Source organism: Populus trichocarpa, chromosome 15 (genome assembly GCF_000002775.5).
Source record: "Populus trichocarpa isolate Nisqually-1 chromosome 15, P.trichocarpa_v4.1, whole genome shotgun sequence".
Lineage (NCBI taxonomy): Eukaryota > Viridiplantae > Streptophyta > Magnoliopsida > Malpighiales > Salicaceae > Populus > Populus trichocarpa.
The window spans coordinates 2663794-2735882 of NC_037299.2; the positions used below are offsets into that span (position 1 = coordinate 2663794).

The 72089-nt window shown below is 31.5% G+C and overlaps 4 protein-coding genes across 9 annotated transcripts in view; 3 read left to right on the forward strand and 1 right to left on the reverse strand.

Annotated features, from left to right (window-relative positions):
• Positions 1-9839: 9839 nt before the first annotated feature.
• Positions 9840-11814, reverse strand: LOC18105577 (transcription factor MYB54). The gene is made up of 3 exons (XM_006374157.3): positions 11184-11814; positions 10551-10973; positions 9840-10423 (listed from the first exon to the last, which is right to left on the reverse strand). Exons 1-3 carry the CDS (start codon positions 11296-11298, stop codon positions 10251-10253), a joined length of 711 nt encoding a protein of 236 aa, XP_006374219.2. The 5' UTR covers positions 11299-11814; the 3' UTR covers positions 9840-10250.
• Positions 11815-19392: 7578 nt separating this feature from the next.
• On the forward strand, positions 19393-21774 carry LOC18105576 (40S ribosomal protein S4-1). The gene is made up of 5 exons (XM_006374155.3): positions 19393-19521; positions 20071-20148; positions 20264-20444; positions 20945-21042; positions 21216-21774. Exons 1-5 carry the CDS (start codon positions 19519-19521, stop codon positions 21645-21647), a joined length of 792 nt encoding a protein of 263 aa, XP_006374217.1. The 5' UTR covers positions 19393-19518; the 3' UTR covers positions 21648-21774.
• Positions 21775-31205: 9431 nt separating this feature from the next.
• On the forward strand, positions 31206-49259 carry LOC18105574 (probable cyclic nucleotide-gated ion channel 20, chloroplastic). Of its 3 annotated transcripts, XM_006374153.3 has the most exons (13): positions 31239-31406; positions 33809-34331; positions 36794-36985; positions 37507-37605; positions 37811-37948; positions 39329-39574; positions 40377-40628; positions 41703-41848; positions 42999-43076; positions 47705-47834; positions 48023-48269; positions 48411-48573; positions 48990-49259. In XM_006374153.3, the coding sequence occupies exons 2-13, from the start codon at positions 33825-33827 to the stop codon at positions 49135-49137; spliced, it is 2346 nt and encodes a 781-aa protein (XP_006374215.3). In that variant the 5' UTR covers positions 31239-31406; positions 33809-33824; the 3' UTR covers positions 49138-49259. The 3 variants fall into 3 exon arrangements, with proteins under 3 accessions (XP_024442252.2, XP_052303426.1, XP_006374215.3); XM_052447466.1 differs by lacking the exon at positions 42999-43076 and having other exon boundaries at positions 31238-31406; XM_024586484.2 differs by lacking the exons at positions 48023-48269; positions 48411-48573; positions 48990-49259 and having other exon boundaries at positions 31206-31406; positions 47673-47811.
• Positions 49260-61890: 12631 nt separating this feature from the next.
• Positions 61891-72089, forward strand: part of LOC18105573 (probable cyclic nucleotide-gated ion channel 20, chloroplastic) — a 14532-nt gene continuing 4333 nt past the window's right edge. Inside the window, exons 1-8 of one of the 4 annotated variants that reach the window (XM_024586483.2) lie at positions 61891-62157; positions 63293-63815; positions 66321-66512; positions 67036-67134; positions 67611-67748; positions 69196-69444; positions 70244-70504; positions 71368-71513. In XM_024586483.2, coding sequence (XP_024442251.2) covers positions 63309-63815; positions 66321-66512; positions 67036-67134; positions 67611-67748; positions 69196-69444; positions 70244-70504; positions 71368-71513 — 1592 coding nt within the window. In that variant the 5' untranslated portion in view covers positions 61891-62157; positions 63293-63308. The remainder of the gene's footprint in view (positions 62158-63292; positions 63816-66320; positions 66513-67035; positions 67135-67610; positions 67749-69195; positions 69445-70243; positions 70505-71367; positions 71514-72089) is intronic. The other 3 variants (XR_008057465.1, XM_024586481.2, XM_006374152.3) reach the window with 3 other exon arrangements.

A 72089-nucleotide genomic window follows, 5' to 3' on the forward strand; every position in this document is an offset into this window, starting at 1 on the left:
AACTTTTCAAGTTTGTCATCATACACCACAAAAGATGATGGTAAAATCTTCTTTATTGAAGTAGTACTTGACAATCAATATGGTTAGGATAACCAATTATTGAGTTGAAGTCATATAGTTTTTTATATAAGTAGTAGCCAAAAAAATTATAAATAAAGTTTTGGGTTCTCAGAAGCAAGTATAAGATAACAAATCATAATAAATTTAATAAAAGAATCATAATAATCCTTGGTTAGAGTTACACTAAATATGTTGTTTGCACTTTGCCGCAGGTCGAGCAAAACTTTTTTGACATAAAAAAAATGCTAAGCTAAAAAAAATATAAGTCTCGAGTTAATGGTTCAAGTTTTAATTCAAATAATATGAAAAAAAAACAACAACAATAAATAAATTGATAAAAAAAACAACATAAAAAGATATAAAAAACCATACCTGAGCCTATCTGAATAATCAAACAACTTAATGCTAACCCAACAGAAGGAAAACCACAAAAAATAAAAAAAAGTACAACTTTAAAAAAGAAAAAGAAGAAAACATCACCTTAAGAAAAGGGGAAAAAACCAAGAAAACTTAGGTGAACCTCCTAAACCTAGTCTAATCTTAAAAACTTGCAACTCGTTAAATCCTAGACTCGGGTTCAATCAAGAAACTTAATGGCCAATCAATTTAATTTTGAAGGATTAAATTGTTGAAAAAATATTAATCAAAGTAAAAAAAAAAAAGCAACAAATAGAATGATGATAAAATCTAAGAGAAAAACACCTAAGAATGATAAAATGTTTTAAAAAAATTAGAATAATCCCAAACCAAATAAATAGCAATTAAAAAAATGAGTACCAAATTTGAAAGATTAAAAAATAGAAAACCTCACCTTAAGAAAAGGGGAAAAGACCAAGAAAACTTAGGTGAACCTCCTAAACCTGGTCTAATCTTAAAAACTTACAACTCGTTAAATCCTAGACTCGGGTTCAATCAAGAAACTTAATGGCCAATCAATTTAATTTTGAAGGATTAAATCGTTGAAAAAATATTAATCAAAGTAAAAAAAAAAAAAACAACAAATAGAATGATGATAAAATCTGAGAGAAAAACACCTAAGAATGATAAAATGTTTTAAAAAAATTAGAATAATCCCAAACCAAATAAATAGCAATTAAAAAAATAAGTACCAAATTTGAAAGATTAAAAAATAGGGTTGAAATTGAAAAGTATTTGTAATATGATGATTATTTATGGATTAAAAAATATTAGGTTGTGAAATTAAAAAAATATTATAGAGGGCTAACCTTATAGAATCAAACACAAAAGATAAGAAAAAAAAAGATTAAAAATAAGAAAAAAAGGAAAAAACCAAGCAAACGAATCAAACCTTCTAAACGTGGTCTAATCTCTAAAACCTGCAAGTTGTGAAATCTTGGGCTTCAGTTCAATTAAGAAACTTAACTCTTAACAAACTTAATTTTGAAACATGAAATCGCAAAAAAAATATTAATACAAAAAACTTGCAAGAAAAAAAAACAGCAACAAAAGAATGAGGATGAAATTTGATAGAAAAAAACTCATGGAGGATGAAATTAAAAAAAAAACAATTAAAAATGATCCCAAATAAAAATAATTACAATTAAAGGAACGAGGAACAAATTTCAAAGATAAAACAAAATATAGGGGATGAAATTGAAAAATATTTATATTTTGATAGATTATTTATAGATTAATTTGATAAAAGAAATATGAAAACATCAGTTTAGAAAAAAAACAAGCAAACCCGACATACCTCTTATCCATGGTCTAATATCTAAAAGTTACAGCTCATGAAATCTTTGACCCAGATTCAATCAAGAAGCCTAATTCTCAATCAATTTAATTTCAAAGGATGAGATTGGTAAAATAATGCCAAATAAAATAAACAAAAATTAAAAGAATGAGGACCAAATTTTAAAGATAAAAAATTATAAGGAGTGAAATTTAAAAACATTTGTAAAAATTAACCAAACCTGAGCAAATATCCTAAAGTTGGTCAAATTTTAAAAACCCATAACCCATGAAACCCTAGATCCAAGTCCAATCAAGAAGTTTATTGTGAGTTAATTTAAAAATATAAATTTTGAAAAGTTGTCGAAGCAAAAAAAACTGGCAATAAAAAGAATAAGGATTAAATTTGATTGGAAAAAAAAATAAAACAGGGTGAACTCGTGAAATAAAATCATGTATAACTTAAAATGAAAACTTGTCAAGGTTAAAAAATTGACAATTAAAAGAACAAGAATTAAATTTTATAGGAAAAAAAAGAGAGCAAATAAGGGTGAAAATCATAAAACAAAATCAATAGAAAAAATGATACTAAATAAAAAAATAGCAATCAAAAGATGGGGATCAAATTCAACAAATTATTCAAGATAAAAAAAATATAATAAAAAAGAAAAGGACCAAATATGAAGAACCAAAAAAAATTAAAGGGCTGTTCTTGAATTTTTAAGGGGTTAGCGTGAAAATTTAAGTGGGGGGAGAAAAGAAGGGGGAAGAAATGGCTGTTGGCGCCAAATCATCGTAAATATTGGAACACGCGCTGCCTCATCTGGTCGAGGCACTGGAACCTGTCAAACACCGCTCTAGAAGACAGTGTTTGGTGCTGGATGACCCCAATATGCCGCCCTACGAGGCGGGGGCTATCCACACAGCACACACACTAGCATGTTTTTTTTAATTATATTTAATAAATGTATTTTACAATAATGCCCTTGAGTGCATTTGAAAAATACAATAAAAACAATATAAAATGATAAAAAAAACCATTAGGTGAGAGTTCAATTGCTTTTGTCTTTAGAGGCATCAATACGAAAAGGCTATCTTGCTCCTAATTTCTGGTTCAAAATTTTAATAGCCAAACAACAATATAATAATAATAATATAATAATAATAATTATACTATTATAACGAATAGTTTTCTATGTCTTGCTACAGTAACTTCTCTTGAAGGTGTAGTTCTTCTCTAATGTGGCTTAGTTTGGTCCTTGAATTGAATTTGTACCTGGCTACATTTTGACTTTGTTTCGGGCTTCAATGCCAGCATCTATATGTTCCACATTAAGTTTTTCATGTCTTGCCCACAGTAACTTCTCCTAAAGGTGTAGTTCTTCTCTAATGTGGCTTAGTTTGGTCCTTGAATTGAATTTGTACCTGGCTACATTTTAAATTTGTTTCGGGTTTCAATACCAGCATCTATATGTTCCACATTAAGTTTTTCATGTCTTGCCCACAATAACTTCTCCTGAAGGTGTAGTTCTTCTCTAATGTGGCTTAGTTTGGTCTTTGAATTGAATTTGTACCTGGCTACATTTTAAATTTGTTTCGGGCTTCAATGCCAGCATCTATATGTTCCATATTAAGTTTTTCATGTCTTGCCCATAGTAACTTCTCCTGAAGGTGTAGTTCTTCTCTAATGTGGCTTAGTTTGGTCGTTGAATTGAATTTGTACCTGGCTACATTTTGACTTTGTTTCGGGCTCCAATGCCAGCATCTATATGTTCCACATTAAGTTTTTCATGTCTTGCCCAAAGTAACTTCTCCTGAAGGTGTAGTTCTTCTCTAATGTGGCTTAGTTTGGTCCTTGAATTGAATTTGTACCTGGCTACATTTTAAATTTGTTTCGGGCTTCAATACGAGCATCTATATGTTCCACATTAAGTTTTTCATGTCTTGCCCATAGTAACTTCTCCTGAAGGTGTAGTTCTTCTCTAATGTGGCTTAGTTTGGTCCTTGAATTGAATTTGTACCTGGCTATATTTTGACTTTGTTTCGGGCTTCAATGCCAACATCTATATGTTCCACATTAAGTTTTTCATGTTTTTCCCAAAGTAACTTCTCCTGAAGGTGTAGTTCTTCTCTAATGTGGCTTAGTTTGGTCGTTGAATTGAATTTGTACCTGGTTACATTTTGACTTTGTTTCGGGCTTCAATGCCAGCATGTATATGTTCCACATTAAGTTTTTCATGTCTTGCCAACAATAACTTCTCCTTAAGATGTAGTTCTTCTCTAATGTGGCTTAATTTGGTACTTGAATTGAATTTGTACTTGGCTACATTTTAACTTTGTTTCGAGCTTCCATGCCAGCATGTATATATTCCACATTAAGGTTTTCATGTCTTTTTTTTTTTAATGATAATCAAAATGCTTCAAGTCTTGTTTTTTGTCCTGCTACAATTTTTAAATGGGCATCACCTACCGAGTTGCAAACAAACGAACAATTACTTTTTATTTGGTAAACAAAATACATGTCATCACCAACCACTAGACTTCCTTTCCTCCGTACAGAAGTTAAGCTGACAGTGCTTGCAATCTGCCCGTCGGGTACATATAAAGAAGAATTAATGAACAAAAGAATTATCCTCTAATTAATGAGATGATTAAAGAAGAATTAACGGTATATATAGTTATCGTCACCAAAATGTTGAAAAGGTTTCAACTAGTGACTGAACTAGGTGCAAGTAAGTGGCTGGCATTTCTTGAAAGATTCCTAATTAAGGATTAGAAATAACTAGATAGCTTATTCGTGTTTTTGGGTCGGACCAAGATTTTTTAGCATAAAAAAAGATTTTCAAGAGTATGTTTTTAAAAATAAAAATATGTGATTTGAGTTATGGATTCGATTGGATCCAATAAACTAATTTCATTTAATTACATGATAAAAAAAATAGTTACGGTAAATAAATCAAATAAAAAAGGTGACCACATGATGATCTACACAAAATTTTTTTAAAAACAATTACAATATTTAATTTCCAAACAATCCTATATTAAATGGTGAAATAAAAAAAACTAAAAAAATTGATCTAAACAAATAATACAAGTCAACCTAAGTTAAATGATAAAACAAAAAAAAAATATTAAATCTTACAAAAACAATTTAAAAAATATACCGGAGTTAACCTAAATTCATGTGATTGTGTCCTGTGGCCATTCCCAAATCACTGAAAGAAAGTTCTAATTGATGGCCCATTTGTTAACTTTTGCTTTTGGCATGGATCTTTGTATTTATTTTTCTTGAAACTTTTTAAACAGAGGGGTCTATACTATAAACCCTAGGGCCTTCAGATGCAAACTTGGCCACTCACAAATCGTTGCATCCAGCATTTGATGTTGTAGCCCACCTGCCCTTCTTAGGTCAGTGGATTATCTTTTCGGAAGTCGAGGATTTTAATGGAAGGAAAGATTGCTTTAGTTTCTCTTAATTAGGTGATATTTCTTTAGTCAGGAAACCCAATATTATATTATATATGCTAGCAGTCTGCGAGTTTTTTTTTATTTTTTTTATTAACGTGAATGTTTGGGCTATCTTGTATATATCTGGACTAATCTCACGGGTTCTGAAGTTAACAATTATATAAGCTTACAGTGACCATCATATTAACAACCACAAGGTTTGAATATAAGATCACAGGAGGAGTAAATCCCTTGATTCCAAGCTTTTACCACTAGATTACCTTTTAGATTTTTTTTTTTAATATTTCCTAATCAGGTGATAGCTCTCCTCTTCATTCCTCTTCTTTACGCTACTATAGCTCGCGGAGGCATTCCTCTAACTGAAATCTCCTTCTCTCATCCGTCGTGGTCTTTATCTACAGGAGAAAGAGGGTCCCTTCTATGGACAAAGATCTCATGCCAGTCATCCCCCTATCACTACAACCCAATCTGCTCAACTATCAACCACCTCAAAAATTTTCCATAATTAGGTAATATTTCGGTGATATTTATTGGAAGTTTTCCAAGAAATATTGCTTTGATTTCTCTTAATTAGGTGATATTTCTTGGAATTTCTCCCTAATTTTAAAACACTAATTAGAAATGTTTTAATGCTTTTCATTAGTGGTTAATAATATGTTAACACTTACTTTTTAAAATATATTTTTTTAAAAATATATCAAAATAATATATATTTTTTATTTTTTAAAATTTATTTTTAAAATCAACATATATTTTTTTTAAAGTTTTACAAAATAATTTCTGGGTTGCGTTCCCAAAAGGTATCTTAATTAGTCTTCTCTTAATTAAGTGATATTTTTTTAAAATTCCAAAATTCTTAAATTTTTAAACCCCAGTCCCAAATTTTTATTACATTGTTCTTTTCTCCCCTTTTCTTGTTTTATACATACATGACTGTACAAGCAAAGAGGTACAATGCCACAATGTGGACATTGTGTGGTTTAATTTGGGCAAGTTAGGTAAGAGTATATGCATAGCTTTTATTATTTTATTCAAGAACGTAGATTAATTAAGTTCAATTATAACTCGTCTTAATTATACTGTATATATGTAACAACAAGTTCAGTTGACTAAATTATGTCAGCTAAATGCCATTTACGCGCACATCACTTTGGATCAAGGTCAAGAATTAATTAACCGATAGATCACTAACAAATTACCAAGTGGGGATATACTCATCAACTGATATTGGACTGGAGGGAGCATATTGGAGATTTTTAGTCAAATCTTTGAGTGATTAGAGGTTGTTAACCTTTCAATCCCATATGAGATCATGCTGTGTAAGAGGAGAGTATTGATATGATGTGCATTTTTACATGTGCATGTTTCTTTGTGCCCACTGGCCTGCGTTTTCGATCAGTTTCTAGATGCTTGCGCAAATCAAATAGATATATAAAGAAATTAAAAAAAAAGAAGATGATGAATTAATGATGAAAACATCCACCAAAAAACAGCAAATGGCAATACATGCATCTAAACTATTGAAGCAGAAGCTTGATGATGGTGTTAATTAAGCTAGTTCCAATTCCGTACCTCTTATAATTTTGATAAGCGAAGAGCAAAGATGCATTAACAGCTCCCAAGGGACAAAACAAGGCACTTGAAGAGAAAAAAACATGATACAAATTAAGGTTTTGGCAATAACAAAGTGAGGCAGATGCAGTATTTGGGCATATATATATATATATATATATTGATCCTGTATGTTTACTATGAAATCAAGTCCCAGGTAAGGATATGCTGAGCAGATCTACACTTTACTTGTTCTGCTATACGAAGGAGCAAGAGAGTAGTTAATTGTTGTTCAGAGTTTAGCTGGGCCAAGCAAAATCTACAGAAGAAAAAGAAATGCCTTTCATTAGCTGTGTTAAGGTTGGATTGGTGTTCTTTCCTCTCTACTCTGTGTGGAAAGAAAGGAATCATGCATGGTGATGAAGGAAAGGAGATGATTATGATTTTAAACTTGGAAACTAGTTTTGTGCAAGATGCTTTTCTGACCCACTGTTTATTTATGCCTCGTGTTGAACTGTGTCAAAGAACCACTCAATCCAAAAGCTTAAATTGTTAGGTAAGGTCCCAGGATATGATTTATATTATTCTCTAACACACCCCCTCAAGTGAAAGCCCTTTGGGCTTGAAACTTGCACAGACCCACATTACCTTGTGCTTAATTTTTATCAAATAAATGGGGATGGTGAGATTCGAACTCGTGACCGCTTGACAATTAAAGCTCTGATACCATGTCAAAGAACCATCTCAACCCAAAAGCTTAAACTGTTAGGTAAGGTCCCAGGATATGATTTATATTATTCTCTAACAAACTGGAACTTTCGGTAATTCCTGATTGAATGATATGATGAGGTTCTTTTGTATTTTAAAAAAAAATTAAACTTTTTAAGTTTTAAATTAATTTTTAAATGTTTTTGAGTTGTTTGATGTGATAATATCAAAAATAAATTTTAAAAAATAAAAAAATATTATTTTAATATATTTCCAAACAAAAAAATTCATTTAAAAACAACATTTATTACCTTCTTAAATAAACATTAAATATAAAACTTGATTCAAGTTTAGTTTCAGATTGATTAGTTACTAGATTGACTTGTCAGGTCAAATCAGATTTATTAATTTTCTTTTATAAACTGAATATTAAATTCAAGACATATATAATCAGATTAATTTATTATTGAAATAGCTATTCAAATAATAGCTAGAAGAAACACAATAAATTTTAAAAAAAATTAAAAAAATTTAGAAATAATTTCAATTACAATAAATTAATAACATCAAAATCCAAGTTCGTTTCTTACACGTTTTTTATTTATGTTTATCCAAAAAAAAAAAACACTTTCAACGCTGCAAATAAAGTCAGCCTCGTTAATCTGTATCTAACAAAACAGATGTTGAAAAATCAAGCTAAAAACTCCATCCTAATACACTGTTTCAGAGTTAAATTGTATTGGGTAGCTATAAGTCCTGTCAAGATCATCATGTCGATTTCCACAGGTTACGTCAGATTGTAAAACTATATCTTCGATGGCATTATTGGAGCTTGTAAAGTTATGCGTGTACTGCAATCCCTCGCATATTAATTTCTAATAACCAAATAAATAAATAAATTACCAAAACTTCCGAAATTTAGGTTTCTGCACGCCCCGAATCAATTTTTATTGCTGATTAGTGCCAGGATATCCCATACGTGAAGAAGGCACAAAGCTACTGCTCCCAGAGATTTATTATATGCATGTTAGGATGAAGTTCAATATCAATCCCATAAATATTTAAAGACATGATACCAAACTGAAACTCAGTTAAAGCGTCAAGAATTCATCAAACATCGGTCAGTATGTTACCAATAAATTGAAAATGAAGAAAGATGTTTTCAATACAATCCAATCAAGTTGTTGATGGAGGTAGAAACACACACACAAACGTAAGATCTTATAAAATATATCCATGATAATATCAAAATATTAAAGAATCACCTCTCGAATCATTAAGAAATATAGAGTTATAACCATGAGGGGTAGCTCAACTAGTCATGCTTTGGATTTGCTCCTCAATAATCACAAGTTCGAGTCATTTCAGAGCCATTAGAGACTTACATGATCGTTAATTTCAGGGCTCGTGAGATTAGTCGAGGTGCGCGAAAACTGACTCGGATACCCATATTAATAAAAAAAAATATAGTTATTTTGTTTTATTATTTATTAAGAGTAAAATAATCTCTTCAGTTTTCTTTGTTTTAACCTATATATAGTTTTTTTGTATTTAGGTTAAGTTGATCTTTGTTTTTAGTAATTCATTACTGTTAGAGAATAATATAAATCATATCTTAGGTCTTAACTAACAGTTTAAACTATTGAGTTGAGATGATTTTTTGACATGGTATTAGAATCTTAATGACCAAGCGGTCACGAGTTCGAATCTCACCATCCCTATTTATTTGATAAAAATTAAACACAAGGTAGTGTGGACTTGTGCAAGTTTTAAGCCCAAATGGCTTTCACTTAAGGGGGTGTGTTAGAGAATAATATAAATTATATCTTGGGACCTTACCCAATAGTTTAAGTTATTATGTTGAAATGTTATTTGACAATTACGTTATACAATATCTATGAAACTCTAACTTTTTTTTTTTGTTTTTTTGGATTATTTAACACGTATTAGTTATTTGGTTTTAGAAAAATTGGATTAATTCATTAATGCTAAATCATTTGGTGATCATAGCAGTTCTCATGTCATATGTAAAAATAACTATGCATCCTAACAAGCTAAATATATATTGAAACCTAAATTTCCCTTCTGTTACATTCCATGTCAAGAACGTCCAACTTCCAACTGATGCCATGCAAACTCCATGCATGTTAAAATAAATTACAATGTTGATTATAGTTTCACAAGTTTTTCAATCTAGGGATCATAGAAATTACATGTATTTGTAAACTAAGTACTGATAAGAAAAAGCCATGCCGGAATTCCTTATACAGAACTCAACTGATCAGAACTCCTTAGATCACAACTTTTTTTTTTCCTTGTTCACGAAAAAGCAACAATATATACACTAAAATCGCTCCGGATAGAGAAGATGAAGTACTAATTAACAATATATATATTATTGTATGCTAATTTTTTGCAATCAGCAAACCAATAATATTCTGAAATGGTATATATGTATGGACTCGCACTCTATAGATGATGGTGTGGTTTTACGTACATGTGCTAGGACGGTAAACAACAAAGGTAGATGATCTTGACATTTAATTTAGATTAGCAACTTCAATAAAACCTCGTCTCTCTATGCATAGAGCTTTCTTATGTATATGAAATATTTCCTACATATGCTACGTACGAACATGTTTCTCCCCTTAAATATTACTTGAGTCAATGCAGTTGTAGGATACAAGACCGAGTAACTAATTAGGTGTATGATTACTGTGCATTTGTTGGTCACTCATTTGACACACCACCAAGCTGTGCTATGAAGATCTTCAAGCTGAGAAAAAATCAATGAATGGAACGCCAGCCTTGCTCTGATGTTCCAATATGACTTCCTGCTGATCTACCTCTTCATCCTCTCTTCTTGCATTGTCTATCACTTCACTTTTATTGGATTCCGTGTTTACTTGGAGAAAATCGTAGAACTCAATGGGCCGATTTTGATCTGCAATTGCCATGTATGTAAGGAACATGAGCAATAAGAGCTAAGAAATTATTATCAATATTGTAAAACTAGAACCCGAACTGTATATATATAGCACATCATCATGATGCTAGCTCGATCTAGTTACCTTCACAATTACTTAGATCGTCATTGTAGAACTCTTTCCAAAAGGCCGGTAAGTAGCTGTGAGTGATCAAAGGATATTGGCCGAATTTCTCACAATATTTCTTGACAAATGAAGAAAAGCTCCTCGTCTCACAATTTATCTGCATGTCTTGTTTTGAAGAGAATTTTTGCTCGTTTACCAAAGCTTGAGCAGTTCTTTTTGCATGAAGCCTAGACCTTTCTCTATATCTTCTTGCCATGATGACATGCCAATGATTCTTCACTGCATTATCGGTGCGACCTGGGAAAAGCCTTGCAATAACTGCCCATCTATTCCCATGGATCCGGTGAGAAGCAAGAAGTCTTTCTTCTTCCTCTTCGGTAAAAGGACTTCTATTGATTCTTGGATCCAACTGATTAAACCATCTCAACCTACAACTCTTCCCTGATTCAATTTGTTCAAACTTCGTTTTGTTAGTTATTAGTCACAGTCATAGTTAGCTTCCCTTTTAATTTCCATTAGTTATAAGTATATCTCAACTTTTGCATACAGTACCAAACCCTAGTTGTTTCTAAATAACAACATAAAAAAAATATTGAAATGAAAATATTTGTGAGGATACAAATTAGTTTCTCTTTAGGTTTAAATTTTCACCTGATCTTCCATGAAGCTTTTCGGCGATCGCGTTCCAATTATGAGGACCATACTTCTCAACCAACTCCTTAAGCTTCTCATCTTCTGCAGGCCTCCAATGGCCTCTAGTACACATTTTTTTTAATCTTCTAAATACAACAATCAAAGAATCCAATCCCAAGAACCAAAAACACGATATTTCTATAGTACTTGAATATATGAACCCTAGCTATAGCTATAGCACTACTTCAATTCAAGAACAAGAGTTCTTCATACCTTCAATTCTTGTACCTTCTTCTTGCTTAAGCAAAGAAGAGCTAGCAAAGCATATATATGTAACTACAGGGAGAGAGGAAGAGAGAGAGAGAGAGATGGTTAATTGTTTAGCTAGAATACCTAAATACAGGGCAAAGAAGATGATTGGAGAGATGAAGGAGATCGATGCCAAAGAGAATATAAGGAGGTATATAGAGGGAGGAGAGAAGTGTTTTCGATCCGTTAGAGAGTAGGAAGGTTTGGGCAGACCTCTACCAGCGATTGATGCAACATCTAGGCTAACAAACGTTTATAAGTAATCATCTATACGCATATCTCTCTCTGTGTGTGAGAGAGGGTGGTGAGGTTGCTTGGTGGGGTGAATTTCGTTCTGCTTTCAACATCTTCCCAAGTTTCTAACCTACAACGTCTACTTATAACCCACCTAGCTTTTCTTTTTAATTCTCTAATTTATTATTATATATACACAGTACTTCTAGCTATAGAACATCTAGCTAGTAAATGAAATGAAAACAAAAAAAAAACCTGCTTGTTAATTTTATGAAGATACAATGCTCCTATCACTAAACAGAAATTTAGTTAACCCTAATGGGAATACTGAATCATCCAAAACCCTAGCCACCTAGCTAGAAAAAGGGAGTTGGGTTAATTATAAGTAATTAAAAGTTGATTATGCAATGTACTTTGGGATATACAGAAGAGGTTGGTAATCTTGTTATAGATTTTGATAATGTTTGTTAATATGCTATTTATTTAGGGCGTTTCGGGTTTTGATCACTTTTCAGACCTAATTAACTAACATTTTAGCTTTACAAACTTGAGAAAGGTGCATGTGGAGAGTTAGACTAAGGCATCCATCATTAATTAACTATATATTCTTTTGAATCAAACATATTCTGGTCTTTCCTTTCTAATATTAGAATGGTATTAATCAATTAATTTCAAATAAAATCCATCCTAACCTTATAATGGGATGGTCGGTCTCTAATGTATATGCCCTGCAAATTATCTAATTTCTATATTTGGTACGTAGAATGAATATATATATATAGTGGTTTTATTTCAAGAGAAAAAAAGGCTTTTTTTGCCTATTATATTTATAATATAAATTTATATACACCATGTTTCATAATATATCAAGATATTCTTGTTCCTCATAGGTATCTTATTAATCTTTCCTTTCTTTAATTCTTTTTTCCAGAACATTACCTTTCTTTTTTTGGTTTTGCTCATCCAATCATGCATGAATAATGGTTTTGTTTTTAGTAATATGCGTGTACAATGGTTAATTGATGTGTGAATATGTATAAATTAAAAATAAGAAGAAATTAAAAAATAGCATTTAAAATTATAGCTTGTACATAGGAACAAATATGATATAATAAATAGGAGTTCCTATTTTTTAAGTGAGGTAACAATAGGTAAATTCTACTAGTCAACTAAAATATTTCTTTAATTATTATCAGCCAACTATTAGTTTGGAAGAGCTACTGGATAGTTAGATGAAATAAAAGATTAGTAATATGTTATTGAAGAGTTAAAATTATACATGAAAGTTAGAAATAATATTTATGTAATTATCATAAACTTATTTATGTAATTGTCAAAAATTTATTTTGAATTTTTGGATGATTCTCTATTTCTTAATCAATGAAAATTTCTAGAGCTATTTTCAAATATTAACATTCAATATTAGATCTATTGGAAATGAGACTTTATAATATATTATTGACTTGTGTCATTTTTTTAACTATTTTTTTCTAATTGATTTTTTTATTTTATTCTTTAATATTGGGTTGATTGAAAATTGATCTTTATAATTATCATTTCTATTTCCTTTCTATGAGGTTATCCTGATTTCATAACCTAGCTTATGGGTTCGATAGGTTGACTTAAGTTGACTATATTCATTTTTTGTATATTTTTAATTGAATATATTTTTTATTGAGCTTTGTAATTATTTTAATTGATTTCTATGAGGTTATCCCGATCTCATGATCTAGGTTAGGGGTTTGGTAAGTTGATTCAGGTTGAGTTGGTTTATTTTTTTTTCAATTTTACCCTCCAATACCTTAATTTATTAGATTTGTTGGAAATTGATTTTATAATTTTTTTTATTTTTTTTATGAAGTTATCCCGGTTTTATGACACAGGTCGCAAGTTTAATAGGTTAGCCTAAGTTTACTTAAATTATTTTTATATCCTTTTTTTAATTATTTTTTTTCTAATTCCATCCTTCAATATTAAGTTGGTTAGAAATTGAGTTTCATGTTTTTTTTTTCTATTTACTCTTTATGGAGTTATTCTAATCTCATAACCTATAATATTGTAGGTTTGACAGGTTAACTCGGGTTGACTCGGATAAGTTTTTATTTTTTTTTAAATTAATATTTTTTTTCAATTTCATCCTTAATATCGGGTTGACAAGGAATTGACTTTCATAATTTATTTTAAATAGCTTTTTATATAATTATCATGGTCCCATGACCTGTGTCGTAGATTTGATAGGTTAACCTATATAAATATAATATGTTGATATCTTAATGTTTTTTAAAATGACATTTAATATGTCTCCGTAATAATTTTTTAAAAAATATTATTTAATATACATTATATTTTGTGTTCATAATTAATTTTTTAATTTGAAAATAAATTAACAACACTTAAATATTTTTTTATGTTAAAAAAAATAATCTAACCTGCCGTGCATCACATTCTAATGATCTAATATATAACTACGACTAAACAAACCCCCCCCCCCGTGAGATGCTAAAAGCCATTTTCTGATGATAACAATCCAAGAGTTAAGAAACCAAATATCCAAAACAAGTTTACCGAGAATGAGGTGGAATCTTGAGCTTGACTTGATGAAGAGGAGCCTTGTAATTTTTTTTTTTTCAATCTTCAATATCCCTTGTTGTTAAGAATTGTACTACAAGATCATGTTAGCATTATGCCTTCATTTCAAATTAAAATTCAGTTAGCAATATTTAATAAGGGCATGAGTCTTCTGTTGACTGTTGGCCTACCGTTCTCCAGGTAGGAGAATTGCTTGTTAAAAAAGTACCGAGGGAAAGCCATCTCCCATCTTTCACCCACCATTATGTCATGAGGAAAACCCCTTCCCAAGAGATTGGTGACTCTCATCTCATCTACTAACTCAGCCGTTTTCTTTCTTCACCAGCGACAAACTCCTCTCTCTCCCTCTCCCTCTCCCTCTCTAGCTAGTTCATTTTCTGTCTTCTGACCTTGAGAAATTTAATGTGGAATCCCTAGGAACTCACAAAACCATCCAAATGGATCAAAATCGTAGTAAGGGGGTTCTAGAGTCTACAAGTCCAGGTCCATGTTTGTATGGCATCACCGATGTGGAAAACGTTTTCTGACACTAAACTGTTTCATGAATAGAGACATCTTTCTTGACTGTTCGTTCACCAGTTTTACCTACTCACTCTTTTTTGCCATTACGGATTTTCCTTGTTACCAAGAGTTAGTTTTGTCTACGAGGGAACTTGAAATTTTCTTACACTTTGCATGCTAACAAGAACTCCCAACTATACAACTCTCTTGTCGCAGCAGTCTCTAACAAGAAAGAGGAATTCATTCAACTCCAAAAGAAAACTCAATGAATATATTCTTTTCTAGTTATAACTAGATTATTGATCCGCGTTACGCTGCGGGGTGGATCAAAATTTTTGTTTTTTAATATAAAAAATATATGTGTTGTTAATGTTTTTTCTAGTAGAAAAAAAAATTTAAACTGTTTGGAAATTGATATGATGTGACTCGGTCATTTTGACGGGTCCAAAGATAACCTGGATGACTGGTAAAATCATAGTTTAAGTCAAAATAAATATTTAAGATGAGATTTTTTTAATAAACATCGAGATGACAACATATTAGATTAATTCGGGTTAACCTGTCAATCCACATACCAAGTTATGAGATCATGATAACCCCATAAAAACCAAATTAAAATAAATTGCAAAATTCAATTTCCAATAAACTCAATAGTGAATGATGAAACTGAAAAAATATAATTAAAAAAAACTTGTGTCAACTCTAGTTAATCTGTCAAACCCGCGACTCGAGTCATGAGACCATAATAACCCAACAAAAAACAAATTAAAATAAATTATGAAACTCAATTTTTGATCAACCCAATGTTAAAAGATGAAATTGAAAAAAAATCGATTAAAAAAATATACAAAAAACAACTCCAGTCAACTAGGTTTAACCCACCAAACTCGTGACCTGAGTCATGATATGAATATAACCTCATAAAAAAAAGATCGAAACAAATTACGAAACTTAATTTTCAATCAATCTAATATTGAATAATGAAATTGAGAAAAAAAAAAGTCAATTGAGTTAATCTATTAAACTCGCGGTTTGGATTATGAGTCTTAGATAATCTCATAAAAAGTAAATTGAAAAAAATTATAAAACTCAATTTTAGTAAATCTAATGTTAAAAAATAAAATTAAAATTAAAAAAAAAACTATTCAAGTAAATAGTGTTATGCGAGTTGCGATATAATAAAAACCCTTCTCCTTAAGTATATATATTTTTTGGTTAAATTCTTCGTTATGGAAAGACCGACCTTCCCAAGTTGGTTACCAAATCAAACCCTGTGACAAGATGCTAAGCTATTTCGTTACTTGTTTTGGACATCAAATAATCAGGTTGAATATCTAGGGTGTTCATGTGAAGAATGTTGTAATATAGGACATCTAATTGATGGAAACTTCACACTTTTCTGGTTTTTTTTTGGCTAATTATCGCAGACCTCTCAATTTGGGTTATTGATGAAAACAAGATCAAGGCCGTTGGATCTTTCCTTGTCTGATATTATCGCTATTAGTAATATGATTTGAGACCTCATTTCCCTAATGTGAGGTTAACGGTTTCTAGGGTTACAAGTCATCTTTGAACTGCTCAACTATAAAAACTGCCAATAGCCAGCTTCCGAACAACTTTAAGAGGTTTTCTGCTGTTTCTTCAGCTTCACACAAGAACAGTACACCTACCAGCCAATGCCAAACAATGTATTACAAACATCCGTTCTGCTAAAATTTTCTCCCTTCTGTTCATCTTACTCCTTTCATTATCATTTGTTTCCTCTTCCACCACCATCTTCAGTGCTTGAGAGCATATTATAATAATACAAGATTTATTGAAGAAGAAAGGCTTGTTTCGTTGATGAAAGCATAGTTATAAGATTCAAACATGCTAATCTACAACTTGGCCGAAGCCTAATCAATAAAAAAAACTCTTCAAGTTCTTTTTTTTAAAAAAAAAAAGAAAAAAAAACTTGAATTGACCATATAAAAAACTTGATTAACCCACGACTCAAGTCTTGAGCCAGGTTCATCCCATACCAGGTCTTATCACTGTCGATGATAGTAGAAGCAGCATGAGAAAATGCAACTTTGAGTACAACTTACTTCTGAACTTATGGGTATTAGGTAGAAGAGATGGATGTAAATATCAAACTGTTGGACTGTATACATTCCTTTAAATTAATTTGTACACTAACCTTGATGGAATAGAACACCTTTGCATTCTCTAATAAAAACCACATGCCTCAGGGACAAGGATCAAAGGATATCGTCACATGTTCTGTTAGATTCCAAAAACAAAAATCATCTGGTAGTGTTTCATCTGCTACTCGAGCTGTAATCTAACCAACAAGAAGGTGTATTTTGAAGGTTTTATTTGCAAAAAGGAACACAAGCCTCCATCCAATAAGGTATTTTTAAATAATATACAGAGTTCCCACTATGATTAATCTTCGCGTAATATGGAAGAAAACTTACGCACTATGAAGTAGGAAAGCCTATCAACAGCATAAAGAACAAAAGCACTGAAACCATGTCTTTCGGCTCAAGTGTTGATTGACGCAATAAACTCAAAAAGTCTGGGATGATTGCAGCATTTTGTCATGTTTAAATTTGACCCGGAAGTTTATATCCATAGAACCCTCTCTAGCTGGGAAGATCATGAGGGAGAAGCATCAGCAATCTTCAACACTACTTGCGAGTGCGGCCGCAATCACTGCACAAGCCACTTAAATGACGACACATTCACTCTCGTTTAGCAATTTTCAAGCTCGGAGTTCGTATTGTCAAAATCTACGACAGTTTATTCCACAAAACTTTGAAATTATCACGTAAGGTCTGCTTGTGGACAAAGGAATATCTTAAAGTCTATCATTCGTCACAATGTCTGAGATTGATGCATTTCAGTCAAATATCAATGATGCAAAATATTGTAAAGTGAAGTGCTACAACTGAAACTCCTATCAATGCATAAGAACTTCACCTATGGTAGTCGATGATTTATAATTAAGGACTGGAAGGCAATTTGTATGCTCTTCAGATAGATTATTTTCCATTCACTTGCTGAATGCCTTTCGATCCGCTCATAAATGATACGGTTAAGATAAGCGCAATCCTTTAGCTTTGCCTTCCATTTCTTTACTGTGCAGCCAGAGGATTATAAAAGAACTTTTTGTCCAGCATCTGACGTCTTTAAGTTCCACTCTAAGAACTTGGTAGTGCAAGGACGATAACATTTCAAGACAACAAGTTTTGCTCAAGAAGAACTTGGGGTTCAGAATTGGTTTATTGAGCTTTTTATATTGTTTATTATTTGTTTTCAAATAAAAATAAAATAAAAATTGAGTTTTTGGGTTACAAAAATCATAGCTAGACTTTATTTTATTTTATTAGAGAGGTAGCTATAAACTAAATTGTGTTTGTTTTTGTATTTTAAAATGTTTTTTTAAAAAATTAAATTTTTATTATTTTTTCTTTGTTTTAAATTCATATTATTTTTGTATTTTTAAATTTTTTTGATGTGTAGATATTAAAAATAATTTTTTAAAATATTATTTTAATATATTTCTAAACAAAAAACACTTTAAAAAATAATCATTACCAAACTATCAAACACTTTTAAACCAATAAACATCATGTTTTAATTATTTCTTTTTGAAATAAAATGGTGTAAAATGATGGAAAACATATTCTTTATCTATGACCATAAAAACAAATAGGCAGGCCGATATCTCCAAGACTTTTTTGTTGGGCCAAATATGAGGCTACACTTAGCCTCATTCTATGTTTGTTTATTTTAATCAAGAATTTTTTCTTTTAGGTTTTGATTTTTATGCCTGTAAATTAAATATTTAAAATGATAATTAAATTATTATTTAGTTTTAGTATAGTTATTAAATAATATTATAGGTTATTATGAAAATATTTAAATTTTATTTTTTAATTATTATACACCTAATATGCAAATAAAATTAAAAATTTGCTCATGATTGCTCAATAAAAATGCATTATTTTGTTATTTTTAATAGGCTTCTTACTTGTTTTATTGCATTAACTGATTTTATTTTGCTATTTTTCAACGTATAAAGTATAAAATATTGAGGTATTATTTTAATATTTTTTTTACTACAACTTGTTATTTTTAAATTAGGTTTTTATCTAAAAAATAATGATGGCAATTAAAAAACATGATTTATTTAATAAAATAAAAAGATGCATTACAGTAAAAATGAGGTTTAGATTAAAACAAATGTTTTTCACCGTAGTAATGTGATTAGAGGTGATTTTCGAATAAAAATATATTAAAATAATTTATTTTTTAAAATTTATTTTTAATTTTTAATATCAGCACATTAAAATTATAAAAAAAAAATTACTATACAAATATAAAAAAATTTAAAAAATAAATTTAACAGAAAAACAAAAACTCGGGCAACTATTATAACAATTTTTTTAAACAACGCTCAGCACCCAGGCTAGTAACCAGTAAAATTACTATACAAATATAGACATGGTTTAAGATCAAATAATTGGGCCCAACCAGAGTCCAGAAAATTGGAGGCCCAATAACGTTACCCCGACCCGGTTTAATTAAGATATCAATAATAATAACCCTAATAGATACAGCCTTCGCAGCTCTCTCTACCAGACTATACTTGGAAGCCGTAAGAGAGGAGAAGAGGCTCAAGAGAGGCGCAGCTCAGCAGAGTTACTGACCTTTTCAACTTTACGTTTGCAAAATGGTTAGCTGTTTTTTTATTTTTTTTAAATTCAACGTTTAAGTTATGTGCTCTTTGGGTTTGGTTTTGTTGTTGGATTAGCTAGCTCATAGGATTTCATCTTGTCTCAGTGATGCTTAATCGTGTTGTGTAGTTGACGTCTTAAAAGAAAACATGGGCTTACATTGTTTCTTGTTGGTTTTGATATCGTTGAATTTGGGGGATATGATTGTTACTTTGTTTTGCACAATGAAGTGAAAATTGTATTTACTGTTCTCGTTTGTGTGTTAGTGATGATTGCTAAATTTGGCCCCTTTTTTTGTTTATTTTCTGTAAGATCTCGTGAATGATTTTTCTAATTTGGATTTTCAATTGAAGCCTTTTTATTTATTTATTACTACACCTTTGTGTAAGTCTTTGTTCATTTGTTTCCCTTCATCTTCCTTCTGTGTGTCTTGCTGTTGTTTTAACCTGTGCATGATTTAACGATAGCATCTACATGTTTGTAGAATTTTCAGGTGTTTTTCTCATCACTCTTGTTTAATTGGATGCTGCTTTTATGGTGAATTACAGGCTAGAGGGTTGAAGAAACACTTGAAGAGGCTCAATGCTCCTAAACATTGGATGCTTGACAAACTTGGTGGTGCATTTGTATGTTTGCAATCTCTGACCCTATGCTGCAATGTCAATTTTTTTTATTACCTGTACTCGCTTCTTTCTTGTTCTTCTTTGTTGAATGTGATTAGTTTTATTTTGTGTTGTATAGGCACCCAAGCCCTCATCTGGACCCCACAAATCTAGGGAATGCTTGCCTCTGATTCTTATTCTGCGAAACAGGCTGAAATATGCTTTGACATACCGTGAAGTGATTGCTATTTTGATGCAGAGACATGTCCTTGTTGATGGGAAGGTCAGGACAGATAAAACTTACCCATCTGGTTTCATGGGTATGTGCATTTCTGGCTTAACTCCTACAACTTTTATGATTTTTTTTTAATGTGGATCGTCTAGATGGGAGTAGGATTTTGTACTTTTCAATGCTTTGGTATTGGTTGTAGATGGTTGAATAGGAAGTTTTTATTATTACTATCTCTGGCTCAAAATAATGGATGAACTTGCTGTTATTTTGATTTTCACATCTCTTGATTAAGGATATGAGGCCTTCAATACAGCAAAATAGTTGTTGGCAAGTGCTCATATGTGTGATAGGTAGGCTATTAGAGTCCCTGGCTGCCAGAAGTTAATACTTGTTTTAAGTGGTCACTTTGTGTGATAGGATATGAGAGCTCTTGTCTTCTGTCGTGCCTGATTGGAAGTGCTTATTATGTGTGATATACTTTTAGAGTTTCTGCCCCTTTTCACTTATATGATCATTTCTTTTTCATTTTTTCCCCTCAAATTCCATAATATTCATTTGGTTGCTTACTATGTTTTGCTTCCATTACAGATGTTGTGTCAATCCCAAAGACAAATGAGAGCTTCCGTCTCCTCTATGACACCAAAGGCCGCTTCCGGCTCCACTCACTCAGAGATGATGAGGCCAAGGTTTGTGATACTTTTGGCTACGTGGTTTTGTTTATTTTATTTGTGATTTTTTTCTGTTTGTTTTTCTGGACCATCCACTAATTTGATATATATGAATTGCATTTTTTAATTTCATGTCTTAGAGTGGAATCACCTCAGATAATGATTCCTTTTTTTGTTTAATGCCTTCGCAGTTTAAGCTTTGCAAAGTTCGGTCTATTCAGTTTGGGCAGAAAGGAATCCCTTACCTGAACACCTATGATGGGCGCACCATCCGCTACCCAGATCCCCTCATCAAGGCCAATGACACCATCAAGCTGGACCTAGAGAACAACAAAATAGTTGACTTCATCAAGTTTGATGTGGGAAATGTTGTCATGGTCACTGGAGGAAGGAACAGAGGCCGAGTTGGAGTAATCAAGAACAGGGAGAAGCATAAGGGCAGCTTTGAGACAATCCATGTCCAAGATGCCACTGGCCATGAGTTTGCCACCCGCTTGGGCAATGTGTTCACCATTGGAAAGGGCACCAAGCCATGGATTTCTCTTCCCAAGGGTAAGGGTATCAAGTTGTCTATCATTGAGGAGGCTAGAAAGAGGCTTGCAGCATCCCAAGCTACTGCATGAAGTTCATGATTTTTCCTTGAATTCCGGTCTCAGTTGTGTTTTGTTATCATAATTTTGTACTCAACTTTGAACAATGTTTGTTTTTAAAGACAATTCTAGGGATTCCAATGCCAGGATTGGTTGCAAAGCGCAATGTCATTAGTAGATTAAAAGGCGTTACATTGAAAGCGATATAAATTGTGGGGGGAAAAAAAACAAGAAAGCGATGCAAAGACAGCCCAAAAAAATCGAAGGATATCATAGCTATTAAATCTTGGCTTGATTTGATGAGTTGATAGAGCTTGATTTGAGTTGGTTTTTAAGTTGAATTAGAAAAAAATATTAACTTGGTAAAATTTGATTAATCTAATTGAGTTTTAATGATTTTGTTGACCTCATCAAATTTATTTAAAGCTAGATTAGATTTTTGGTCAAATTCGACAATCCTGACTTGAACTAGGGGAATTTCCGGCTATAGTAACAATACTAGATAGTGGCGTGTGTTTACCCGGTCGTGGGCATGGTTAATTGTTTTTTTCTAATGTAAAAAAATGATGTTTCATCTTAGAATAATTTGAGTGATCTTGAGATAAAAAATTAAGATAATTCTATATAAAAAAAAATCACAGAGTTTAAGGTTTAATAATTCAATATTAAATAATAAAATTAAAAAAATAATTAATTTTTAAAAATAAATGTTGGAAAAATATGTGTGTTAACCTAAGTTAACTTGACTAATCCACTATGTGTGATTTCAGATCAGGATAAAAAATTAAATTTTAAAAAAAAACATGAAAAAAAAAAATAAAGTTAAATCAATAAAAAAAGTTGAAGAGAAACTCAAATCAATCAGGGTTAACTTGACTAACCTGTACTCGGGATAACCCAACAAAAAAGAAAGCGAAGAAATCACAAAACTCAATAACCAATAATTTAATGTCAAATGATGGAAGTGAAAAAAAATCAATTTCTTAAAACATATTGAGAAAAAAACCATGAGTCAACCCAGATAAACTCAACTAACCTATTACCCGAGATATAAGATCAAGATAATCCTACAAAAAAGAAATAGGAACAAATCATGAAGCTTAAGGCCAATAACCCAATGTCGAATTATATATATATATATATATATATATATATATATATATATATATATATATATATATATATATGTTGTAAAAATAACCTAAAAAGGCCGAACTTAAATCGAACTAATATTCAAAACCAATGACCCGAATTATGAGATCGAGATTACTTCGTAGAAGATAGAAACAAAAAAAATAACGAAGCAAATTTTCCAATCATAAAAAAAAAAAAAAACAAAACAAATAGTAATTAAAATAAAGAGATTCAAATTTGGTATAAAAACTAAATAAAAAAAAGTTAGGAAATAAATTTAAAAAATAAAAAAAATAACAATCAAAAGAATTATAATCAAGTTTGGATATAATAAAAAACAAAATAAAATCTTGAGGGATAAAATTGAAAAAAAACCAAGAAAAAGGATTAAAAACAACAATTAAAAGAATAAGAACCAAATTGGATACATAAATTAAATGAAATAAAATACTTATGAATGAAATTGTAAATTGATAAACTTAAAAAAACATTAAAATCAAGCAATCAAATTATTAAGGATCAAAATTAAAATAAATACAAATTAGAGGATACAGCTGAATTTCCCACCAATGAAGACATCTGGTCTACCTCCCAGGAGCCGCCCTGTGTGTAGGAAGAGGACCTTTCTCCCTTCCCAATTCTTAGGATTTTCTTCCATGTCTTTCATCATCCCATAAGCAGCTTTCCCACTACAAGGATAGCACAATGAGAGCATCAATGAGCTTCTGGATCTTCACACTATGAACTTGCATTCGTGATTAAAGCTGATTCGGAAGGCATTCTCGGTGTGAACTTGTAATTATATTAGCTATTTTGATAGATCCTCACTAAATTTTAATTTTACCCAAAGCATTGAGCCATGCCAGTTCCTCCTAGTTGGCCTCTAGCCATCAACAGTGAACCTTCTGAATACTTACACCCACTGTGGACATGACCATTGACCATCTCCCTCGTTACACTTATCAGTTAATATAGAATAAAGAGGAAGACAGCTCAATTGACTACATGGGCAATTCTAGAAGCCATGTATTAATGCTGCATTTGGTTTGGATGCAAAAGCAGGTGACTTGTGGAGAAATTTCATGGAACCATGACTATTTTCTTTTGTTTGATTACAATATAAATATTTTAAATAAGGAAAATAAAACAGAGGTGACCTAGCATAATTTTCAATCATGATACTCTATGATTTTGAAATGCATCGACTCCGTTTTAGGATCCCTTGATAAATTGCTGGTTGCATGTTAAGGGCATTAATGTTATATCAGAAAAGCAAATATTATGAACTGCAAACTCCTCCAATTCCCAAGACGACTTTCTACCTTGAGTCTTCAATCACTGGTTTAATGCCTCATTGGCAAGTAAAAAGGAACTTTGGATGGCTATTAATGACAGCAAATTCACATTAAAATTACGTTGGCCTACAAATTCCCCCCTCTTCTTTCCTAGTTCTTTTGTTTATTTTAATTTTAGCAGTAAACTATGGCCTAATAAATTGAAACAAATGCAACTGACAATGAAAGAGAGGTCAGTGCCTGAGTATTTTCTCATGAAAGCGGATCGTGCGAGGGAAAGTCCAAAAACAGTCGCAGACTTCAGCATTTTTGCATGAAGTAGTACGTCCCACTCTCAAAATTGCATACTTATGATTTTGAATGGATGGTGATTTTGAATTGATTATGCTGACAGTAATAAACTTGGAGTCTTGGTGGCTCTTACGATGATAAGTTATAAATTTAGCGATGGTGTGGTATTTCGAAGAGTCTTGATAGAAAGCAGGACATAGCAGGCGGCTGACTTGAACCATCCACAACAGTGATATCATGATTATACCATAGATTAATTTGGTGAAATAGATGGATGCTATAATGTCCTGGTGATGATTAAGAGACATGTTTAAAAGGCCTCAAACCATTTAATAGTTTTGGACATGGTTTTTCTAGAGAAGGAGCCCCTACAGCTTACCTAAATTCCTACAGGAAGCAATAATGGTTCAGCAGCAGCAAACATTACCTAACCTCACTATATATAGGCTAGAATTGCTTACCGCCTCAAAATTTCTCTGACAAGAACTCTTGAAGTTACACAATTTTATCCCATATTGCATGCCACAGCTCAGAATTTTTTTACTTTGGCCATAAACTTCCCTTCCCTCTTCTACTATTATGAATACTACTGCTGATAGTAATAGAAATAGTAATAAAATAAACTTTCATCTATTATTAGTGAGATTCTCCCTTGAGCCACGACATCAGCCATTAAGAACTCCAACTTTCTCACTTTGTTACCACTCATTTGCATCCCTGAAAAACCATCCCTCTACATGAACAAATCCATCCACACCCAAACAAAACAAAGAAAGAACCAAAATTTCATGGTGGGGTTTCTTGAAATAACTTGAATTGATCATAAAAGCAAAAAAAAATTTACCTTTACATAGACTTCAGTGTGAATAGGAGTGGGGAGATGTTAGGAACGAGAAATGAAGGAGGAGGAGGATTGGGAAGATTGGAAGAAAGAACTGGCAATTGAAAATTTGAACTTAGTGACCGTTGCAAGTTATAAACTTAATGCAATACGCACCGTTGCACTTAACTAAATAACATTGCCTCTGATTGTTAGAGCATTAAACGACAGCGTATGGAACACTGTTTCCACGTGTGTTGACAACTAGGAGAGCCAGCACCTGAGAGTTCTCTTGTACAACCTGAGGGAATGAAACAGTGTCAAGAAATTCAGCACAATCAGAATCTTCCTTCCTCTTCTCTGTTGTTCCAACTCTGTTATCCTATTCTGTCTTCTTCTCTGCGTTCTTATTCCTTTTCTCCTTCACGCATAACACACTGGAATCAAATCTGACCAGTTTGTTGTGTTTGTTTCTTGCTTTTACATGTTCCCCTTTGTTACACCATCATCATGGGAGTGAAGAGGATAGGAAGAGATGTCTGATCCATGCCATCGTGCGCCTTTTAAGATGTCAAAGCGTCACCTGCATGTGTTGCCAGTGGCGGCGACACGTGAGACCCATGCATTGCTATTGTTTTGACGATTCCAGAATCTTCCAGTGTGCTTCTTAAATTTCTAGAAATCTCTCCAATTTTTTTCCAACACTTGAGAGGATCATTTTGCAAATTTTTAAATTTTTAGTATGTGTTTTAAATTATTGTTAGAATTTGAATTTTTGATGGTTTGTAAACATGTGTAATTTTTGGATGTGTGAGTAATTAGTGAAAAAAGGGTGTGTGTGTGTTTGCATTTTATTTTATTTCGTGTTAAATAACTATTAAAAAAAGAAAAAAGAAAATTTTAATTAATCCAATGTTTTAATTGCATATGACAAAAAAAAAAAGATTTATGCTTATACAACTCGGTCCTTATAAAAATTGCCTTTTATTTATAAAAAAGAGAAAAAAATGTTTTAGCATTGTTTTAAATATTTTTTTTGTATTTCTTTGTATTTTTTATGGAATCTGCAACAAATTTTTAAAATTCCTTAAGGATTTGGCTAATATTTCAATAATCTTAAGTTTTCTTTTTTTTTTCCTTTCTCTAAAAATTAATGGTCAACATTTAGGTATAAATGTTGGACCTACACGTAAGCTGATATTTAAATATCAAGAGTTCACTAGAAAATTCTTAGAATTTATTTAATATTCATCAAATTTAATTAAGAGTATTTCTCACCATAATATACAAGTTTTGGGAAACACTTTCATAGACGGACCACTGACTAAAAACTCATCAACACCCTAAACCATATTCAGACCACAAAATGCAACTTACCTCAGGTAAGGTCCACTACCATAATCAGTCCCTTACCTTGGAGTTTCTGATAAGACTAGTCCATTCAAATCTTCTAAGTGGCGACTCATTGATCCCCTTGCATCACGGGCGTACATGCAACATAAATTTTAAAATTAATATTTTTAAAAAATTGATTTTTAAAAGATATGTTTTTATATTCTATATAAGAAGTTATTAAATTAATCCTCTCTCTCTCTCTCTCTCTCTATATATATATATATATATATATATATATATATATATACATATATATATATATATATACTTTTTTTTTTGGTCCTCGAGGATTTTTACATTAGTTCTTTAAAATTGCTTTAATTTATAATTGGTCTTTGTGATTTTGTTTTCATGCGTGTATATAAGGATCTCAAGGTGTCAAGAAAATATTAAATTGCTCTCGATTTGGTGAAATAAAATTCAATTTTATTTATTTAAAATAATTAGAGCTCTAGGGATCAAATTTGAAGCTTAAAGAAAAGTTTAATCCCTTTTTTTTGCCAATATCAGGGACTGATTTGCATAGTTAGGGGGAAGTTCATGTCCCATTTTTAATTTCAGTCCCTCATTCTTCTATTTTTTCAATTTTATCCCTTTATTTGGCTTTATTTGGGGATTTGACTTAATAGTTCATTTTGGTTTTCTTGGTAAATTTTCATAGTTAGGGGGAATTAAGGTTCTAAGTGAAAATTAGGGGAAATGTAAATCATCTTGAAATTGGGACCCTAGGATCATTATAGGTTATGAAATGAATAAAATTATCATGAAATGATGAGAAACAATTGGGGGATTGGTGGGTTTGGGTGGCCGGCCATGTGTAGATGGGTGAATAGTGATTTTTCTTGCTAGTTTGTGTAAATTGTGTTATAAATGATTTGAATGATAATTATTTGGTTGTTTGGTGTTAGTTTACATAATGATGATGAATTTGATGAATTGAGAATTTAGTGTAATTAAAGAAATTGTTAGTCAAAAGAAATAAAATGGTTACTAAGTAAAAAGAAAATTATATAAATTAGAAAGTCCATGTTTTCTCTTTTAGAGCCGGCAAAAAATAATGATGGAAGTGTCAAATAAGTCATGTTTGTATTAGTATGGAAATTATATCAAATACGATATGTGCTGTAATTACAATATAAATGAAAACGGAAGGTTTCTAATTGCTTTAATTTATAATTGATCTTGGTGATTTTGTTTTCATGCGTGTATATAGGGATCTCAAGGTGTCAAGAAAATATTAAATTGCTCTCGATCAAATCAGTCCGTTAAGGGCATTTTTAATCAATGAGAGAATTGATCCGCATGAGATACTTTGGCAGTTATGCCACAAACCCGAGCTAAAGGAGGAGCTTCTAACATAGCAGGTAGGTGTTCCGTACTTTTAATTTTGTTACATTATGTTATTATTGTTAATGTAGAAATTCAGGTATTTGTTCCGATATTACTGTGAAAATAAACAAATAAGTGAATCATGTAATAAAATGAGGTAAGGATACTTTGGCAGTTGTGCCACAAACCCGAGCTGGAGGAAGAGCTTCTAATACAGCATGTAAGCGATCCACACTTTTAATTTTGTTACATTATGTTAATATTGATAATGTAGAAATTTAGTCATTTATTCCGATATTACTATGAAAGTAAACAAATAAGTGAATTATGGAATAAAAGAAAGTAAGTGAGTGAGAGACTTGATTAGCTATTTTGGATATTTGGATAATTAATGATATCAATATGATATATTAATATCAACTTATATTTAAAACTTGATTAGCTACTTCTGAAAGGAGGCTAATGATGTGAAAGGATCCTTGACATCAACATTAAAAAAAAACATAAGTAAGATATTAAAGTGAAATGTGATTAGCTATTCTGACTATTTGGATAACAAATAATATTAACGGGTTACATTGATATCAATATTTTTATTTTAAATTTGATTAGCTAGGGGACTAATGATGTCAAAAGTTTTCTTGATATCAACATTTCTAAATAATGGATTTAAGATATTTGAAAAGGGGTTGATTAGTTATCCAGGTTAGGATAAATAATGATATCAATGAGTTATATTGATGTTGACATTAATTATTAGTTTTGATTAGTCGGTCCCGGATAAGAAACACTAAATGATGCTGATAATATTACTAATACCAACAAAAAAAAGGGGGGGCATAACTGAATACTAAGAGGGTATGAATTTTCAAAAGAAATAAGGTGGATTAGATATCAAGAAAAGTGTAATAATATGATTGCACTAGATTCAAAAACATTGATAAAAAAATGATAAGTATGGTTAGTTCGTAATTTAAAATATTAAATAGTGATATAATTGTTACATTTTCATAATAACTATATTTGTTTTACATGGCCTTATCATTTGCGTCGAGTAATTTCCCACTCATCATGTTTTGTTATTATAGATTAGGAATAAATATGTATCATTTTGAGATTAACTGTAATCTTACTTAATTATGTATTAATGACATTTGAGTTTTATTTTGATGCTTGATTTTGAACATACAAAATCATTTAATATGATGTTATTATGACTCTTATATGTATGTTTTAAATGCAGACATAAATATCAATACTTGGTTAAAATGATGAGTATCATTGATGTGTGGCGAGATCAAAGATGATTGAATTATGATTGAGATTGTGTATAGAAGTGAATTGGAATATAGTCGATAACTTGGAACCTCTCGGTATAGAGTAAAGTTTGCTAAAGTTTTAGTAATTTTTTTTTTAAAATAAAATCAATGTGAATAAACATGAACATATGACTTTATTTCAGATAAATTTGGGTTGTTACAAATATGAGGACTGAGGTAATTGTGAAGAAAAATAGGCTGACGCGTGTAACACTCGCGCTAGTGGGTGGGAGAACACTACCACATTCAAACGGTGGGTAAGGAGTCTCTCGGTAAAAGTGGATCATTGAAGGCCATACACCAACTTCCACGATGATGTTGGAAGTGACGCGCTGAGCTCTTCCTGTTGTGGTGGTGGAAAAGTGGCAATGATGCTCCAATGACTCTTTTTTCTTTTTTTACCTCTTTTCTCTCTTATTTTCTCGAGATTTGAGCCAGACCTATCAAAATTAAAAAGTGTCTTGTCATTGTTTTTAATCAAATTTAGTTCTATTTTATTGATTGCTATTTGTTTTTAAATTCATTTTTAAATGATTGTTTTTTTCAATTTTACCCCTTAGTATTTGGTTTCATTTAATTTTTATATCAAATTTGATCCTCATTCTTTTTATTGTTAATTGTTTTATTTTAGATCATTTTTAATTGATTTGTTTTTTTCAATTTCATCCCTTAGCATTTGGTCTCATTTTATTTTTATATCAAATTTGGTCTTCATTCTTTTAATTTCTATTTTTTTAGGTCTTTTTTACAATTAATTTTTTTTTTTAGTTTCATCTCAAAAATTTAGGTTTGTTAGCATTGGGTTTCACAGGTTTAACCTGTGTTAACTTAAGTCTTTTTTTTTTCATTGTGTTTTTTTAAATTAATTTTTTTGTTTTTTTTTCTTTCAATATTTAGTTGATTTGAGAATTGAGTTTCATAGTTTTCTTTAATTTGCCTTCTATAGGGCTATCCTGGTATGACCAGGTTGCGGATTTGTCAGGTTGACTCGAGTGCATTCAGATCGTTTTTTTATCTTTTATTTTAAATTAATATTTTTTATTTTCAATATTTGATTTACTAGTAATTTAGCTTCTAATTCTTTTATTTTTTATTTTTTATGAGGTTATATCGTTCTAATTTAATTTTTACTTTATTCTTAGATAAGTTTATATAGACCTTTTAAAAATACTAAAATGATATGTTTTTATAATATTAGAAATCATTTATATTTTGTAGTTAATCATTGTCATTTATTTTATTTTCTTCAGTTTATTTACTATTAAAGTTTTTTTTAATCATATTAGAGCTTATTAATCTTAGTGGAATTAATAACCAACATCTTAACTTTTTTTTAGAAAAAACCACTAACAACACCCAGTATTTTTTTTAACATTAAAAAAAAAACTAACCAGCATTACACATTCCACCGACATAGAATTTGGGGGTGATAATGACTAATGAGGGAAATGTAAACCCTCCCGTGGAGCATGCTTGACTTTGAGAATATAGGACCCGCCACCGTGAACGATTATTATTATTTATTGAAAGACTCAACTAAAAATAAAGTTTTTTATTTATTATTATTTTTTATTAATATAAATATCCGGTCAGCTTGTTGAATACCTTAATTAATTTTATAAATCATAAAATTAACAACTATATAAGTTTTTAATAGCCCTGAGAGGACTCGAATTTATGAATATTAGAAAGCAAATTTAAAATCTGACCAGTTGAATTACTCTTTAAAATTAATTAATTATTTATTTATTTATATTTTTGATTAATATAAATGTCCAAATTAATTTATATATATCTTTAATAATTTAATAAATTTTAAAATTAATAATAATGTAAGACTTTATAAAACTAATAACCTCTATCCAATTAAACAACACCCTTTCTTATTTTGTTGGAGGAGAAGGAGGCAAAGGTCGCCATGTTAAGGTGGGAAAGTAGATTAAATTCTTCTCCGTATTTTCGTGCCACGTAAAATGTACTGCCAAAGCAAGTCATTGGGCCAACAGTCATCCCCTCTGCCTTTGACACGGCACCAGGCAAGCGACTGACTTTTAAGTCTTCACTCTCTTGTTAAAGTCTCGTGGCATGCACTCCTTCCTTCCTTCCTTCTCTCTGTACTGCTCTCTCAAGCTTGCATTCCTTTGCTAATAGCAGATGATGCTGTTTGGAAGTCTGTAGAGTTGGGTTTCTTTGCTTCAAGTAGCAGCAGGTTTGTGTCTTTTTTAACCTCTTTTTTCTTTTTCGTTTTTATCCACTTAGTTTTTAACTGGGTTTCAATAATTTAACGTAAAAGTTACTATAACCCTTTGCTGTTCTTGAATGACTCTGTATCAAAGTTGCTGGTTTTGCTTCTTCAAAGTTAAATTTGGGTATTCTTGTTCTTGTTATGAGCTGTTTATCAAAAAGCACCAATGTGTAAAGCTAGCTAATAAATTTGTTAAGTGTTATGCTTTTCTTAGTAATGCCATGTTCAACTGGGTCTTTGAGTTCTAAGCTCACCTCTCCTTGTTCTTATGGGTAAGAACTAAAGACAGTCTGCTAGAAGTTCTTTTGGCTAATGATGTTTTTCCACAACATTGAATCAGCTATCTATGTAAACTGCTTGCTGAATCAGGATTTGAGGGGTAATTAGCTGCAGATTATCATTAGGATTGTCACTAGGTTGATTCAAGATTGAGTGACTTAATGAGAGTATAAAATTAGTCAATAAGGTTGGCCATTATAATGAGAATAAAATGGCTTGTTCAGAACACATTTGTGAACAAAAATAATCACTGAATGGCTCGATTGCTGAAAGTGTTTTCTTAGGTAGTGACGGGTTACTGTACAAGATAGAAAAGATGGAGATAAGAGAGACAAAGAAGATAAGAAAAAGAGAAACGAAAATAAAATTATGTTTGATAGTGGCGAATAAGATAGAGTGAAGTAAATAAAATAAAATAAAATATAAAAAAATCTATTTTACCCTTAATATATTTAAAAAAATAATTATATATATATATATATATATTTACTTTAGTTTATATTGAAATTAATGATATTATAAATTATAATAACACTAGTTATAAAAATTAGATTGCCCGACAGGTCCACCAAAACCTGAACTGGTTTAGGTTTAAAAAAAATAGTGGAAGGATTGACTCAACCTTACTCAATTAAAAACTTGGGTCGACCCATGACTCGAGATTAAACACGGGTCAAAAACCCGTTGATTTTTTTTTTAATTTTTTTTTTGCCAAAACGAGGTTGCTTTGATTATTTTTTTAAAATTTCTTTTTTGGGTCAACCCGTGTTGACTCTCATGGCTCGTGATCTAAGCCTTGTCTTGGGCTGACTCTAAAGTTGAGTTTTAAAACTATGATAATAATCATTTTTATTGATACATTGAATCGGGTCATCCCGGGTTGATCCTCCCGACCCGTGACCCAGCCTAACCCCTGAGTCAAGTTTTAAAACTATAATGATAATTATTTTTACTCATACGTTAACCCAATTCAACCTGGGTTGACTTTAGCGACCTATGACTCGACCTTGTCTCGGGTCAACCCTCGAGTCAAATTTTAAAACTTTGATGATAATCACTTTTAATTTTACGTTGACTCATGTCAACTCAGGTTGACCCTCCTGACCTTTGACTTGGGCCTTGTCTCGGGTTAATCTCCAAATCAAGTTATAAAATTATGATAATAATTATTTTTATTCATACATTGACTCGGGTCAACCCGAGTTGACCCTCTCAACTCATGACTTTGGCCTTCACTCGGGTCGTTTCTTGAGTTGGGTTTTAAACTTTGATAACAATTACTTTTATCCTTATATCGAGTCAACTTAGGCTGACCCTCCCAACTCATGACTAGAGCTTTGCTCCAGGTCAACTCTCGAGTTGAGTTTTAAAACTATGATAATAACCACTTTTATTTATACATGTCTTAGTTAAAAAATTTTAAAATTGAGAGTTTTAAACAATGATATTTTAGGAATAAAAAATAAAAAATAAAAAATATTGTCTTTGGAGATATGTCCTCTTTGTATCTCCAGTACAAAAATTCTCTCCAAAATTGTTACTAGAACTATTTTATTTTATGTCTTTGTCTCTATCTTGTCAACAACACATTTATGTTCATGTCCTTTTTTATTTTAAAACAGTAACCAAACACAATCTCAAGTTGCTAGTTGGTATAAATCATTAAGTACAGAAGGTGCTAACATTTGCATTAAGAAGTAGATTCCGTTGGCAGTTTTTGATCCATCAAGTACTAGCAGCTAGAAACACTGAAATCTGGTCAGTACTAGATTGCTTAATTGTATCCTTTTGAGCTTGAATTCAGTGAGCATTAAAGGTTATAAGCATGGGAACTAAGCTAACTAGAATTCTTCTGCTGTAATGTATTGGGCCTGAATGAGTTGTTTTTATGCATTTTTTGAGTCATTGCTATCATTGGAGCAATTGATGTTTCACCTGCATTTCTTATTTTTCTTCTCCCACATTTTGGGTACCCGTTCTTGTTAATCAAAATAATTTAGTGTGATTCTTCATTGAATTTTCATTCTGTAATTACACACGCATTTATGTGTATTGAATATTGACTTCATTTTCTGTTCCTTGTGTAGGTTCTATTAATAAGAAATGGCTAACCATGACAAAGATAATATTCCAACGCTGTCAGACACACATCCAAAGTCAGTGGATGAAAATGTGGATTCTCGATTTCGGCCATTTCTTTCCAGGACTCAAAGTGCATCAACTTCCATTCCTTTGGATTCCATGGAGTCCTATGGTTCTGAAACCAACATCGTTGGCTTTACTGGTCCACTGCGTAGTGCAAGAAAAGCTCCACTGGTACAGATGAGTGGTCCATTATATATCAACCGCAACACTGAAAACTTGTTTCTGGCAAAACATGGTGTAACAACTCGCAAAAAGGTGGATTCCAAGCCAGAAAAATATCCATCTCTTAATGGAAGGGATAAGAATGACTGGGATGACAACTATACTGCTACAAATGCCCATTTAATGAGGTCTGGGCAACTAGGCATGTGCAATGATCCTTACTGCACAACATGCCCATTGTATTACCATTCTACAGCTTCACAGCAAAGACATGCAAAAACTTCTAGTATATTTGATTCCAAGGTATGCTTTTGTTCTAATATGAAAAACCTTATACCTCCTGGAATTTCTGCCATGTTATTCTGGATTTTTACTGCTGCTACATTTTGCCCTCAATTATATGAACAGGGGGAACCAGTTTCTCTTTGGATTCAGGATTTAGACTTCAGCTCTAAGTGCCTATTTTGTGAAAAATACTTTTACTTGGTTACTTTGGTTGGATATTTTTATCATATATCCACAATTTTCCTCATCACTAGTTTGGTTTCATGATGATCTCTGTTATTATTGACCTAGTCAGTATAGCTCATCAACATAGCTGATTGCTCATTTTCTGAGATTGGAACACCCTAGTAATATTTTTGTGGACCTTTCTACTGTAATAATGGGGGTACTGAAACATTTAAATGAATTTTATTTCTGCGCTTGCTAGCTTTATTTATAGAAGTGGAGTTTTTTGTGCATTTAAAAACTGGATTAATCGCTCAAATTGTCCTTGTATAATAAAGAAATTCTACAATTTATCCTTATTTGCTTATGATTATTTTTTATTTCCAAAATTCCCTTACAAGAAGACTTTCATGTGCAGATCATGTGATTAATTCCAATGGTTTAGTCTGAAAAACTTGCCAAAAAGATAGATTACAAATTTAATGTATTTTCAAGGATAAAATTGACTCGATTTGATATACCAGGACAAATTGGATAATTACCCTATTATAAAAAGATAGAGTGAACCATTAATCCATAAAAATTTCACTATGCTCATCCAATATGACTGGATTTTTTTGATAGTCTTGGTACAATATTTTGCTTCTGAAAAAGCACAAGTACTTTGTTCTTGAAAGTGACAAGTAGTTGCTCAGTAGGATAAAACATAAAAATCTTGCAAATGACTTCTCATTTCATTGACATGCTATCGCAAACTGGTCGTACTTGGTGAAAAGATGAAATATTTTGAATTCATGACGTGATGAATCTCACAAGTCGAAATACAAGTTGTAATTATGGTGATTGGTCTGGACTCTGGATGCTGTTCTTGTTGGTGATGATAGAGCGGCAGTGGAGGAATGGGATTATGATAATTGTTTTGATGTCTTCATGAAGGAAAAGGTGGTGCTAGTTTTGTCTGCAGTATGTATGTGGTGGTAATAGAGGCTGTACAGATCAAAGGAGTGTTGGTGCTATTCTTTATGGTCAGAAAGTGTTACATGTCATCAGATATTGTGTCTCAGTTTCCTCTTATTTTGAACCATCCAATTGAAAAAAAATGTTATATTGAAGAGTGTCTTTTAGTTTGTATAGTTAGGTATTGGTTGTAGGAGTAATATATGTGTATTTATTTGAGGGCAGGGACTTTTATGGGCTCTGGTTGCGTATGCTTTCTGGGTACTGAACCTCATAACTGTTAATGAAACTATTAATGATGATTCACATGGGACATGGTTTGTTGGTCAGGGAGTTGGGGCTTTGAGTTTCGTATTCTCTTTTTCGATATTGAAATTGGAATATTTTATCTGTATGATCATCGTAAATTCTTTTGTTAGTGTTCCTCTGTTGATATAGCCTACTGTTATGGAACCTGTTAAATTCTTAATTTCTTTTGGAATGCTCACTTTCATTGATCGTTTGCAAAACTCTCACTAGCAATCAGTTAAATTCTCCAACGGAAGAACTCATAAAAGCTCAAGGTTGGATCTTGACACTCTGTTTGTTGGTTTTGAGGACTACAACATGATGGTAGGGGAAAATTGGTGTTCAAGTTGAAGGAATTTGGAGGAAGAAAAAGAAAAACTAGTTCAATTTTTGACTTTTCAAAGTCGTAGATTCATTATGTTTTTGAGGACCTAATATGATAATTGGTTAAGAGAATCAGTTTTTTTTTTTTTTTTAAGATTTTGACAGCTTATATGCTTATGGTGAAGATGATGGATTGATGCATTGACAAAATTTGATCATTGGTTTTCATGTCTAAAGTCCCTAATTTGATTTGTTTTTATTTAGTAAATTTCTTATGCCATTGTTAACTTGGTAAACTAGACAAACCATTTTTTTCTTCAAGTTGGTTTGTAAGGACTTTATGGAGGGGTTGGTTGGCTTCAGACAAGATCAAGAAGCAGTGTTTGACTGTTTTCCTTGTGGGAGAAAGCATTGGTGAAAAACGTTGTGCACACTCTTTACTCTCATTTTTCCATAGTTACATGAGCTCAAGTAAAAATATAATCAACAATATCTACCAGACAAAAAAAAAAAACATTCCAACTGCCTGAGAATTGTGTATCTTTTCTAATTTTACAAGTAGGAAACCGTATCCAGTATCCTGTAAATGGGCTTATATTCTCATTTGTAACATTACAGTCTGTTGAACCATTACTCGATCATTGCTTTATTTATAATTATTGCTGCCATATCTTTGTTATTACCAATTATGATAATTTTATGGGCCTACTTCAATGTGTTCATTCAACTTTTTGTGCTTCTTGCAGTTTCATAGTGTTCTCTATGGAGATGCTAAAGGCTGGGCAAGGAGATTCAATAATGCTATAAACTCATATATTCCTGGAGTTATGAATCCTCATACTAAAGTTGTTCAGGAGTGGAACAAATTTTTTGTCCTTTCTTGCTTGGGGGCAATTTTTATTGACCCCTTGTTTTTCATCTTGCTGTCGGTGAAACAGGTGTTGTTGATTTGTTTATATTTCCAGAATTTATAATTAGAGTTGCATTAAAATTGTGAAGTTCATAGATTGTGCATTTACATATAGCTCAGTAATCATGCTTTTAGTAACTTTTATGCAGGTTTGTGCAATGTATTATGCAGAGATTTTTTTTTATTTCTTTTTTCCTGCAAGGATATGAGATTTTTCTTCACATCCTATTGAGTTTTGCATTCAGATTCCAGAGTTCGCCCTGAACAGTATGTGTGGAATCTGGATATTCTATTGCTGAGAGGTTCCATGATAAGGTCTTTTTGCTGTTTGTGATTTCATGTGGATTATATAGAACTCCCAGATTCCACACATACTGTTCAGGGCGAACTCTCATAATAATGCTCAAAGCTGCTGTTATTGTTTAGACACTTTATCTGTTTTGAGGTTCAATGCTTTGTTATTTAGGCACTTTATATAATATTCTCCTCGGTTCATTACTTCATGCTGTATTGTTTTTGGTTTTACATGATTTTCTTTTTTGGGTGCAGGAAGAAAAGTGCATAGTTATTAATTGGGGAATGACTAAAGCAGTTGTGTTTTTAAGGTGCTTGACTGATGCCATCTTCTTACTGAACATACTTCTTCAGGTACAAAGCTGGGTTTTATTAGGAGAAAAAAACTCCTAATAAAAATGATGAGCTTGTATTTGTGTTCTTCTAATTAGTTCAGTATGATTGTCAAATTCCAGTGCCTTTGTCTTGAGCTATTGTAAAACCCAGCTTTGACCATGTACAAAAACTGTTTTAACTAGCTAATTAATCCATTAATATTCTCTTCATTTATTTTCTGCAGTTTAGGTTAGCTTATGTAGCTCCTGAATCTAGAGTGGTTGGTGCTGGAGAGTTAGTTGACCATCCAAAGAAAATTGCCAAGCACTATCTCCGAGGATTTTTTTTTATTGACTTATTTGTGGTATTACCACTTCCACAGGTATGTTATTCATTCTTTGTCTAGCATATCCTTCTTCTGGGATTGGTGTCGAGTCTGTTGTGAGAGGTGCTTAAAAGAAAAGGCTGTTAAGGCATTGTAACTATCCACCTTCAGAAATTTACTTAAAAATCAACATGTTGCATCTATATTCTTGTGTTTGAATAGTTAGTTATCTAATTATCAGTGTTCTGAACCTAGCTGAGGATGTGAAAATTAATTACATGTCATTATGTAATTTCAATCCTGGCGAGCACAAGGATGTCTCTGGGCCTCTGAATCTGATTGCATGATATGTGGAGGATAAATAATGTCCACAATTGGAAATCAAGTCTTGCAAGAACCTGAAAATGGTAGGGGTAGATAATGAATCAACAAAAGTGAAGTGTCCAGTGCTGCAGCCTCTAATATGTAATGAGCAATGCCATGACAGTGATTTTCCGAACACTCTCCAAATCTCATTGTCAGTCATATATATGCATCTCAGGTTCCATAAATGGAGATATGTGCGTCTATCTTGCCAAGATTGAGATTTGAAGAGCATGTGGACAATCACTTTCAAAGTGACCATCCATAGTGTTACTCAGTGTGCATTTACATCCCTGATAAAAAAAAAAAAAAGCATGAACAAATATCTCTCTCTCTTCAAAAAGTTAAATCAGGATAAATAAATTAATGAATTTAAAATGAACAGAAGGCAATATGATAGTGAGGAATGGTGCAAGATGGATCAATATAGCCCAACTAGTTGGGTTGAGGCTTTGTTTTCGTCGTCGTTGTATGTGAATAGAAAGAAATTACTTTGAAAATGGTTTGCATTATTGATAAACTTCTAGTGTTTTGAGTAGAACTAGACAAACTTTCATGTGACTATTTAAGGAAAGCATTCGTAGTTAACTGGCAATTAACAAGAAAAAGGTTAGAAGATTTATGTGAAGAGAGCTTCTACACTTGACGCAACCCTTCTGCCTTTGTAGCAGTACACTGTACAGAGGCCAAAAGTTATCCTATCTCGCCTCAGTTGCTTTAAATTGAAAGGAAAAGATCCTTAAAGTCCTCCCCATTCCATTTACCAAACAACAACAACAAATATAGGATACCTCCAAAGAAACATACAATCCTTGTTCAGTGAGCCTTTGCTTTACAATTACAGTTGACTAGAGTGACTAGCTGGAGATAGATGGAAGTTTTAATTATTCTGAATTTCTTGTCACATGCTGAAAATGAAATAACTTGTGATTGCTTGGAATATAAACTGTAATCTTCTAGTATTTGGATAATTGTGTCTAATATAATTTGTAATCTTTCTATTATTTGATTATTTGTGTCTAACATAAATATTAAACCTGCATCTGATACCATATTTTTGGTAATAATTTGCAGATCACTTTGTTTTTACTACTCCTACCAAAAGGATTGGATTCCTTAGGAGAAAACTATGCCAAGAATATTTTACAGGCAGTGATTCTTGTCCAGTACATTCCAAGGTTGTTGAGGTTTATTCCTCTTCTCATTGGTCCAAATGGCTTCATATTTGAGACGGCTTTGGCAAACTTCTTTATAAATCTTTTCACCTTTTTGTTGTCTGGCCATATCATTGGATTGTGTTGGTATCTCTTTGGCTTGCAGGTGAGTAGAAGTCATTATGTGCTTAAATATGCTGGCAGAGTTTTTTTTTTTTTAACATTTTTCTTGCCATTTGAATATCCAAAAGCTTTTATAAACATTGTTACTATTCCAGATTTCATTATTAGAGATACATAGAGTGGATGAACTGTTAATGATACTTTTTTTCATTAGTTTCACCCTCTCCTATTAAAGAAGTGAAGTCATAATGCAATCTCAAGTTTGTAACCTCTGAAGCAATGAAATAATTCATCATTCTGTTTTTTATTTGAATTATAATATAATGAAATCATAATTGTTTTCAAATAAAGTATATTAAACTAGTTTCAAAATCAAGACCTGAGCATCATTCCTTCCAAGTTTCTCATGCTGCTGTCATTGCTCAGATTTCAAGTCTATTTTTTATAATGATTTTAAGACTTGTTTCATGTATTTTCTAGCATGTATCTTTACTCATCTGCATATATCCTTCCCATATATCAGCGTGTTTCGGTGTGCAATTATTTAATGACTGAAAATTCCTACATGGAAGGTTTAGCTATTGAGCAGTATTTGTGCTCTCAAAGTCAATAAAACAAACTCCTAGTTATTTTTTGGTTTACTTGTATGACACTTATTTTATCTTCGTATGTTGTCCTGACATGGTTTGTTTGCTGTCTTCTTGTATTATCCTGGCATGGTTAGTTTGCTTTCTTTGGCATATTGCTTGCTTTCTCTTTTTGTTAATTAAGAGAACTCTACAACTACTTTCATATTACAATGCATCAGTGATGGTACTCAAACGATTCTCCTACTCTTTTAACAGAGGTTAATTCATTGTCTTCATCATGCCTGCCGTAATTCTAGTTATAAAAATGACTGCATGAAGTGGATAGATAGTGGTGGACACAAGAAACATGGGTCTGATACAAGCTGGGATAGCTGGAAAGAAAATGCCAATGCCAGTGCTTGTTTTACGTTGGATGGTTTTTCTTATGGAATCTATGCCCATGCAGTCAATCTCACTGGGGAGAATACCATCATCAGATACACATATTCATTAGTTTGGGGAATCCAGGTATGGAATCAATGGCATCTTTTGTACACCGTTCTTTCATTTTCTTCTATCTATTATTAGTTAACTGGAAATTTTCTCTAAAGTAAGGCGTGCGAACTTGCCACTTGAAGTTGTGTTTACCAAGATGGTATTGCTACTAAGAATATTGTCTTTAATCATCATGCTTTTATTCTTAGGTAATAACTTAGTCATTGTCCAATTTTTGTTTGATGGGTAATTGATCACTTTGGTGCACTTATTATCAAACCTAATCTAACTGTGGCTTTTAATGTTGTACAGAATTTCTGTATCACTGCAGAAAACATTCCTTTGATTTTATCTAGTTAATATTTACCATTGGATCAAAGTTTTAATGGTTGACTTGCTAATTGTTCATCTGGTTGTTCAATTTTACTGAATTTGGGGCTGTTTAGTATTCCACTCTTAATTCAATTCAACAATCATCCATTCACTGTCATCTTTAAATCATTAAAAAAATGAAGTTCATGGCTGCAACAACAAAATCTTGTTGGCAAGATTGGTGAATGTGCTTTTGTATCATGGCCTGTGTTCCTAGCAAAACTCACACCTCCTACAAATCATGGAAAGCCCATTACCCCATTTTTTTTTAAAAAAAATGTTATTGAACCCATTAGGATCCACAACCTAGGTCACGGGTTTGATGAGTTAACCCGGGTTGACCGGAATCGATACAATATGTCATCATCTCAATGTTGAAAAAAAAAATTTTAGCTTCAATTTTATTTTTAAAAGTGAAACCTCTTTTTACTAGTTGTTCAGGTTGTCTTTAAACTCGTGTGTGTGGTCTTTATTTTTATGTTATTTTTTTTGTCCTTTGATTTTTTACTTTTGTCTTTAAATCTGTCAAGTCGATTGGGTTGCAACTCTCACATGATTTAATTAGAAGCCTAGACCTAATATGGACTCGAGTCAGGAGTTTGCAAGTTTGACAATGTCAAAAAATTCATCGTAGCTTGGATATTCTTTTTTTAGTTCAACCCGCAGCATAGAAGTAAACTAGTACTCTATATTTCTTGTTAACATAATCCTATATTTTATTATTATTTTGTGAAGCAAATTAGCACTCTTGCTGGAAACCAAACACCGAGTTATAACTCTGAGGAAATCCTCTTTACCATGGCGATAATTGGAATCGGCCTTTTGCTCTTTGCTTTTCTCATAGGAAATATGCAGAACTTTCTTCAGGCTCTCGGTAGGAGGTATGATTTATTGTTGAAATTTTCTTCTTAAATATCTTGCAAAAGCCCCCTTTTTCCCCCCCGGGGGGGTGAATGTTTGTTGGTGAAATCTTTATTCTTGTGAATCCATTTCAATAGAGTTCTTATATGCAAGCATGGATGGTCTGGGTCAGATTGAGTATGTTAAATTGTGCTTTTAGTGAGGAAGAAATTTATAGCTTGTGGGTTAAAGATTATCCTGGGTTAAGATTTAAAGATATTTTCTCATTACTCTCTTGTTCAAACTCATTCATGAGTTTTAGATGCATCTTATATAATGATGGTCATCATGGCTTTTTTTTTTTATCCTTTAAAAAAGAGAGAGAAAATAACCTGAGGTAGTGCGATTAACCTATGCCAAAATAACTTCACCATGCTTGAACTCTTACTCTCAGTAAAGAAAGAATCTGACGCAAAGTCCACTATATTAACAAGAGACTTTGAAAAATATAATCTATTAGCAAAAACAAAATTCTGTTTAGGTAATCTTGAGAGTGCATGGTATGGTCACCTCGTACCATAAGTCAATTACATACACTGCTTCTGAGTTGTTTTTATGGTCACCTCATTAGCTATTATAATAGTTACCATAAGTCAAGTTGTAGGATGGAGCAAAAATGGATAGAATTGCTGCACACCTGGACACATTTATAGCACGTATTGTTGTTCATGCCTAATGTCAATTCTGATATGTTGATAATCGCTATAGTTTCAATGAAAAATATACTCGTAAGTACTTGCAATCCTCCATGTTTTTTCAATATCGTAGTCTAGTAGGCTACTCTTTGATATCACATCACATCAAGTTCAGTTGTTGAATCGATTAAAGAATAGGCTTACACCAATTGGGTACTCAACACAGTTAATCTTCATGAATGTGAGTTCAATATTTTAATTTAAATCTCCGAAGATGGAAGTGATATGTGAGAAATGAGATCAAAAGGCTATTATGAATGCACCTTGAGAAGAAAATGTTGTAAACCTGCATGTAACTTTTGATATGGTGCCATTATGATGCAATTCACGTTAACCATTTAGTTTTTGATTCCTAATTTGTTATTTACAAGTAGACTAGAATGTCATTTGTTTGACTAATCATTACTTGACAACTATTTATCGTTCTCCCTTCTAGGAGGGCAGAAATGTCACTAAGGCGACGTGATGTTGATAAGTGGATGAGACATCGACGCTTGCCGGTAGAACTAAGAAGGTGTGCTATTAATTTTAACTTCTCATCTCTCTCTATATATATCTGTTTTTTTTTTATATATATATTTTTATCTTTTTTTGTAATCCTTTCTCCGTCGCTCCATCACACAAACACACTTCTATCATATATTATTGACTTGAAGGATTAGTGTTGAAATTTAATGTAATTCAATACAATTTCAAAGCTATACTGCAAGTGAGTTAGTAGCTCAACTAGCAATAGTCAAGTAGTAAGGAGTTAACTAGGAGAAGATGACATCCCTGGTCTGAATACTATCACTTTCATTTTCTAACCCACATATAAGTATGCAGTTGACTAGGAACCTTGAGTTGATGAGCTGTTTTTCATGGTTTGACTCTTAGATTTGGTCATCCACTTGTGGGTTGCAAGGTTGTACTGTTCAAAGTGCACAATGACTGAAACTTGTTAGCAATATCATCAATTATCAGAAAGTACAAATATTAAACTATTGAAAAGATATTGGTAAATCCTTGTCTAGTCCATTCAAGACCTTAATCCATTCACTTTGAAGAAAAGATCACATAATTTTTTTTTGTTAGACCAGAGATCCTTTTTTTTATGTGAAAACAAAATTCATGTGTTATGTTTTTTGAAGGCTTATTTTCTCATCAAAAGAAGATGTGTTTTATAACTGATGGAAATTATACAACCTTTTCACTCCACAACCTTTCAGGAAAAATAACTAATGTGAGGAATAGAATTTATTTATACAAAAAAAAGCTAAAGCTAAAGGGATTTTCACTGTGCACATATACACATTTCACTATTCATTACAATAGTGTAAATTTCTTTTTTAAAGCACAATAAGATGACTACATTGCCCTTGAAGACAATTTTTGAAGCTAGCATATAAGGGTTTTTTTGTCTTCTTACTTTTTAAAATATAGTAAAATGATAACTTTACTCTTAGAAGCAAAAATTTTAAAGTTTGCATTCATGGGTTTTTTAGTCTTTTTCCTTTTTCTTTTTTTTTATTATTATCAAGTAGAGTAATGGCAATTTGACCTTTTAGTAAACATTAAATATTATTTAAATAAAAAAAAGTTATTGGTGCATAAGAGCTTCCCGTACAATTCGAGTGATGCGTGCAACGTTTCTCGATAGTAAAAAATATCATTTCATCGTGTCGTTGGAATCACTACCATGTCCTTTTTCTTTTTAGCCAGCGCGTGTTTATGGTGGTAGGGTGGTTTATTGTTAGCGGAGCATTTTTTATTTTTTTTCTTCTTTTCTCTCATCCTTTGAAAAATTTCGTAGTTGTCCTTTTCGTTATTAATATTTCAACTTACATCCTTATTTTTTTTATTTTTAATTTTTGTTCTTGATCTTTATGTAAAAGATTTATTTATTTTTAATTTTATCCTTCAATTTCAATTTATGAAATATTACTTTTTCTTTTTTTCCAATTTGGTCATTATTCTTTTGATTTCTATTTTTTTTCTTGACCTTTTTGTACAATTTTTATTGGTTTTTAATTTCATTCTTCAATTCGAATTTATTGTATATTATTTTTTTTCAATTTGGTCTTCATTCTTTTGATTTTCCTTGTCCTTTTGTCATAATTATTTTTCTTTTTAATTTCACCCTTCAATAAAAAAAATTTAGTTGCCCTCTAATTTGTTTTTTATTTCGATTTTTATCCTGATTTTTTTATTTGTTATTGTTTGTTTAGGATCCTTTTCTATGATTGATTTGTTTTTCTGATTTAACACTTCAACGTTTGATTTGTTGTGGATTAAGCTTCATGGTTTTTTTTATGTATGATGCTTTCGGTCTAATAAATCAGGTTATAAGTTTAAAAAGTTAACACGAGTTGACATATTTTTTTTTGTTTTTTTTACTTTTTTTCTTTTTCTATTTCATCGTTCGACATTAGTTTATATATATATAAAGATGACTTTATGGTTTTTTTATTTTATTTTTTTCTATTGGGATCTCGGTCTAAGACTTGAGCCGTGGATTTGGTAGATTGACCCGGGTTGACTCACATTTTATTATCTAAGTTACATCTTTATCATGCTAATTTAGATTGATTCAGGTTGATTTTTTTTTAATCTAATTTCATCATTCCATATTTAATTGGATTAAAACTGAACTATATCATTTGTCTCCTATTGGAAAAAAGGTTTTTTCCTAGGTTATCATGATCGCTTTTTTCTTTGTCTGTTTGTTGTTATTGTCTATTTTTTATCTAATTAAAATAAAACCAGATTATTTGACCAGTCAATATTATAACCGGAGTAGTAGATTTTTCTTCTTTCTTTAAAATACGCTTACAACACCTAAACATGTTTTTATGAAAAAAAAGATAATAAGGCCCTGCAGCGTTGTGCGAGCCCACATCTAGTTTATTATCTAAATATGAAATGAATAATAGGCCACAAAAATAACATTTTCATTTAAAATTAAAATGTAACTAACATTCTTCAACTTGGCTCATTTACCATTTAATATGTCTTGATTCAAAGTTGGTATATCCTTAAAATTCTTCCCATGGATACAATGTCCTTTGTACCCAAGCAAAAGAGTTTAAATTGAATGAATCGTAACGGTAAGTCCCTTGGAGCAGGTGTTACCTTCCATGTATTACAATGTAACTCTTTTTTGAATGAAAACCATATGTTGTACATATCTTTATGATTGAACTTTCAAATATTCATTTAGAGTCACAAATAAAATTCAAATATGCATTGTTATTCTCTAAACTGCATGCGTATAACCAAATAAGAGAAGACAAATATAAAATTAATGTAGATTTTTAAATCGATAAAATGCGATACAAACACAAAGTATCTCAATCGTATAAAGACTACATGATAGAACTAAGTCTCGTATGCCCAACATGCCCCGTATAAGAAATAAGTGATAAACCTTTTTGTCAATAGATTAGCAATCATCAATCTAGTATTAATGTGTTCAACAATCACTTTGTTTGCTTTGACATGTTTTTGAATAGCTAGATACTTAATGTCGATGTGCTCACTATGACTTCCGCTTTTATTATTCTTGGCCAGAAACACTGCAACAGAACTATGCAATAAATCTTCAGTGGCTTGGGAATTGTTTCAACAACTTTAAGCCTCAAAATAAAACTTCTAAACCATATAGCTTGTGATGTCATTTCAAAGCATGATACAAACTTTGCCTTAGTGATAGAAGTAGCAACCAAAGATTATTTTGCACTTCTCCAAGAAATGGCCCCTCCAACTAATAAGAAGACATTCTTGAGTCAAGGTAGCCAACAAAGTCAAAATTTGAATATCCAATCACTTCTAGATGAATCACTTATATATAAGCTTGTAGTCCTTAGTACCTTGAAGGTATCACATGATTTATTTTTTTTAGCTATCTTATGATCCAAACTTGGGTTACTTTTGATGTCTGCCCAACATTCTAACTACATATGCAATGTTAGGTCTTATACAAACCTAACATACATTAAACTTCCAATTGCGAAAGCATATGGAATGTACTTTATTTGTTCCCTCTCCATATCATTTCTTGGATTTGATTCAATCTGAACTTGTCACCTTTACAATAGCCTTATTAAGATTTCTCTCTAAAACTTTCATATGAAATTTCTCTAAAATTTTATTGATATAGGCTTATTGAGACACTCCTAATGTCCATCGGGATTTGTCTCTCTCAAGCTTTATGTCTATGATATAAGAAGTTTTTCCTTTATTTTTTCATATCAAATTGCATCAAGAGAAATTGCTTAATCTCATAAGTAAACTCAAATCACTTGAAGCAAGTAGAATATCATCTACATATAGGACTAAGAAAATTATTTTACTCCCACTAACCTTATGGTAAATACATTGATCCATGATATTCTTTGTATAATCAAATAAAAAAATAACATTATGGAATTTTAAATACCATTGAGGGGAGGCTTGTTTAGCCCATATATAGATTTCTTACTAGAACATTGGAGGAATCAAAATTTGTAACGCATAAAGTTTGAACAATTGCAAATAAACAACAAGCTTACAAAATATGCAATGAAGCTAAACATGGAGTATCCACCCATGCAAATTAATCCAAACAAATAAATCAACATGTCATTATAATCTTTCATGTGGGCTTACATTATAACACAAGTGATTTATATTACTTTATGATGGAACTGTCATTTTATCTCTAAAAGAATTTTTCTAAGCCTGTAGGAAACTGGGTTATATATATATAAAAACCAAAAACACTGTTGAAAAACAATATGCATTACAATACTAAATACGTAGTTAATAGATAGCTTAGATAAATTATGCACAGGACAATTAAAACTAAAACGTAAGCATCAAAACTCTATCATTCAACTCCTTTGTATAGTGTCGCCAAACTCAAATCAAAACCCTTGTTTATGTACATACAACCTTACTCAAATGAAATGGGATTCATGACATTTATTCGTTTGAACCATTTAGCAGTGTCCTAGCAAATATTCTTTCATTATGACTTGCATGTTGCTGTCCCTTTTTATTTTCCATCTATAATATTTCCCTTTGTTTTTGTGGTGCACTTCTAACGATTTACTTCTATGTATGGTTGCATTCCTTGGAATATGTTTCGTAGATCTAATAACAGCTGAAACTACTCTCATGTAGGAGAGTGGTAGAAGCTGGACGGTACCATTGGGCTGCTACTAGAGGTGTAAATGAAGAAATGCTTCTGGAGAATTTGCCTGAAGACCTCCAGAGGGATATAAGAAGACACCTCTTCAAATTTGTCAAGAAAGTAAGATACAAATATCGTGGTCTAATAAAATTGCTTTGCTACGTATTGCAAGCCCATTTATTACTTCAGATCCTTAGGGCTTATAACTTCCCAGTTTAATTTGACTGTGAGGTGGCATTCAAACTCCAATCTCATTCCAACCAAAGAGAATTTTGAATTATCATGTATTTACCTGTAACATTTTGTAGGTATGGATTTTTCGCCTGATGGATGAACATGTCTTAGATGCTGTTTGTGAGAAATTGAAACAGAAAATATACATTAAGGGAAGTGAAGTTTTTTGTGTTGGTGGTCTGGTTGAGAAGATGGTTTTTATTGTGCGTGGAAAATTGGAAAGCATCGGACATGATGGGACGGTGGTAGCCTTATCTGAAGGGAATGTTTGTGGTGAGGAACTTTTCACATGGTTTCTTGAGCATAGTTCAGTGTCCAAAGGTATATTATTATTCTGAAAAATATATTGATTCTTATTTCACTTCATTACTGACTGGTTTAAGTTACCCGCTAGCTAAACTTCCAATGGCTTCTGTCACACCATAAGAGCATGAACATGGTTTATTTTACTTCCTGGTGCAGATGGAAGGAAAATCAAGATTTCTGGACAGCGTTTGATTAGCAGCAGGACAGTAAGATGCTTAACAAATGTAGAAGCATTTTCACTCAGTGCCGCAGACCTTGAACAAGTCACCAGCCTTTTTGCAAGAAACCTGCGGAATCCGCTCGTCCAAGGAGCCATAAGGTTATTCCGATGCCAATTCATAGCTTTTAGCATATGCTTTAATGAGGATACCAGTTTGGTCATGCAGGAAAACAATGCATTTCAATTATTATTCAAGCTTTTCATCTTATTCCCCTGAGAAATTACAAAAACTCGAATTCCATTAAAATTTCATATCATATAATTTCATTCCAACAACACATTTACAACAAAAAAAGAGAGAGAGAATATTATTTACGATAATAACAAGATAGAAAATTTTCACGCATTCCAGTATCATTGTCATGGATCCAGGATCCAAATCAAATGTTGGATATCAGATTGTGGACATGAGTCATAAACTTAAAGGGGATACATGGCACATTAAATCAATGGTTGCAAAATGCACTCTTAAAACAGCAAGCTCTTTCACTTGACTTTGTTTTGCTTTCTGACAGGTATCAATCTCCCTACTGGAGAGCCCTTGCTGCTACCCACATTCAAGTTGCCTGGAGATATCGGCAGAAGTGTCTGAAGCATAGCAAGACCTCTCAATCAAATCATATTACCTCTCTCTCGAATCATTCTTCTTTCTCGAGGGTTTAGATCTTGTATTTTTAGATTGCTAAGTGATCTTGAGCCTATCTCCCTCTCGAAAGCTTCTTCTTACAAAAAATTATTGTAGAACCTTGTCTCTTAAAATTAATTTCTTCAAGAATTTTCTTAAATCATATCGCTTTACATACACTTGAAGTCAAGGCCAAAAATTTAACTTTCATGGTTGATAAAGAAATAATTGATTGTGTTTTTAAAGACTATGAAATAGCTCTTGAATTAAGTTTAAAAATATATCTAGAAGTGCTATTATTGGGTAAAGTTGGTAAAGCCAGCATTGAGACCCAACAAGGCAGCAACCTCTAAATTTTGATAAGATTCAACTAAATTAAAGAAAACTAACTTATCTTCACTCATGTAATTGATATAGCCATTGTCTAAGAACCATAAATCTGGGTGATTTTTTTTCATTCCTATAACAAGTCATAAAAAGAAAAAGTGTTATCTCCTATTTCTATAAAATTAGATTTTATACCATCATTGATATAATCATATTTGTTACATTTTAAGCATTCAACTTTTAATTTGTTCATTGATATAATGTTCATATTTCATTGACTTTGGCTTGTAAAAAGTTGAATAATTGTTTTTATATCTTTTTTTTTTAGAATTAGAATATTGATTCTTTAAAATTATGATATAAAAATCTACCATTATCGTTGCTTGTACTTCCTTAAACACCTTTATATAAGGTAGAGTAATAATTATTAAATGAAACTTGTAATGCATGTTCTTTCTTGTCTTGTTGATTCAACTTTTGCTCATGAATTAATAAGGAAGTTTGCAATTTATCAATGAAGAATTCATAAATATTCTTAGATTTCTCTGTTGAACACATAACAAAATTGAGTTTTGAAGTCAATGATTGAAGAATCTTCTCATTGATGGGAACTTCAAGGGTAAGAATATAAGAACCCACACGTAAAAAAAAGCAATCTAAAAAGGAAAGCTAAACTCATATTTAAGGATAGAGAAAACTTGACACAATGATTGCCTAAAACAAGGCATCAAAGTTACTGGAACGAAGACTTCAACACAATAATTATAAGGAATCGTGAATTGAAAGTATAAGGAAGAATGCCACAAAATAGTTAATCTTTGATAAGTTCAAGATAGTTCAACGAAGAACTAATATGTATGAGTAATTCTCACACAAGCAAACAAAAGTTACGAAAAAAATCAATAATAATCCAATCAAAAGTTACGGCATCTCATCATCAATGTTGTCACTCTCGATCTCAATATTATTGTGATTCTTTAAAATTATAGCTCTCTTAATTGGACATTAAGAAGCTATGTGTCCAAATCTCAAATCTCATACACCTAAAATACTTTATATCTCAATTACAAGTCGTTCGAGCATCAGATTTACCTTTAGAATTAGTAGTGATATCTTTCTTTGCCTTAGAATGTTCGATTTTAGCACCCATAATTGACTTGGTTTAGGCAACCCTATCTTTCTTATAATTCAGCCTCCATGATGAAAACCTAAATTAACAACTTGTTATGTATCTCCCTTTCTCTTATGTTGCCTTTCCAACTTCGTAGCTATATGGACTACGTCTTTTAACTCTATATAATGTTGCGACTCAACTATATTTGTTATATCACGGTTCAAACCATTTAGAAACCTAGCCATAGTTTCTTCTCTATCATGTACTATATTAGCTCGAATCATAACAATTTTTATCTCTTTATGATAATCTTCAACACCCTTAAATCCTTGAGTTTAACTTTGCAATCTGTGATATAATTCTTGGTAGTAGTGTTCTAGAACATATCTCTTTATCATGATTGCTTTCATCTATTCTCAAGTATTAACAAGTCTCTCATGGTTTCTTATCTTACTCAAAACAAGTTGATTCTACCATATTATAACATAATTAGTAAATTTAATTACAATGAGTTTTACCTTTTTCTCATCTAAATAGTAATGACAATCAAATATCATTTCAACCTTTTTTTTTCCATTCTAAATAAGTCTTGAGATCATTTCTCCTCTGAAACGCTAGAATTTTAAAATTGATACTCCCAAGTTTCTATCCAAATAATCAAGATCTCTACCTGCACCTTTATAGTCGAATTGATCATCTTGTTGAAAACCTTTATCTCTTCGGTTTCTAGGTTTCCAAAATCTACCCCTTGACCAATTGATGCATGGTCAACATCTTTAGATTTTCCCTCTTCATTCTCGTCAACAAGCTCATTTATAAGTGATATAGCTTGTTTTTCTAGCCTTCTAGCGTTGGGATCCCTACGATTTGACCTATCTCGCATATTACCAATCACGGACTCATACCTCTCTAGCTTGTCAAAAACCTCTCCAAACCTCAACTTTGTCCTCTTAAATTGTTATAGCTTAGCTCAAATCATAAAAATTTGATTATCCCTCTCTTTTAGTGGTGATGTATCGCATTTGAAAGATATCATCGAAATCTAAAAATCACATTGATAGCAAGAAAATATATCGTCACTCACTCTCTCACTTGTTTGCATTTAAATAGATGTCACTCCATATGTGTTTCACTCAAATATAGCTTTTCACAATAATATGCTTATATTTTTGTCTTTTACCTCTCGTGCTATCTTTGTTAGTTCTTTAAGAAACTAATCCTAAACAAATAAAGAGAATAAGTTGTAATATCAACCTTAGATTGTTTGGAATCAAAGAATTAAGAAAAAAAATGGCAATAAAATGAGTTATGAATACAAAAATAATAACACAAATAAAATAACAACAAAAACAATACGAACACAAAAATTAATATGAAAGTAAAAATAATTTAGAATTACTAATTTAGAATAAGATGTAATTTAGAATCTCTAAGAAACCTAAAACTATCTATAGACTACTAATTTAGCCAAAAATAATAGTAGCAAAACAAAGAAATTTGGGTGATGCAAACTGACACCAAAGAAACTAATTTTGCAATTTAGAATTACCCAAACTTATATGTGTTTAAATAACCCCAAAATCAATTATCAAAACTTAGATACCCAATGCCCCCTAAGAAATATCAAATTGTGGTGTATTTCCTTAGGTCCTGAATTCAAACTTCTGTAACTTTTGATTTGCAGCAAATTCCATAAGGTGCAATTTAAAAAAAAAATTGTATTAAGCCACAACAATAAGATGTAAGAAAACAATAAAAACTAATATGGAAACTTGAATATATATATATATATATATTCTTATTCTAATCAACTGATGCAAAATCAAAAGGTAAGAACCCTAGAACCCACACGCAAGAAATAACAACACAAGAAAACTGAAATCAAATTTAAAGATAGCAAAAACTCGACACAATTATTACTTGAATCAAGGCATCGAAGATATTGGAATGAATGCCACAACCCAAAAATTTTAAGGAATCGTGAATTGCAAGTATAAAAAAAATACCACAAAGACAAATAATCTTTAATAAGTTCATGATAGTTCAATGAAGAACCAATATGTATGAGTAATCTTCACATAAGCAAACAAAAGTCATGAAAAAAATCAATAATAATCCAATCTGAATAGTAATCCTTAAAAAATATATTTATAGTGTCAAAATAAACTTAACCTTAATGGACTAATAAAATGACATTAAGACCTAATTAAAATAACCCATAAGTTTATAAAATAAGTAAACAATCAAAACTAATTACATTAACCAAGTTGTCACAAGTATACTTGTTAGACATTAACTGTTGTAACTCTTTATAAAAATATGTTGAATAGTTGACTATGATTCTTTGTATAATAAATAAGTAGCCGACTATATATCCTTGTCAAATTCATAAGCTATTGACTTTATGTTTCCTTGCAAATTATGGAAATTTTGCCTTGTAAGTTAATTAATAAAACTCCTAAACTACTAACCATAATATCGCATGCTAATAAGAGATCTGCCACCTATAAAATCCCATGCTAACTTGGAATCTTTTCCTTTATAGGAAATCTACAACATATAAGGAAATATAATCTTAAACCAACTAAGAAAATAATGTAATTCTTGTAAAAAAAAAAAATTTTGGTTTTTATTACAAGGCATTCCTGAACCTCGATTGCTATGAAATTTTAATCCTACATAAAACAAGGCCTCTAAAATATCCTGGTAAAATTTCATCTCAAAATAATGATTGGATTGAAAGTTATGCATAAAACTGTATATTAGGAAGATTATGGCCAAAATTACCTCTTTAACCCTCTTGGCCATTGACCTTGTAATTGGCTTAATAGACAACTTTAATGGATCCTTTCATGATGTTTATTTTCTCTCATTATCATTCATTAAAAATAGTATGTGACCGACTCTTTCATATTTATTCTAAGCAATTTAGATTCCATTTGAAGTGCTTGAAGTTGCTAGCTCTTCGCTCTTGTTGTTTTTTGATACTTTTTTTCTCTCCATAAAATCATAAATATCCTTACCAGTTTTCTTACAAAGAATGGTTTTCAAGATTAATAAATCAAACTATTAGAAAATATAAATTTTTGACTTGCAATCTTTTAATTGTTATCCTTCTATTTCTAGTTTTTGCAATTTTATTATTGTTAAGCCAGACAGTGGTTCAATTATTCTTTAAAAAAGTAATTTGTCATTAATCCTTAAACATTAAAAAAAAACTTCATTAATATGCTTTAACAATCATAATGACCATAAAAACATATAATAGCCAGTTGAACAAAGTTATCAGAAGTTATGATTGAAGACTCTTTTCTATCTTTATTAGAGGCTAATTTATGTTGTGTTTTGGAGGTTATTTTTCTGTTTTATAAGGTCCTAATTGTTTTTGTAATTTTGTTGATTTTGGTCTCTATTTTTTGTCATTAAAGTACATTAAAATTCTTATGTTTTGGAGTTGTTGCTGCTGCGTTTTGAGGTTTGTTCATTAGTGCCACTACTGGAAAAAACTTGTTGGTTTTTGTTGTTGTTATGTTGTGTTAATATGAAGAAGTTTTTGCTATTACAAAAGGCTATCATTATTTTTATGAAGGATTTTATGTTGCTATTTTTATGTCTATGTGAAATGGTTGTTGTTGTTATGTAAACTATTGTTATATCATGTTTTTCTTAATTTTTTGGTCTTTTGATCAAACTAAACTCTAATACTAATTTTTTAAATATCTATATCAATTTTTAGGTGATCTTGGGTCTAAACAATTGGTATAACAAAGATCAATATATGAATTAGGAAACCAAAGTAACAAAGTTATTATTAATGTATGAGTTCATATTAACCATGTGAACAAAATTTTTATTTCTTGTACAAAGATGTTTTATGGTCAATCTCTGAGGTTAACATTCCTAGGTAATTGGGGTGTACTAGTTCATGTGTCATATGATTTTAGAAGACAAATAATAAATAGGCTCTTTTCCTGTCTAACATAGGAGTGTTCTCAAATGGTTCTATTGATGTTAGGCTATTTGAGTTTGAGTTGGATATGCAAATGAGTAAAGTTTTTAATGAAGTTTAATGTCAACCTACAAGCTAAATTTGAGCCTAAATGTTTATGTCTTCAATGCATGGGAAAATAATCTTATCATATGTAGTTTTCAAGTTAAGAATGTGATATTTTCACATTGTCCAACCATGCATGCAATGGAATTTTCTACAAAAAGTTATGATTATTTTAGTTTTTATGTTTATGTTTGTGTTTCTAGGAAGTAAAAAACATGTACTAGTTAATATTTTTCTAGTTTTATATCAAACTCATTTATTTGGATCTTAATATTGTTATCTTAGGAGCCATTTAGGAACGCGGTTGAAATCACGTTCCCTCAAAATTTAAAAAAACAAATTTGCTATTTTTTTATGTTTTCAGATCGTTTTGATGTACTAATTTCAAAAATTATTTTTTTAAAAAAAAACATCATTTTGATGCATTTCTAAGCGAAAAACACTTTTAACCGCAACCGCTACCACAATCCCACACAATCTTAGTGTTCCTCTAAACTTGAAGGTTTGTTCCAAGTATATATTTTTTATTCAAACTATGTACCAGAGATCTTTTGGCTAATTTTGAATTGAAATCTTTGATTTGACCTTTTAGGAACCCATCAAATTCTATATCTTCTTTGTGAGTGGTAAACTTATTCCCTTAACTTTGTATCTCTAAAGTGGTGATTTCATCTGTATGTTTAGAGTTGTGAGTTATTCACATCTGTATCTTTTTGGTTTTGCACCTTAGATTGGTGAACAGAAACTATCATTTGTGTGAGGAACGTATTTCTTTTTAATTTCATATCATCCTGGTATCACCACCCTACAAAAAGACAATATATAAACTCCTCAAATCTCATCAAGTTAATTACATTTTTTGCTTGGGTTGAAATTAAAGATTGGGACTAAATTGAGAGTGAGTATTAAGATTAGAGATTAAATTGAGGTTTTCTCTAAAGTATATGCAATGTGCATAACATGCAAAGCATATTAATGAATTTACCATGAATGCAGATCTAACCCAATGGTTGGAAGGGTTTTCATTAATGGACTAAAGAATAGCCAAGTTTATTATACTATGTTCCTAAAACGACAGGTAAATATCATAAAAAATCATTAAATCAATATAAAAAAAATAATGTTTATATTTTACAGGGGAAAATGACCAATAATCTTACTTGGACAAGAATAATATTTAACAAGATTTATAGAAAAAAAATATTTTATATATTTATCGAAGATAAATATAGATGGCATTCATGCATGTCTAATGTAGGTTAATAATTAATCTGGAATATGGATTATTCATTAAGAGTATTGTTAGTTAATTTCGCTTATAAAGCCACGTAATGTTATATACACAAACAATTAATAGATTTTTAAACAAATAAGGGAAAATCGGTGAAAATTAATCAAATTAAAGGTGGGGAAGGGAGCTTGTATTATCAATGTGAAATCTTAAGCCCTAAGAATAATTACAAAATAAACAAATACTAATATTTGGAGAACACAAACTTTTACTATATGAATCTTATCATATTAATTGCATAAATACAATAATAAAATTAAATGATTATTAATTTATTTAGTTTTCTTTAATTGGTTAAGAAGATTGTTTTTTTTTAATTTTTAATTATTTAGATGTTTTTTTTTAATTTTTAATTATTTAGAAGTCTAAATGTCTTGCTACGCTGTATTCAGTCCAAAAAACTTAAAGTCCTAGGCTTGCAGAAGGGCTAGGCATGCATGAGTTTTCCTTCCAGCATGCAAAACATGCACTCCTTAAAATAATCATCACATGCATGTTTTTACGTACACCGAACATAAAACATGACATAATTTCCAAGTAAGGAAAGGGAAAAAAGAAAGAAAGAGATGCTAAAGTCACATCCAAGTTTTAATAATGACATCTCTAGTATTATATATATATATATATATATATATATATATATATATATATATATAAAATATCAACAAGATAAACCAATTAATATTAGCTTTTTAAGCCAGACCCAAATAGTTAGTCTTTTCTAGCCATTTAAGTCGGCCCAAACAATTGGAATTTTAGCCTAACATCGACACTCAACGATACCTAACACTCAATCTATCCAATCCTACCCTGTGACATATCTCTATGCATTATTTTAGGATTATAGGAGTCAACACACAAACTTTTCATACATATAATGTTATTTTTTTTATACAGAGCGAATATAATCTTCTACGTCAGGGGCACTAATCATTACCAACATTTCTACCAATGATGACAAGGCATAAAAAACATGACATGACACAATAATCAATGCCTACCATAGCTAGCCAATGCCTTTTTCCTATACGAAAAGCATTTGATAGCATTAACAAGCATCATTTTCTCTTTTGATAGATTTTCAACTCCATAACCTATGGTGAGCACCAACATCTCCATCAATGACATCTCATTCTTCATGAAAAAAGTTAAAGAACTAGGTCTATAAATCCACTCAGTCACATGTAAGCAAGCTCGAGCCAATTCTCCATACAATCTCACCATACAAAGCCAACCATTCTCATAGCCAGAGATATACTAAGCCATTAAAAGCCAAAGCTACTTCATTGAAAGCCAAGAATTTACAAGCCATTGTAAGCCAATACAAACTCTACATCATACAATCATGTACATTCTAAAATTACGCATTTTTTCACCTTTATTATTCTTTTTTTTTCTATATTATTTCTCTACTATATTTTGTTGACTTAAACATTAGGAAATCCCTTATTTTTTAAGAAACTTGTTTTTAGGCAAACATCTAGCCACTAGATAAAGCTTAGGTACAATCCATCAACTAAAGACTAGCCTAGTTATATTAAATTCTAAAATGCAACTATACTTGCAAACTTTGATTTTAAAAATGAATTTATCAAAGGTGAAACTAATTCTCTTCCAGATTTTTTCTCTAGAAAATTTTCACGATTCAAGATGAGCACATCAATCAAGAAAACTAAAACATTATATGTCACAACCCTTTTAAGATTAGTTCACTCAACCATAAGTCTATTAATTTAACCCAAGTCAGGCCTCCCTTCGTGAGACCAACTTTTACCTGAACTAACTAGTTTTCAATCTTGTTAAATTCCTATAGTCCTACTACCTTACCTTTAAATTATTCTCAAGCTTTGCAAACCTCCATCACAAAGACCCATTTCAAACACTCCATTAAAATCTTCTTAAAAGATACTTATTAACCCATATAAATCGAGAAAGTGGCATATGTATATATGTCCAATAGAAAACAAATTTTATAATGAATATCCTAATAAAATCATCCCTCGTATTTTCCTTTTCAATTCCAGTTTGCCCTAGAAAATTTACAAAAGACTAGACAATTTTATGAATTCATCTTGATTGACACTAACTTGGTCAAGATAACTCATAATCATGATACATATAAATTTTCTAGAATTGCATATTCAAAAACAAAAATTTTATAGGTTTTAACCTAACAAGATTGGAACCCAAATCCTTATACCCAAAAGAGATTTTCTCAAAACTTTCAACTCTTAAATTCAGTTATCTTTACTATCAACAAGCATGATTCAGTACTCTTTACTTAAAAAATTATTATCATTGTTGGATTATCCATTTTGATAAAAGTTGTCCAAAGCATTTTCCATCATAGTTTTCAAATAAATAGTGGCAATACTTTTTTCCAACATATGGAATTCTACCTCAAAAGATTTCAGAAGCTTTGAATTTATTTGCATCAAAGAAACTTTCAAAATATGTTCATGTATCCTTACACTTTGTCTCCATCTTTAAAGTCTTTTGGATTTTATGCTAGAAATTCATAATAATACATAATGTAGATGAATAAGTTGGTTGCTTCCCAAATCTCATAAGAGATAAAATAGTGGCTCAAATTCAATATATATAAACTAAGCTTGCTCTCAGACAGTTCAATCATGGCTATAGTCTTCCCAAAACTAACATGTATCATCATCCTCATCTTTTGTCTAATATATATTTTTAACATCAAAAAGCAAAATTCAAGTTGACCTTGCAACTTTTAGTTCTAAATCTGAATACAAAAAGAAACTTCAAGAAACCCTGTCATAGATTTCAAGTTTTTTTGATGAAGAAGAAAATTCTACCCTAGCCAATGAAGATCCAAATTATAATCCTAAAATATAAGGTAACTATATAACCTTCAGACTCATTAGATAGTTCATTAATTCAAATTCCTCTTGGACATTACCCATGATGTCAACATCCACCTGGACAAACCGATAAAACTTCAACAATAATTTCAAGATTCTTATTCTCAGAAGACAACACTACTTATCATATGGAAGACAATCATCAACATCAACGTTCATGTGTAGCAATTCCTTTCCACTTGGCAGAAAAATGTCTCAGTCAACAAATATCATCCATGATATTTCAAAATTCAAGCAAGTTTTAATTATGTTTCAAGTCTATGTGCTCGACTATATATATGTAATGTAATATTATCAAGTGTGTGTGTTTCTTAGAGTTGATTTTAGCTTAAACCTTAAAAAATGACCACTTTTATAATGGTCTTAACCATAATATAATATGTTTCTCTTTTCAATAAAAGGTTTATGTCTTTATATTTTGTTTCTAAATAATAATAATAACAACAATTATTTTAGCTATATTATTTTCAAAATTCTATCCAGCTTCCAATGGTATCAAAGCCTAGTTAGTTGTGAGTAGTTAGAAAAATTGATTAAAGTGTACCTAGTAGTGTTGGTAAGTCAGTAAATCCATTGGTCAACCTTGTTAGTCGTTATCAAGCATTTTGCTAGTTCCAATGGTGTTCTTATTCAGTGTTAATGAAGTTTATTAGTGTATACCTAACAATGAGAACACCTATTAATAATAATAATAATAATAATAATAATGCTAACAACAACAACAGTAATAATTATAATACTATTAGCAATAGTAGTAGTAGTAGTAATGATAACTCATCATTTAACATTAGATTTTTGGGAGATTAAGTTTCACTATTTTCTTATATATAGTATTTTTAGTCTAATGACCCGAATTATGAGTTTGAAAAGTTGATGTGACCTACTATTCTCTTTATTTATTTTTTTTGATTTCATTGTTCCATATTTTTTTTTGAAATAAAACAGGCTTTATGGTTTTCTTCAATTTTTTTTTACCAGGTTAACCTGATCTTATAATCTGGGCCATGAGTTTTACAGGTTAATACGAGTAAACTTGCCCCTGATTATCTAGTTTACATTTCTATCACACTATCTTGAATTGACTCAATCTTTTTATACAATTGCATATTTCTAGAGGTTTTTTTTTTCTAGGTTATTATGATATGTTTTTTTAATCTTATTTGTTTGTTATTTTTGTCATTTTTTTATCATTTAATTAAAGTAAAACAAACTTATTAAACCCTGTAAGGTCTATAACTCAAGTTGTTTATTTTTCTTATTTTTTTGAAACCTGCTTGTAGTACCTAGACATTGTTTTTTACGCAAAGAAAAATACAGACTCGCATTATAGCGCGGGTCCATATCTAATACCTACTAAAAATAGATATGATTTCAATAGATTTCTAAAATGATTAAGAATAATTATTTCATCAATTTCTTATGATCAACTCTTAAGGTTACTATCTATTTTTTTTTATATTAAATTTCTTTGAATATATTTAACATATAAAAGATGTGTTTTTAAAATCATTCAAGAAAGTATCTAGTTTAAATTAGCATTAAAATACCCATATTGTATAAAAACAAAATCCCATAATACGGCTTATTCAAGGTAAAATGTTCAATTACAATTCTGTAGTTCAAGTTTTATATTTTCAACAATCTTCATTGAGAAAAGAAACTATTTTCCACAAGTTTAATTGAATAAATCACATTAATATTAGATTCTGACGCATTGCTTTTTTTAATATATATATATATATATATATATATATATATATATATATATATATATATATAAAAGCATGTATTGTTTGCTTTTTAAGTTTAAATTTTAAAGTAAAATATTTTTAAAAATTTATTAAATTCTTCAAAGTATGTTCATTCTATACAAGATGTGTATCTTTAAAATTCTCTTGAAAAAATAAATCAAACGAATATGAAAGTTTTAATGATCTAAAGATATTTTTATCCATAGTTTTCAGACCCGGCTTGATGGCTGCCACGATCCAAGATTCGGATCCCGGGTTTTGACCGGGTCACCGGGTTGCCCGGGTCAATATTCTTTTTCTTTTAAAATCAAAATAACGCTGTTTTAGTAAAAAAAAAAAAAGTCAACGGGTCGTAACCGGATTTTTGATCGGGTCTTGCCAGGTCAACCGGCCGGGTTAGCCGGGTCACGCCGAGTTTTTCCTTCTTCTATTTTTTCTTCAATCCGAGCCAGCTCCAGCCCTGAATCAGCCAGGTCCGGATTGACCCGTCAAGCCGGACCGGGTTTCAACCCTATGCTTTTATCATAAACTTGTTTTTTCTTCATATTTATCAAGAGGAGATCATGAGGAGCTTTCAATCAATTTGTTTATATTTCATGTAAGAAGTTATTTAGCCCACCTCTCACATCGTTCGTAACGTTAATACGTGGCTGCCTTTCAATGAAGGAAAGATAAACCCTCCCTTGGTGCAAGCCTTGACTATGAGAATATAGGAACCAATGGCTACGACTGTTATTATTATTATTATTTGAAGAGTCAATTAAGAAAATAAAATTGTATAATTATACTAATATTTTTAATTTTTTTAGTTTATATATTGAATTTAACTAAATTTTTTTTATAAATATTATAAATATCTACAAATTGAGTTTATATTATTATTTTTTATTAGTTAAACTTAATTAGAACTAAAATTTATACTTAATAAATCAACCTAAACCTTATTATAAGCTATAAAAAGATAATTTATACTTAATACATCAACAGTGAAAAATTAAGTTTATTATGATAAGGTACACAAATTAGGTTGAGTTGATTTAATTTTAAAAATCTCGATCTACTATCCAATATATAATATATATTTTTTAGATTTTTTTTTAATTTATTATTATTTATAATATCTATATTATTTAATTTTAACAATTAAATCAAGTTAAATAATATAAATACCATTGAAATGGTCTTTTTAACGCCCCTAGTTTTGGCAGGGAGGGGGGAAGAAGTTTCATTACAGAAGCAAACGAGTAAGATAATGTTTATTTTTTTTTTCCCACTAGACTGTGTTTTAGAAATTTTTTTATTTTTAAATTAATTTTTTATTTATATTTTTAGATTACTTCAATGCACAGGAGAACAGCAATGTCAAGTGGGAAAGTTCAATAAATTCTTTTGTACTTTCTTGCCTTGTAAAATGGGGGCCTAAAGTCCTCCCTCTGCCCTTGACACGCCACCATGCAAACGACTGACTTTTCAAAGTCTTCACTCTCTCTTTACAAAGTCTCGTGGCACTCTCTCCTCCCTTCTTTGTTTCTTTCTGTTCTGCTCTATCAAGCTTGCATTGCCTTGCTAGTTGCTAGATGATGCTGTTTGTAAGTCTGTAGAGTTGGGTTTTCTTTGCTTCAAGTTACAGCAGGTTTGTGTCTTTTTTGAACTTTCTTTTTCTTTTTTGTCCACTTAGTTCTTAATTGGGTTTCGATAATTTAGCGTAAAAGTTACTATAACCCTTTGCTGTTCTTGAATGACTCTGTATCAAAGTTGTTGATTTTGCTTCTTCAAAGTCAAATTTGGGTTTTCTTGTTCTTGTTATGAGCTGTTTATCAAAACGCACCAATGTGTAAAGGTAGCTAATAAATTTCGGAATTGTTATGCTTTGCTTAGTAATGCCATGTTGAACTTGGTCTCTGAGTTCTAAGCTCACAACTCCTTAGTATTATGGGTAAGAATTAAAGACAGTCTGCTAGAAGTTCTTTTGGCTCATGATCTTTTTCCACAACATAGAATCAGCTATCTGTGTAAACTACTTGGTGAATCAGGATTTAAGGGGTAATTAGCTGCAGATTATCATTAGGATTGTCACTAGGTTGATTTTGGATTGATTGACTTAGTGAGAGTATAAAATTATGGCAATTATAATGAGATTAATATGGCTTGTTCAGAACTCTTTTGTGACAGAAATAAACACTGAATGGCTCGAGTGCTGAAAGCGTTCCCTAATGTTGCCCGGAAAGATGTTAACCAGTCTAGGAACATTGCAGTGTAGAAATTAATATCTCAACTGCGCAAGAAAATTTAAGTATTCTGAAGATAGGTTGCTTGTTGGTATAAATCATTAACTAAAGAAGTGCCAAGATTTACATTAAGAAATTGATTCAGTTGGCAGTTTTTGATACATCAAGTGCTAGTAGCTGGAACCACTGAAAATTGGTTAGTACTGTGCTGCTTAATTGTAACCTTTTGAGCTTGAATTCAGTGAGCTGAACTCTTCTTTCATTAAAGGTTATAAGCATGGGAACTAAGCTAAACTATAATTTTTCTGCTGTAATGTATTGGGCTTGAATGAGCTGTTTTTATGCTTTCATCAAATCATTACTAGCATTGGAGCAAGTGATGTTTCACCTGCATTTCTTATTTTTCTTCTCCCACATTTTGGGTACCCGTTCTTGTTAATCAAAATAGTTTAGTGTGATTCTTCATTGAATTTTTATTCTGTAACTACACACGCATTTATGTGTATTGAATATTGACTTCATTTTCTGTTCCTTGAGTAGGTCCTGTTAATAAGAAATGGCTAACCATGACAAAGATGATATTCCAATGCTGTCAGACACACATCCAAAGTCAGTGGATGAAAATGTGGATTCTCGATTTCGGCCATTTCTTTCCAGGACTCAAAGTGCATCAACTTCCATTCCTTTGGATTCCATGGAGTCCTATGGTTCTGAAACCAACCTTGTTGGCTTTACTGGTCCACTGCGTAGTGCAAGAAAAGCTCCACTGGTACAGATGAGTGGTCCATTATATATCAACCGCAACACTGAAAACTTGTTTCTGGCAAATCATGGTGTAACAGCTCGCAAAAAGGTGGAGCCCAAGCCAGAAAAATATCCATCTCTTAATGGAATGGATAAGAATGACTGGGATGACAAGTATACTGCTACAAATGCCCATTTAATGAGGTCTGGGCAACTAGGCATGTGCAATGATCCTTACTGCACAACATGCCCATCATATTACCATTCTAGAGCTTCGCAGCAAAGACATGCAAAAACTTCTAGTATATTTGATTCAAAGGTATGCTTTTGTTCTAATAGAAAAACCTTATAGCTTCGGGAATTTCTGTCATTTTATCCTGGTTTTTTACAGCTGCTACTTGTTGCCCTCAATTATATGAACATGGTGAACCAGTTTCTATTTGGATTTAGGATTTAGACTTCAGATCTAAGTGCCTATTTTGTTACAAATATTTTTACTTGGTTACTTTGCTTGGATATTTCTATCATATATCCACTATTTTCCTCATCACTAGTTTGGTTTCATGATGACTATTGTTATCGACCGAGTCAGTATAGCTCATCATTTGATTTCCATCTCTTTAGACCTCGGTTGAATTCGAGAATCAACATAACTGATTGCTCATTTTTTTGAGATTGGAACACCCTAGTAGCATTTTTCATGGACCTTACTACTGTAACAATGGGGGTACTGAAACATTTAATGAATCTTATTTCTGCACTTGCTGGCTTTATTTATAGAAGTGGAGTTTTTTGTGCATTTAAAAATTAGATTAATGGCTCAAATTGTCCTTCTATAATAAAGAAATTCTACAATCTATCCTTATTTCTCTAATTGAGCCAATTTTATTCTTGAATATATGTTATGTTTTTAACCTACCCTTTTGGCAAGTTTTTGAGGCGAAACCATTGGAATTAGTCACTTATCTGCACATGAAAGCCTTCCATTTGCCTAGCTTGTAAGGGCGTTTTGGAAATAAAAAATAATCATAAGCAAAATTTTGATGGTTTGGACCAAAAATCTTGTCAGAAGGATATGTTAGAAACTTAAACATATATTCAAGAATAAAATTGGCTCAATTAGAGATATAAGGACAAATTGGAGAATTATCCTATTATATAAAGATAGAATGAGCCACTAACCCTCAAAAAAATCACTATGCTCATCCAATGTGACTGGCATTGTTTGATAATCTTGGTATAATATATAGATTCTGAAAAAAAAAAGCACAAGTATTTTGTTCTTGAAAGTGATAAGTAGTTGCTCGGTGGGGTAAGACATAAAAATCTTGCAAATGGCTTCTTGTTTAATTGACATGCTCTCTAATGAAATCTTGCGAGTTCATGATGTGATGAATCTCACAAGTCAAGGATGCTCTTGTTGGTGATGATAGAGTGGCAGTGGTGGAATGGGATTATGATAATCATTTTGATGCTTTCATGAAGGACAAGGTGGTGGTAGTTTTGGCAGCTGTATGTAGGTGGTGGTAACAGAGGTTGTACAGATCTAGTGGGGGTATTGGTGTTTTTCTTTATGGTTGAAAAGTGTTATATGTCATAAGATATTGTGTCTTAGTTTCCTCCTATTTTGAGCCATCCAATTGAAAAAAAAAATGTTGTATTGAAGAGTGTCATTAAGTTTCTATAGTTAGGTATCGGTTATAGGAGTACTACATGTGTATTTATTTGAGGGCAGGGGATTTTATGGGCCAGTTGCATATGCTCACTGGGTACTGGACTTCATCTGTTAATGGATCTATCAATGATGATTCACTTGGGACAGTTTGTTGGTGAGGGAGTTGTGGCTTTGAGTTTTGCATTCTCTTTCTGGTATTAGGATCGGAATATTTTATCTTTATGCTCATCGTACGTTCATATGTTTGTGTTCTTCTGTTGTTATAGCCAACTGTTATGGAACCATTTAAATTCTTCTTTTCTTTCGAATGCTCACTTTCATTAATCGCTTGCAAAACTTTCACTAGCAATCATTTAAATTCTTCCATGGCATAAATCATAAAAGGTTGGATATTTGATGGTTGGTTTTGAGGACTATGACATGATGGTAGGGGAATTTTGTTGTTCAAGTTGGAGGAATTTGAAGGATGAAGAAAAACAGCTGGTTCACTTTTAGGCTTATCAAAGTTCAAGATTTATTATATTTTTGAGGACCTACTATGATAATTGGTTAGGAGAATAGGTTCATTTTTTTTCTTTTTAAGATTTTGACAGCTTATATGCTTATGGTGAAGATGATGGCTTGATGCTTTGACAAAATTTGATAATTGGTTTTACTGTCTGAAGTTCCTAATTTGATTAGTTTTTATATAGTAAAGTGCCATTGTTAACTTGGTAAACTAGGCAAACCAATTTTTTCTTCAAGTTGATTTGTAAGGACTTCATAGAAGGGGTTGGTTGGCTTCAGACAAGATCAAGAAGCAGTGTTTGACTTTTTTCCTTGTGGGAGAAAGCATTGGTGACAAAAGTTGTGCACATTCTTTGCTCTCATTTATTCATAGTTACATGAGCTTAAATAAAAATATAATCAACAATATCTACCTGAAAAAATTACATTCCAACTGCCTGTGAATCGTGTATCGTTTCTAATTTTACAAGTAGGAGACAATATTCAGTACTCTGAGTGGCTTATATTCTCATTTTCAATATTACAGTGCATTGAACCACTACTAGATCATTGCTTTATTTATAATTTTTGTCTCCATTTCTTAGTTATTACAAATTATAATAATTTTATGGGCCTTCATGCAACTTTTTGCACTTCTTGCAGTTTCATAGTGTTCTCTATGGAGATGCTAAAGGTTGGGCAAGGAGATTCAATAATGCTATAAACTCATATATTCCTGGAGTTATGAATCCTCATGCGAAAGTTGTTCAGAAGTGGAACAAGTTTTTTGTCATTTCTTGCTTGGTGGCAATTTTTGTTGACCCCTTGTTTTTCATCTTGCTGTCGGTGAAACAGGTGTTGTTGATTTGTTTATATTTCCAGAATTTATAATTAGAGTTGCATTAAAATTGTGAAGTTCATAGATTGTGCATTTACATATAGCTCAGTAATCATGCTTTTAGTAACTTTTTTGCAGGTTTGTGCAATGTATTATGCAGAGATTTTTTTTTATTTCTTTTTTCCTGCAAGGATATGAGATTTTTCTTCACATACTATTGAGTTTTGCATTCAGACTCCTTGTTTTAGGGTTTTCGATTTAGTGTGTTCTAATCATGGATATTGTATTTCTGAGAGGTTCCATGATAAGATCTTTCGCAGTCTGTGATTTCACATGGATTATATAGAACTCCCAGATTCCTCGCATGACTGTTCAGGACGAACTCTCATAATAATGCTCAAAGCTGCCGTTATAGTTTATATACTTTATCTCATTTTGGTTTCAATGCTTTGTTATTTAGGCATTTTATATATATTCTCCCTAGTTCATTACTTTGGATTGTATTGTTTTTGGATTTATGATTTTCTTTTTTGGGTGCAGGATGAAAAGTGCATAGTTATTGATTGGGGAATGACTAAAGCAGTTGTGTCTTTTAGGTGCTTGACTGATGCAATCTACTTACTGAACATATTTCTTCAGGTACATAACGCCTCTGAACATTAATTTTTGTTGGTTTCTTTCTTTTTTGATGTTGTTAGACCTGTCATCTCTATTATAACTAAAAGTTATCTCACATTTAGAAGTACCTTAGAGGTTACTTATTGTAGGCTTTGTAGTAACTTCAGCCATACAATCAACCTCTGTAACACACCATTTAACACAATTAAGGCTAAAAGGATCAGGTGGAATTTTAGAAGAACACTTTCTTTCTATGATCACAGAACCTTATAGGACACGTGATATCAAAATTCAATGGTGAACAGAACCTGTATTGGCATATCCAATGACAGAAGGAGAAAAAAACTCGTAATAAATATGATGAGCTTGTATTTGTGTTCCTCTAATTAGTTCAGTATGATTGTCAAATTCCAGTGCCTTTGTCTTGAGCTATTATATGGAAACTGTTTTAAATAGGTAACTAATCCATTAATATTCTCTTCATTTATTTTCTGCAGTTTAGATTAGCTTATGTAGCTCCTGAATCTAGAGTGGTTGGTGCTGGAGAGTTAGTTGACCATCCAAAGAAAATTGCTATGCACTATCTCCGAGGATGTTTTTTTATTGACTTATTTGTTGTATTACCACTTCCACAGGTATGTTATTCATTCTTTGTCCAGCATATCTTTCTTCTGGGATTGGTGTCGAGTCTGTTGTGAGAGGTGCTTAAAAGAAAAGGCTGTTAAGGCATTGTAACTATCCACCTTCAGAAATTTGCTTAAAAATCAACATGTTGCATCTATATTCTTATGTTTGAATAGTTAGTTATCTAATTATCAGTGCTCTGAAACTAGCTGAGGATGTGAAAATTAATTACTTTTCATTATGTATTTTGGATTCTGGCGAGCACAAGGATGTCACTGGGCCTTATGCCCAAGTTAGTTCAAGCAAGTCTGAGTCTGATTGCATGATATGTAGAGGATAAATAATGTCCACAGTTGAAAATCAAGTTTTGCAAGAGCTTGAAAATGGTGGGCATAGATATGAATCAACAAAAGTGAAGTGTCAAGTGCTGCAGCCTCTAATATGTAATGAGCACTGCTACGATAGTGACTTTCCGAACACTCTCCTAATCTCGCAGTCATATATATGTATCTCAGGTTCCATAAATGGAGATATGTGCGTCTGTCTTGCCTATAATGAGATTTAGAGAGCATCTGGACAATCACTTTAGAAGTGACTATCCTTAGTGACACTCAATGTGCATTTATATCCCTGAAAAAAAAAGCATAAATAAATATCTAACTCTCTTCAAAAGTTAAATCAGGATAAATAAAATAATGAATTTAACATGAATGGAAGGAAATATGATCGTGTGGAATGGCACAAAAGGATCAATTTAGCCAAGCCCAACTAGTTTGGGGTCGAGGCTTGGTTGTTGTTATTGTTGTAATGTGAATGGAAGGAAATTACTTTGAAATGATGGTTTGCATTATTGATAAACTTCTAGTGGTGTGAGTAGAACTAGACAGACTTTAATGTGATTATTTAAGGAAAACATTCCTAGTTAACTGGCAATTAACAAGAAAAAAGTCAGCAAATTCATGTGAAGAGAGCATCTAAAGTTGACGCATCTCTATTAAAGCAACCCTTCTGCCCTTGAAGCAGTACCACCATACAGAGGCCAAAGGTTATCCTGTCTTGCCTCAGTTGCTTTGAAATGTAAGGAATAGATCCTTAAAGTCTCCATTCCCTTTACCAAACAACAATAAGTATGAAATACCTCCAAAGAAACATACAATCCTTGTTTGGTGAGCCTTGGCTTTACAAGTACAGTTGACTAGAGTGACCAAAGTTACTAGCTGGAGTTAGGAGCTGGAGGTCGATGGAAGTATAAATCATCCGGAATTTCTTGTTGCATATACTGAAAAAGAAATAACTAGCAATTGCTTGTATAGGTATGCATGAAATTTACACTGTAATCTTCTAGTATTTGGCTAGTTGTGTCTATTATAAATTTGTGATCTTTCTAGTATTTGATTAACGTGTCAAACATAAATTTAAACCTGCTTCTGATACCATATTCTTGGTAATCACGTGCAGATCATTGTGTTAGCACTCCTACCAAAAGGATTGGATTCCTCCGGAGCAAACTATGCCAAGAATCTCTTACGGGCAGTTATTCTTGTCCAGTACATTCCAAGGTTGTTTAGGTTTATTCCTCTTCTCATTGGTCAGTCTCCAAATGGCTTCATATTTGAGACAGCTTCGGCGAACTTCTTTATAAATCTTTTCACCTTTGTGTTGTCTGGCCATATCATTGGGTCGTGTTGGTATCTCTTTGGGTTGCAGGTGAGTAGAAGTCATTATGTGCTTAAATATGCTGGTAGAGCTTTATTTCTTTCAACATTTTTCCTGTCATTTGAATATCCAAAAACTTTTATATACTCTGTTACTATCCCGATTTCATTGTTAGAGAAATATAGAGTGGCTGAACTGTTAATGGTGCATTTTTTTCCATTAGTTTCACCCTCTCCTATTCAAGAAATGAAGTCATAATTCAATTTAAAGTTCATAACCTCTGAAGCAAGGAAATATTGCATCATTCTGTTTTTGATTTGAATTATAATATAATGAAATCATAATTGTTTTCAACTAAAGTATATTAAACTAGTTTCAAAATCAAGACCTGATCATAATTCCTTCCAAGTTTCTCTTGCTACTGTTATTGCTCGGATTTCAAGTCTATTTTTTATAATGATTTTAAGACTTGTTCCATACATTTTGTAGCATGTATCTCTACTCATCTGCATAAACCCCTCCCATGTATGCATGTTTCAATGTGTAATTCTTGTAATGACTGAATTTCTTAAAACTACTACATGGAAGATTTAGTTCTTGAGCAATATTTGTGCTCTTGAAGTCAATAAAACAAACTCCTATATATTTTTTGGTTTACTCATGACACTATATTTATCCTTTTATGTTATTCTGGCGTGGTTTGTATGTTGTCTTCTTATATTATCCTGGTATGGTTAGTTTGCTCTCTTTGACATCTTGTTTGCCTTCTTCTTTTGGTTAATTAAGCGACTATCTACAACTAGTTTCATATTATAATAGTACTCAAAAGATTCTCATGATCTTTTAACAGAGGGTAAATCAATGTCTTCGTGATGCCTGCCATGATACTAGTTATCAACATGAATGCAAGAAGTTTATAGATTGTGGTCGACATGAGACTTTTGAACACCAGGCGTCAAGTTCAAACTGGACCAACTGGAAAAACAATTCTAATGCCAGTGCTTGTTTTACTCCGAATGTTTTTTCTTATGGAATCTATGCCCAGGCAGTCAATCTCACTGGGAAAAATACCATCACCAGATACACATATTCATTATTTTGGGGATTCCAGGTATGTGATCAATAATATCTTATGGACACCATTCTTACCTTATCCTCTATCTATTATGAATTGATTGGAAATTTTCTCTAGAGTAAGGAATATGAAACTTGCCATTTAAAGGTGTGCAAACTTGCCACTTGAAGGTGTGTTTGTCAAAGAGGGTTTTGGTCTCAATCTTTCTTTGTGAGAGTTGCTTTTTTGTATAGAGACTGTCACACATTATAAGGCTGAAAATCAGCCATTCAAACCATACAAATCATGGAAAGTCCATTGCCATAAAAGAATTCAATATGTCCAAAGATGGAGATTGAATCTCCCACTGCCATCCGCGGAACCATGTTGCTTAAGGAGATTCTTAGCTAAATCATAAAGCGTGTGGATGTACACATCAATCATGTTGGCATGTCACTGTACTTGGATTTTGAGCATGCTGAATATGGCTTTCATGAAATAATATGTTCTTATTTTAATTTGGAGGAGAGTTTTCTTAAACCAAAGTTACAGATGTGCTGTTGGCTACAACAAGTAATGTGAAAAGTGTTGGTCAATTGAATGGTTATAAAAAATTCTTTATGGATACAGAATTTCTTAGTTCTATGTTGTAGAATGACATCTCTTTTTTTATTTGGCAAGTGTTGCCTAAGTTACAATACAGTCCATTTTAATCCTGCTTATCCTGAAGCCCTTGATTTCTTAGGGTACTTCTTCATAACTCGTATATTTTATGCCACATACCTCCTTGATCTTAAAAAGAAGTCACTGTATTTCTTTTTCCAATCATTATAGTTGTGTCAATATTGGTGCTAACTATAATACTCTCTATATTTCTTGTTGACATATATATATAATTGTTTTTATTTTACTTTGTGAAGCAAATCAGTACTCTAGCTGGAAACCAAACACCGAGCTATTTTGTTTGGGAAATCCTCTTTACCATGGCAATAATTGGAATTGGCCTCTTGCTCTTTGCTTTTCTCATAGGAAATATGCAGAACTTTCTTCAGGCTCTCGGTAGGAGGTATAATTTATTGTTAAAATTTTCTTCTTAAATATCATGCAAAAGCCCTTGGTTGGGATGTAGTTTTTTTTTTTTTTGGTTAAATGTTTGTTGGTGAAATCAATATTCTTGTTAATCTGTTTCAATAGAGTTCTTATTTGAAAGCATGGATGATTTGGGTTAGAATGAGTATATTAAATGGTGCTTCTAGCGAGGAAGAAATTTATAGCCTGTGCTTGGGTATACTGTGATTATCCTGAGTTTAGATTCAAAGATATTTTTCATTACACTTCTTAAAACTCTTTCATGGGTTTTAGATGCATCTTATACAACTTTTTTTTCCTAAGAAAAAAAAAAGAGTAACTTGAGGTAGTGTGATTAACCGATGCCAAAGTAACTCCACAAAGCTTCAACTCCGACTCTTCGTAAAGAAAGCATCTGATGCAAAGTCCACTATTTTAACAAGAGACTTTGAATAATTTAAGCTATCAACAAAAATGAAATTCTGTTTAGATAATCTTGAGAGTGCATGGTATGGTTCCTGCTAAAATTTTCATCACTTATGTGACTAGCTCATGTCATCAATGAGAGAATCCT

What these genes read in the sequence shown, in the direction of transcription:
- LOC18105576 (XM_006374155.3), top strand. An exon ending in ACAAACTTGGTGGTGCATTT is followed by an intron (nt 20,149 to 20,263) that starts GTATGTTTGCAA and finishes TGTGTTGTATAG; the next exon opens with GCACCCAAGCCCTCATCTGG. An exon ending in TTACCCATCTGGTTTCATGG is followed by an intron (nt 20,445 to 20,944) that starts GTATGTGCATTT and finishes CTTCCATTACAG; the next exon opens with ATGTTGTGTCAATCCCAAAG.
- LOC18105574 (XM_006374153.3), top strand. Translation starts at nt 33,825, where the DNA reads ATGGCTAACCATGACAAAGATAATATTCCAACGCTGTCAGACACACAT. An exon ending in CTTCAGGCTCTCGGTAGGAG is followed by an intron (nt 41,849 to 42,998) that starts GTATGATTTATT and finishes TCTCCCTTCTAG; the next exon opens with GAGGGCAGAAATGTCACTAA. An exon ending in GCATAGTTCAGTGTCCAAAG is followed by an intron (nt 48,270 to 48,410) that starts GTATATTATTAT and finishes TTCCTGGTGCAG; the next exon opens with ATGGAAGGAAAATCAAGATT.
- LOC18105577 (XM_006374157.3), bottom strand. Translation starts at nt 11,298, where the DNA reads ATGTGTACTAGAGGCCATTGGAGGCCTGCAGAAGATGAGAAGCTTAAG. An exon ending in AAAGCTTCATGGAAGATCAG is followed by an intron (nt 10,974 to 11,183) that starts GTGAAAATTTAA and finishes AAATTGAATCAG; the next exon opens with GGAAGAGTTGTAGGTTGAGA. An exon ending in CGATCTAAGTAATTGTGAAG is followed by an intron (nt 10,424 to 10,550) that starts GTAACTAGATCG and finishes TGGCAATTGCAG; the next exon opens with ATCAAAATCGGCCCATTGAG.